The sequence below is a fragment of the Lepidochelys kempii genome, chromosome 7 (genome assembly GCF_965140265.1).
Source record: "Lepidochelys kempii isolate rLepKem1 chromosome 7, rLepKem1.hap2, whole genome shotgun sequence".
Classification (NCBI taxonomy): Eukaryota; Metazoa; Chordata; order Testudines; family Cheloniidae; genus Lepidochelys; species Lepidochelys kempii.
In genome coordinates this window covers 103958754-104019701 of record NC_133262.1, presented here as the reverse complement: position 1 = coordinate 104019701, position 60948 = coordinate 103958754, and the positions used below count along the sequence as shown (strand labels likewise).

Sequence of the window (60948 nt, the reverse complement as noted above, 5' to 3'; positions counted from 1 at the left end):
CCAGAAACTAGGAGGAGAGTGCATCATCCCCCACTAGTCCTACAGGGAGCAAGATAACTTAGCCCCAGACTGCTGTCTTTCCATAGTGTCCTCCCTCCAATGCTGGGGACCTCAGAGCAGCTGCTGATTGCAGCAGCCCTGATAAGCAAGGCCATGGCTACATAACTCGTAAAAGGTGCAGGGCCTCCATGCTGATGACCCCTGGCCTGCTGATTTCCTGTGATCCACAGGGCTTGGAGGTCAACTCTAGGGCTTGAACAATGGGGAGAGCAAATCCCCTAACAGAATGACTGAGGACAAACTTCCTTGAGGAGAATCTGGTAGTGTTTACATCCCTGGGTTTTCTTGCAGGAAGGTGTAATTGAGTCCTAAGTTACTTGCCAATAGACAATTAAAGGGTTATTTTGTAAATTATTAGGTGCTTGTTGTCTTTGGAGTATAAGATCCTCAAGAACAGAACCTGTTTCAGTTTTATTCATTGTCTTTTTAAAAGGTATCCTGCAACAAACATCATGCAGTAGCATTAATAACTGTAGTATACAGGATGCAACTTTAAGTGATTCGGTCAGTATTTCCTGTTTATCAGCAAGCAATGGATGATGTTTCTGGACTACACTCCCCCTACTTCTTTTATACCATTGTGTACGCTAAATATGTTACTCAGATTGGATTATAGACGTTGGTGTCTGCCAGAAAGACAAATAGTTTAAAAGAGGGGTCTAAATTTAGTAACTGGCAAATAGTTGAATTCATCTTATACTAATGCTGTCGAGGGAATAAACGCAACCATCAGAGAAACTTATGCTCATCTCTCTATTCCCAGTCGATTTTTCTGCCTTTTCCCCCCTTGAACAGTAAGTTTCATATAAATCTGCTTTCAGATGTCTGACATATTTCACACTACGAACGTGCTTAAAGTTTAAAGCTTTCTGAGTGGTATACTGCAGGGAACCTGAGCAGATTTCCAAATCCTCAAGCAGCCGTAGTTTTATTTTTGAAAGAAGGAACGAGCTGAACTGCATATTTTCTATGGCATAATGATATTACATAGTTGAATCTGAACGCTATACAGCTTGGCTTAGTGTATACTCAATCATGCTAGAGAAAATTGTGACAGAGAAGGTCAACAATTGTTTTCTAATCATTCTCTTCCACTTTTCCTTTGGGACATGTCTATACACAGTCTTGCACCTACATCCAAAGAGCACAGCAACACCAGAGAGTTTTAGCATATTTTTATGATGAAGTTCTGCTACCAGCATTGACCACTATTCTTGAGAAGAGTAATTAAAGATTTCACCTTGTGAGGATTTTCAATGCACTTAAGCAAAAACTGATACAAAGTAATTCCCTCAGCTGTTATACTTCTGCAAGTCTATCTCAGACTAAGGAGTCAAGCCACTATGGACCCTGTGACAGGGTCAGGCCAGATGGCTACAGGAGAGTGATAGAAGGCAGATATACTAGCCCCAGGTTGAGTAGGTCCCTTTCCCTGGGTAAGGTAACAGGGAAGTTTCCAGAACAATCAAGAACTTTCTGGAAACAATTAAGGCAGACAGGCTGCTTAGAACACCTGCAGCCAATCAAGAAGCTGCTAGAATCAATTAAGGCAGGCTAATCAGGGCACCTGGGTTTAAAAAGGAGCTCACTTCAGTTTGTGGCATGTGTGTGAGGAGCTGGGAGCAAGAGGCGCAAGAAGCTGAGAGTGAGAAGGCGTACTGCTGGAAGACTGAGAAGTACAAGCATTATCAGACATCAGGAGGAAGGTCCTATGGTGAGAATAAAGAAGGTGTTGGGAGGAGGCCATGGGGAAGTACCCCAGGGAGTTGTAGCTGTCATGCAGCTGTTACAGGAGCCACTGTAGACAGCTGCAATCCACAAGGCCCTAGGCTGGAACCCAGAGTAGAGGGTGGGCCCAGGTTCCCCCCATTCCCTCCCCCAACTCCCTACTTGATACCAGAGGAGTTGAACTAGACTGTGGGTTCCACCAGAGGTGAAGGTCTCTGGCCTGTTCCCTGATCCACTAGGTGGATCAGCAGAGACTGTGGGGATTGTTGTTCTTCCTTTCCCCATGCTGGCCAGTGATGAGGCTAACTGAGTGAACGGCAGATTTGAGCCACGAAAGTGGCCAAACTGAGGGTTGCCATGAACCTCTGAGGCGAGCAAATCCGTCAATAAGCGCAGATCCCACCAAGGCGGAGGAGGAACTTTGTCACAACCCTTATATGTTTACTGGGCTGAGTCATAGTGACATACATATGTACAACGTCCATTGACCCAAATGAATTGTAGAGCAGAATTGGAATCTGATTTTAACTACTATTTTGGGTAAGGAATTTCTTGTTTAAATAATGTCATTCAGTTCAGACACTTTGAATTAAATCAACAGAAACATAAATCAAATGAGACATTTATGTGGTGTGCTGTGATGTCATGTCCCTTTACCCGCATTAAAGATTAATTACTTAAATCTTAATCATGAGGATTATAATTGGGCACATCTTGATTTAAATTTTCTTTGAAAAAGAATGTATGTTAACATCAGCTGAAAGTACCTATAGTGCTAAATTTTCTCCTGCCTCAGATAAACTATAAACCCTATCTAACATGGACAACTATATAACCACAGGAGTATCTTTATAATGTTTCTTCATTAACACTAATAAACTAGTATTTCTTATTACAAATAAACCTCCTTTCTTTGAAGGACAGAAACCAAAAAATTTAGATCTGGTGACATAGGAGTCGAAAGGTACAGCATGAAAATTGTATATAGTAGCACGGATTATTCTACTTTTAGCTCCATGACTGCTACAATTTTTGCAATATTTATTTATATAAATGCTTCATAATATTTTACTACCATGCTCTCCAACCATTATCTAAGCAAATATTTGTGCTTATTGAGGTAAAGAGGCAACAGAATTGCAAAGCAACCTTCACAACAGATTGTTTTTATTGTAATTACAATTATTTACCATGATCTGTTTTAAACCCCAAAACGTGCTCACAAACAACATGACATTGAAGCCAAAGCATAAAACGCTGTTTTATATGCTATCGGCTACCCAATGTGGTTTTGTGTGTGCACGCACGCAAGTAAGTCCAATACTAGCCTTTCACAACTTGTAAACAACTGACTTTTAAGGACTTTAATGGATACCAAATTATCCATACTCCAGCCCTGGTTGAAATTAAAGGGAAAAAAACCTAACTTGTTTCATGCTACCTATGTGGCCAAATTCTGCTTTCAGCTACTAAAGTGCAGCTCTTATTATTTCCAATGAGAGTGTGCGTATGAGGGTGGAATCTGACCCGTGAAGTTTTAGATGCAGCCGTTCTTGAGTATTGAAGAAAGAGGCAATTTAGAATACAAAAGTGTCCTCTATAAACCTGACCACTGACTGAATGAAACAATTTCACTTATTCCAAGTCACTCTGAGCCATATTTTTGAAAGATATTATGCCATAATGTAAAAGTATATCTTGAATATGAAAAATAGCAGATATAACACTACCCAAATACTTGTTTAATAATCTGATTTCTTAAACATGCTGGGTGGTATTAGTTACTGACTTCTTACATTTTGGACTTCTGCTGGCTGACGTATGGTGAAAATCACGGTCTTTTCTTAATGACCATTATTACAATGGGTCATCAAAATTAGCCATATATTTGATCTGGACTGATCAATCTAGCTTTTCCATTCCCACCACACAGTGCTGTTAGTAGATGGATAGTCAAGGAAGGCTTGAATGATAAGGCAGAGAGCATGACTTTTTTAAAAAAATCCAAATGAATGTTAGTATCGTGGTTAAACACTGATGAATTGTCTTAAATTTCTGGAGGACTATTACAGCAACATGTGTGGTGCTTCTACTCAGGTAAATGGCAATTCTACAGGTGAAGGGCTTTTTTGATACCAGCAGCGAGATCTTGGGGAGTAGGGTTCTCTGCGGTGCAGCTCACTGGGATTCCTTCAGCTTCCATTGCTTCAGCTGTTGTTGGACCTATAGCAGCAAACTGAAATGACAAATAACATTTCTACTCTAATATGATCAGATGTGGTATTAGCATCAGCTCTTGCTACATTACCTCAGTGTCTTCTATCATTCTGCCCTGCCTCTAATCAAACTTAATGAACACGACCAAATTTAGCTGCTTTGTAATGACTTAGTAAAGCTTATGGCTTAGTTCACTGGTCCAAACAGTTAAAAATCCTATTGTTTTCATACTCAAAGAAGATAGATTCGAACATGCATCAGCCTTGTCAGTGCCAATTCAAGCAGGCACTTATTCTTGGCTTATAATAATCATGAGAAAATCAAATTCTATCCAAAGGAGGAAATGGATTGGGGAAGTCAGAAAAAAACACCTCCTTCTCAGGAAAAATGTCCCTGCAAAGGCTACATCACCCTAATTCATGTTAGGTGATCCTGTTGCAGGTGCTTGGCTTACCAGTAAGATGCAACAAGTCAGTATCAGTCAATCAGAGGGAAGAAGGACAACGCTGATTGTAGTAATGTTGGGTAGTTATACAGGAATGCAATGGGTACAGATTGCTGCTTCTGAATCATTTACAACTTTGTGTTTGTCCCACACACACCCATAAGGAGAATCCTACTATATGCTGAGTAACTCACTTTGTGCATACATTCCAGAATGCTGTAAACTTTGCTAGAGAGAAAGTTATGGGGCCCTTTTGAGCAAGTTCAAGTTTCTCCTAGATATACTGAATCATCAAGTCAGTCATTCACCAACAAATCCCTAAGGTACATCTTCAGAAACTGCCAGCGCCAGCTTTAGTAGAATCTTCACTGAATGCAAAGAAAAATTTAAAATCTCAACAGGGAGCACAGAGTTTAAGGTTATATGTAAGAGTATTTGTACTTCCTTAAATTTAAAGCCCAGAAACCCTGTAAGTAATTTTGTAGTTACTAACTCCAAGTCCAGCAGCACCTAGAGTTCATCTAATGTATCTCTCGTCGTCTTCATGCCACAATAAGAAATGTGTTGATATATTCACAACAATAATGCACATGAGATGCTGAAAGAATTGTTTACTTCACGCTGGTTTCCCCTTCAGTTGCTTTTTAAATTCATAATTTCATCTGTTTATTGGTGGATGATTTATTTCCACATTCCCTGGAAACTCTGTAGTAATTCCCAGCAACTGATATGATACATAAAAATGATGATCCAGTGCATACTTCCCTGCTGTTGAACTCATCCCACAAGCTGCTTCTGATCCCGGGATACAGCCTACTGATTCTTTTAGCCTACACAAATATGAATTCCTATCCCTCTTACTCTCTGCTAAATGCAAATACCACCACCTAACACCATGAAAGAGTGTACAAAGGTTTGTCTCCCTGAAGAGGAAAAACAATACAGCAAACAACTTAATTTTCACTGTCAAATTTCACATGGTATGATTTTGTTAGTCCGCACTGCAAGCGTGGCAACACTAGAGATATGTTGGGGCCTGTGACAGGGTATATAAGACCCTCTGAGGCCCCTTGCTGGAGGCCTCGTGGCCCTGCCACACCTTGCCCCAGTAAAGGGCAGTGGAGAGGGTCCTCCGAGCTGTCTAGCGTGGCTGTGTGGGATACAGCCAATCAGTGCACACCAGGTCAACATAGAATCATAGAATATCAGGGTTGGAAGGGACCCCAGAAGGTCATCTAGTCCAACCCCCTGCTCAAAGCAGGACCAATTCCCAGTTAAATCATCCCAGCCAGGGCTTTGTCAAGCCTGACCTTAAAAACCGCTAAGGAAGGAGATTCTACCACCTCCCTAGGTAACGCATTCCAGTGTTTCACCACCCTCTTAGTGAAAAAGTTTTTCCTAATATCCAATCTAAACCTCCCGCACTGCAACTTGAGACCATTACTCCTCGTTCTGTCATCTGCTACCATTGAGAACAGTCTAGAGCCATCCTCTTTGGAACCCCCTTTCAGGTAGTTGAAAGCAGCTATCAAATCCCCCCTCATTCTTCTCTTCTGCAGGCTAAACAATCCCAGCTCCCTCAGCCTCTCCTCATAAGTCATGTGTTCCAGACCCCTAATCATTTTTGTTGCCCTTTGCTGGACTCTCTCCAATTTATCCACATCCTTCTTGTAGTGTGGGGCCCAAAACTGGACACAGTACTCCAGATGAGGCCTCACCAATGTCGAATAGAGGGGAACGATCACGTCCCTCCATCTGCTCGCTATGCCCCTACTTATACATCCCAAAATGCCATTGGCCTTCTTGGCAACAAGGGCACACTGCTGACTCATATCCTGCTTCTCGTCCACTGTCACCCCTAGGTCCTTTTCCGCAGAACTGCTGCCTAGCCATTCAGTCCCTAGTCTGTAGCTGTGCATTGGGTTCTTCTGTCCTAAGTGCAGGACCCTGCACTTATCCTTATTGAACCTCATCAGATTTCTTTTTTTCGTTTTTTTTCTTTTTTTCATAAGAAGAGCTGCAGGGCCAGAGTAAATTCCAGTTCTTTGCTAGAGTTAGAGGAGCGTGGATGGTGTGTGGTTGGCTGAGGGACCTTGCAGGACCTCTGATGAGGTAGTGCTGCCAGAAGCAGGAAGAGTGAGAAGGAGCCCTGGTGCTGTCGACCACAGTCCTCAGCCTGGAGCTTTGGACTTTGAAGTTACTAGTTTATCTTTTGGACCATAAAAGTATGTGTACCCAGAATCAGGACTTAGGCCAAAGTCTTTCTATATGGTCAAGTAGATTTATTTCTTTAGTTATAAAAGGTCTAAACTAGAGGGTAATCCAAATCCAAACAGCCCCCACTTTTGGCAAACTATGACTCCAGATCCAACCTCTATAGCTGGTCCCTGTTTGAATAATGAGCTGATTCAAACCCCATACATTTTGGAAAAGTTCGTATTCTGATCTGAACTTTACAGCTCATCTCTAGTGTGAATGTAAATTCCTATAGGAAGACATTTCTTGTGTCATGAGGAAAAACTATATGATAATTTGGGGGACTGAAGAAAAGATACACTTGAGCTGAAGGGAAATTTTCACCTTAGGTCAGAAAGTGGACCAGAAAAGTATGTATCCCTGTTTGTCAATTATCATCCTGAATGTGAAGAAATGATTCATTTGATAATAGATTACCACAGAGAGGCAGCTCAAATTCATATTGCAGCAAGTCAAACAGAAGTAGCTTTATCTTTGTAGTCAGTTGCACTTCATTTCTCCCTAACCCCATGATGGAGGACCATCTCCATAATAGGTGCACCTTGCGACCATTTCCATTATTTTCTGAAGGTACCAACCTTATGTAATTTATACTCTAAGAACGGACCTATGTTGTACAGTTAGTTTAATTTGTGCAATGATCTTAAATGCATAAAGGAAATGTGATGGTAGAACTTTTAATTTTTTTTTAAAAGAAGACAAAAAAACCCTAATTCATTATCATTCACTTAAAGTGCTGTGGTAGAAGGAATTTTCAAACTGAAGAGGTCAAAGTTTAAAAATCTATTAATGAATTACTCATTTCTAATACTGTTAAATACACAGATTTCAACAAGGGATTTACAAAAGAAAGAGGTAAACAACTCATTTTAACTCGCACAAGGAATCTAAGATATTTTAAAAAAAAGAAACATTGTCTTTGCACTAATTAGCCACTTTCAATGTAAGATCTCAAAGCCCTTTACAATGGCCAGTAAACATTATAATCTGTATTTTACAGACAGGTAAACACAGGCAGAAAAGCGTGGTGACTTGTCCAAGGTCCCAGAGTAATCGAGTGGTAGGAAGGAATAGAATTTACCTCTTCTGATTCCCAATCCCCTGATCTAACCACTAGACCACATGCCTCCCCGCTATGTTTTAACACTTATTGGATACTTTACCTTAATTTGATTAATAAGATCACCAGAAAACTTCTGAATGTGCTGGAGACAAAATCTGACACCCGATGGACTGAAGAATGTGATGCTTGCTGGAATACCCTGTATAAAAGTAAAGAAGGAACAGCAGCTTGGAACATGTTTCTCTTGACTCTAGCTGCATATCATAACATGTTTTCATATCAATCTCTTCAGCAGTCTCTCTATGTAGGCACCATGCTGTCAGCTGAGAAGTGCTGAAGTCAGCCAACAGGAGAGATTTACTGAAGACAGTCTGTGGTGCCTGACCTGATGCTGATAGTCTGCCAAAACTGCACTACACAATGGACCAACTGAAATTCAAGTGTTGTGTGTTCGTTTGTTTTTTTTTAAACCATCCATTTTCCAAGGTCATGAGACGATTGTGAGCTCTTTGGTGATAACAATACGGGGATCAGGATGTTTCTTTCTTTATTAATGACCCAGATGGGGTACCCTTTGGATTCTCTTACTCCCGTTAAACAGAAAACTTTGATACGTTATTTTCCTAACTCCCTTCACAAACATGTCCGTTCTGGACATATTCCTGATGCCTCCCACCCTGCATGTCCTCCCTGTTCACCCTAAACTCTCCCAGTCACTCATTTTCTCTCTCACGACCAACAAACTGGAATAGCTTCAACAGGAGAGATTGAGAGAGACCCACCCTAGAATATCTATAGCCCAGTGGTTAGGGCACTCTCCTGGAAGGTGTGACCACTGGGCTACTGCTATAAGGAGACTACCACCTCCTCTATTTTTCATGCAGAAGGGCTGACTTGGCTTAGGTGCTTAACTCCAGAGAAGAGTTCACAGCTGTGAATCCTGAGCACAGATAGACACCTAATTCCCTTTGAGGGGTGGGGCTTAGGCCACACCCCTCTCCTCAGCATTTCCTATTTACTAGCGTAGGCAACTCCCCATTCAGCATGCTGACTTCAGTGAATTCCTTATTAGGCATTTAACTCTCCCCATGTATTGCATAGGGAGCCTGGATGCCTAACTCAGGGTTTTGAACTCCAGTAAGAGGCAGAGAGCCTAAAAATTAGGCATCACAATGCCTAAGTCCCCTTTGTACACTTTGGGATAGAGTCCCACCACCACCACCTTATATTTATGCAGGGCACTGCACATTTAACCACAATAGAAATATCAAAATTTAGGAGCTAGAAGCTTATAATAAACATTGTATTAGCTTAGCCTTGAATGACAAGAATGAACACCTCTAATTGCAACAGGAAATGAATTCCATAACAAGGATACAAAATTACAAGATGTCCTGGCTGCTACTTACTCACATTTATGACCTGTAGAAACCATATGATTTGATAATTATGACTTTAATATTCATCTGGAACATATAATTAGCACAACATAGCAGCAAGGCTGGGGGGACCACAGCCATTCAGGACTTTGAATGTAAGAAGAATTTCAAAATCAATATGTAATTTAACAGGAAGTCAATGCAAATAACGTGCTCAGGCAAGCGAGTGTCTATAAGGATGCAAGGCTGCATTCAAAATATGCTGAATCATAGATATAATGCAGGTTCCTGCAAATAAAAACATTCCAATAATCTAATCTTGAGAAAACAAAAATGTGTATCAGTGGCTCCAAATCTATTTTGCTATCCACTGATCTCAACCTAATCACCTTTATTAGATGGCAAAAAGAAGCTTTAGTATGGATTTTAAGAAACAGATCTATGTGAGGATAGGGTATCATCCAAAATTTTTACACTTAAAATGGAATCAGTAACACATTCTCAAATAGAATAATCAGCGTACGAACATGGCTCAGCCACCATGGAGAGCTGATAATTAGTGCTGAATTCAGATTCATAAAAAGTTGTAGCAAACACATTCAGTGACAGAGATCGTATATCTATGGCCATAAGTAAGTAAATCATTAAATACCGTTAGTAAATTTGTCTCTGATGTGACATGATCTAAAACCAGACTTTTTCAAAATTTCAGTTTTATTAAGCAGATCAAAAAGAACAAGGTGAATATGTAATTGTTTATAAAATAGTTTTCCCCAGTAATACTGATACAAAATATAGCTTGGAAACTGGGCAAAAATTTGAAAGGTCCATCAAAGGTTGTTGTATTTTTTCCCTCCCACAGAGGCATTATTATCTATATATTTTAGGACTTTCTATAATGTCTGTTACCATAGTATTTAAGTGCCATTGTATTTACTGAAATTTTCTGGGTTATTTCTCCAAATTTAAGGACCGATTCACTATATTCAAAAGATTAAAGCTATAGCCAAGGGATTCTTCTCACAATAATATCTCGTACAGATAACTGAGGGAGAAAGTAGTACGTTTTTCATCAGGTTTCATATATATATCAGAAAGCTTTACATTTACACTGGTGACCACTGACTATGCCATACCTGTTGTGAGAAATAATTCTTCAAGGATTCTTGGAGACTGGGATGTTGAGCAGTTTGATAAACGGTAAGGCTTTCCAGTGAAATACCTGTAATTAGAAGAGAGAAAATACATCAGCAACTAAACAGGATTTTAATAGCTCCCATTATTCCAATACAACACTATTATAATATTGATTGCATTAAAATATATTACTTTAAAGCCTAAGATGTAGGAATATTTCTTTTAAAAAATTCCTGGGCACTTCGTGTTACAAGATGCAACTACAGTACTTTACATGTCTAGAGCATTTTTAATCTGAGGATCTCAAAGCACTTTACAAACACCATTTAAGCCTTGCAACGTCACTGTGAATAAAATAAACATAGTAATTGCCATTTTACTAATGGGGCACTGAGCTAAAAAGAAGGATCAAATTAGCTTCCCAATGTCAGAGATGGACTCAATAGCATTGCTGGAAGGAGAACTGAGATCTCCTGATTCTCAGTCCTGTCCTCTAATCTCCAGACAGTACAAATCCAATATATACAAATCCATGGATGGTTCACAATAAAGAATAAGCCTTTAATCTTTTACTATTACTTTGAGGAAGGGTGGGGGTTTCCACAATAAGTTAACAAATTAAAATAAAGCTCTAAAGGCTGCAACAACCTTTTTCTTTGAGTATTGTTGGAAGAACTTCTCTTTTGAGAGATCCACAAGGAAAAAGAAGAGGTGATGAATTAGGTGTTTCCCCTGTAAACAAGCACATTAGCAAATTTAAATCATGGTTACATTTTTAACAGTTGGCACAAATGACACTTTAAAATGTCAAATTTTGAATATATACTGAAAATGCAGTATGCTTCATCATAAGTGCATACAAAACTAAGATCACTGAAAACATTTGTAGTTCAAGCCACGTCTGCAATTCAGAAGGCAGAGGCTATTTAGCATGTAAATTAAAAATGATTCCATTGCTGTAGTGTGAATACATTGGCTAAAAAGATCTGGCGAAAAGATAAATTGCATTCCTATATTCTATTTCCTTTGCCTTTCAATAGAGAATACCAAGTAAAATCTAAGTTATCTCCTTCTCGACAGTCACTCCCCAATTTTCAGAAATATACTTGATTTGCTATTCAAAGGCTTAATCCAACAGAATGTAGCTGCAGCCATCTGAGCCGTGGATAACTCCATGATAGATCATGCTATGTAGAGGATAGAACAGGCAATCGAAGAAAGAGACAGAATGCTTTGCAAAGGCATTCCAAAACTACCTCTAGCAACTCCTACTCCCTTTACCATGGTGTCTCAAAGGAGTCTCCCCAACCATCCTTACCCTTTGAGGTGGAGGGCCCCCATCCCTAATTGTTGCTATGCTGGGAAGAGCTTGCTTACATCAGTTGAAAGAGCAGGAAGGCTGGTCTTTCCTGGTTGATTTTTGGAAAGGGGACAATCTTTGATTTGTATGTTTCTGATGCTTGCTTCTTCATGACTGATCAGTTAAATGAAGACATCAGCTCAAAAGGAGATGATACATTTGGACTCCAATCTCTCTAAGATCGTTACCCACACAGCTATAAGATCCTATAAGGCACTATCAGATGGTTTTTCAGATCTCTATGTTGGCATTTTTAACTGTCTATTACTGGAATCTATGTACCCACAAACTCTATCTGATATGGCAGGCATGAAAGTGAAGACTCATTCCAACAAGAATGACGGCAGTGTTTGTGAATAGAAGCTCCCCACTGGATGGGAATGAGATAACATTAATTTAATTAATTTAAATTTAGGTCATTGCTTCAGAAAACTGTTGCTGTTTATTGCAAGTGGATTGTGTACTTATAAAAAAGAGGTGAAAGATAACAGAGGAAGGAGGGATATGATTATATTTCTCTGTAAAATGGTAGCGTGCAGAAGCCCGAATCAAGATCAGGGCCTCACTGAGCTAGATGCTGGGGGAAAAGTAAGTAAGTAAGTGTGTATGTGTGTTTGTGCGTGTGTGTGTAAAAAATCTGGATCACTATTTATTTCAAGGTTCACCAGAAGGCCAGGTGTATATGGGCAGTCTTCCCAGTCTTTTTCTATGCTACTGCCCATCACTGCTTTCTGCTTAAAACAAGACAGTGGTTTGGCGGGCGTTTGGTTAACATTTTGAGTGCTTTTAACAAAAGTAGTAACATAGCTCCCTCCACCATATTACGACTTGAAATACTACACCATACTCGATATTCTAACCAAACTTCCTGTAGTATCTGTTTCTAAATAATGGTTTTGCAATTGTTATTTTTACCGCTGAAAAGAGATCCCAATTGGGGAATTAATATTTTAATGAAATGGGGGTCCATGTCAGAAGCAAATGAAACTATGGAAATTACCCATCTTCCTTTTTTCCTAAATGGAACAACAAACTCCTTGTGATTTTTTTCAGCACTAAACAACATCTGAGCAGTGGACATATTCTAATAAAGATTGTGCACACATTTGCTTTTTTATAGGATACTTAGTGTAAAAAATATACTGAGGCACACAACGGTCTGAGGCAAAATTCTGCACAACTACATTACTCTTTTTTAAATAAGTGAGGTCCTTAAAGAGAATTTTCTTCAGGAGTCTATCAGAACAATAAACCACAGATTGGGTTGTTTATTTTAAGCACTGAAAGGAGATTCTTGGTTTTCAGCATTAAGCACCAGAGTTGCCTCTGGGGAAAAAACAGACACCATAGTAAAAATCAAATCGAAGGACCTTATTAGCAGTCAACACAGATTGATCTGAATATCCTAATTGAAAACTGAAGTTTTATTAGGACCCAGAGACATGTTTGTAATAAATTACAGGAAGCAAAAAATTGAGATGAAATGCAGAAGAGTATTCTGTGAGATAAAGGCAAAATACATTAATATCACTCCAACCAAAGCTCATGTCAGTTAATTGAAATGCCAATGTGATATCTGTAAAGTAACACTAATCCTTTTTGACTTGTGTTTACAAAGCAAAGAATAATAGTTCGATAGCTCTGTATCAATATACAATGTAACAAACACTGGCCCCAGAAGCATCCTCTAACTTACATAATCAACACTACAAAGACATTAAATTCTAATAAAGCTAAAAAGATTTGTCTTGAAAACAGACTGAAACTACCTATTTAATTAAGGAGCCATTTGATCTATTCTCCTGATTAGCTAAGCCAAAGTCAGCACCAAAGACATAGAAAGTGAATAACAAAAGAAATGTAACCACTTCAGAGGTTTTTTTTCTGAGCTGACAGCATATATTTATGACATACAATCTTCTGCTCTATCTAGATTTAGTCTTCTCAATTAATTCCTTATTTGTAATTTTATGTATAAGCAAAAAGAAATAGTTGACTAATAAGTGCATAATGGAAAACATTGATTCAGGACATTATTATAATTTAACTCTTACCTCAGAGGTTGTTATAAACAATTTAATAAATTGATTGCCCCTATTTATACCCAACCTGATAAGACTGAGTTTGGTTATGTTTACATCAGCAACAGGAGTCCCCACTGATTGAAATTTTCTATATTGTTACGATACATTCAGGATTGCATTTCTTGCAAGTGTACTGAGAGTCCTGCAATTTTGTAGTATTCTAAAATGTTGCTTGTGATTTAACAAGAAGCTGCCCTCAGCCCAGGAATTTTTCCCAAATTGGTGTAAAAGATGCAGTTCCTGCTTTCCTGCTGGTGGCTTCCAGAGGCTGCTGTTGGTTCTGGAGGTAGTTCACTTGCTCTCACCAGAAGGTACTGTTTTGTATCTGGCTGCCTCTATCAGTACCAGCTCCCTGCTCTGCACTGCCCAAGTGTGTGCAGAACAGGGAAGCAGCTGCCGGGCCAAGAAGAGTGAACAATAAGCTGGGATAAGTGTATCAGCAGAGCAATCCACTGTCCCTCCAACCCACAGAGAACACACAGGGAGGAAGAGAAGGGGCTTACAGAGGGGGGAGTGAGACAAAGTCTATTGGGGAGAGGGCAGTGCTTTTAATGGACACACCCAGGTGGGGGCAGGTTATCTTCCTAAAAGTAAATATAAGCAGCAGCCAAACCAAAAATCTCTTTAGATTTAATTTAAAACAAAGGTCTAGTTTGCCCTCCCTCCTTTTCATCACTTTTGAACCAGCATGGTAGTCAATCTTCTATTTTTTCCAGGGCTGCTGTTGTACTCATTGCAATGGTACAGTCATTTATTGGGGTCAGATAAAGACTTCCTTTTCTGTAATACAGCACTGTCTTGGAGCAATCAATAGAGCTCTTAAAGGTCATTTTTCTTTTGTGCAGTTCAGGTCTTTTCTTATTATTGGATTTCCTAAAAATGTCACAATTCCAGGCACTGGAGAGTAATCTGTGGTATTACAGATCTTTTTTTTTTTTTTCTTATCTTGCATATATCCTAAATCTATGATTTTTTCCCACATTCTCAGATCACATGGCCCAGACATCTGTCCTCAATTCTTTCAAATTCTCTTCAAAATGCACCTTTTCTGCAAAATCCACAAATACTAACCTATAATCCAAAATTACAGTTACCCACACATTTTAAAAAAATAATCTCAGAGAAAACCTTAAATAAAAATAGAAAACCTATTGCATGATCTTTAGGACAGGGACCATGAGTTGTTCTTTTATGCCTTGTGCAGTCTTGTATAGGCCAAAATATTACTACATTTTTCATTTCCAGAATTTTTTTTATTTAAGTCCACAGCTATTTTTCTTGATTATTAAGATGATTCAATTTATTTAAAAAGCTGCTTATGCAATTTAACAAAAATATTGTAGCCTCTCTGTAAATAAAAGTTTGACAGCTCTAATCCCACTTTTTCATTTAGCTACATAAATTTCTGTTGTGCATGAAAGACTGTACTAATAACCCTCCACCCACAACAAATGTTATGTCCAATGGCCAAAAAATAATCTGTCTAGGTTCTGACCCCGTGTCCATCACTACAGTATTGTAGCACCTCGCTAGAAGATACATGTAGTCAGCAGGATGATAAGGTGTGGTCAAGTAATGAAGTATTTAAGACAGCAGCTACAGTAATTCACCTAACAGCTAGAATAACTGCACTAATCACCATCTGTGTTTCTGCATCTGGCTGCCCAAAGGTGGACCATTTTCATTTTATTGGTTAGATAAAATGACACTTCAAAGCCTGGGTCATTCTCAGTTCTATTGATGGATGCTGCCTGTGTACCGAAACCAATGTTTTCTCCCCTCTCCCACAATGTTTGGAGCAGAAAGCTCTCATCTCCCTGGCCTGTAAAAAGCAATTCTTCAGCTGAATGGCTATCTCCCCCAATCTTCAATTTCACTATCTCTTTGAGACTCTGCAGTGCAGTTTCCTTAACTCCCTGATACCTTGCATTGCCGGCAGAGGGACAAACTCAGTATTCAGTGGACTTAGGGTACAGAGCACCTAGACACTGGGTGTACAACCTTATAGAGCTTCTACAGCTGGCGCACACACACAGAGCTCAATTTAGCAATAAATCTCAAAGCCTTTTTAACATTAATTCCTGCCTAAATCTGTTGATCTTCTTTTGTTAAGTATCTCATCAAGCAGATATCAATCTGAATTTGCACACACTTTAAAGTCAGTATGAACATCAATTATGAACTCTCCTAAACACTATATTATCAGAAGTTCTGATGCCAGTCTCACTTCCTTAGCAATTATCTCTTATGGCATAGGTTTCTCCTAAGTCTAGAATCCCAGCTGTTTGATCATGAAACATCTCTGTACAGCTTGTAGTTGTTCTATCTTACAGCTGCCCAATAAACAATAATCAGCCACCAGGCCTAAACATGTTTCTCAAAAACACTACTACAGGGAAAATTGATACTTTAAATTTCTGATTATGGAGCTGGTTGGTTCCCCACTATTTGTGCATACAATACATAACAATTTAACATCATGGCTATATGCAATGCAGGTCAGTATAACAAAAACTAATAAACACAATACCTAAGCTTTCTAAATTAGCATTTTGCACTGGCTTTTGCACCAGCTGTCTTGAAATCACATAGAACAGACAAGAGTTTGATACTGTTAGAAGTAGTTAGTAGTCCCGCATTACAGCTTTCACCATAACAAAAGCGAAGTTCAACTTTCCATTGGAACCTTCCTCCCATCCCGGCTTTCATAACTTTCTCAAAACAATTCTCGTTTGGGACTTGTCTGGTTAATTGTGAGGGAGAAAGGGTTATCCCTTTATCTACTTTTGAATCATTGGACAATGGGGTGAGGGGCGGAATGCCAGCCGCATTTGGTTTGGGGTAATGTCTAATTCTGCAGCAAGGAAAGTCAGTATCAAGGGGACATGGAATACCAGTTGCACCAAGATACATAAACAGGCGACATCTGCAGCTCTGCCTTTCATTATGTTATGAAAGTCATGGCTAATAGGGTCAGTAAATGCCACTTTATCTGTTGGACCATAAAATATTTTATAATTATTATTACCATTTACTTCCTATAAACTAATATACTGATTGGATTCTGTATAGCACAAACCTATTTCTCCAAAACATGTTGGGGACATCTGAAGCATTCCAACAAATGGTGTTTCAGGATTCTACTGAACACCTCTACACAGACTATGTGCAGTACTTTAAAACAAATTTAAATAAGTTTAAAATAAATTTGCCTTAATTGAAATATTTCTGCATACTTGCGCAAATGTATCCAGCTAGTTTTTCAGCATTTCCACACTTTTCTCCTTGTGGAGCAAGGCCAATCTCCTCCACTGTAAGAAAAGTAACAAAGAAATATATTGTTTGACAGAATGTGACAACCAATCTGAATTTATTTTCAGAAACACTTGAATGGAAAAAGGAGATCCAACTTGATCCATCTTTTTCTGAACTTCCTTTAGATTTTCTTGAATCATTTTTTTAAGTAACATACCACCTAAGGATTTGATCCTTGATCACACAGAGGGAACTGCTTTAGGAGAGCAACATGGGGGATTATTGAGTATCTAAACTTCACTCTGGAGCCTGTTTGTGGGTAAAGCTGCAAGTCTATCATGGAGGTCACGGAAGGAATCTTGACAAAGGTATTTTTAGTAAGTCATGGACAGATCACAGGCCGTGAATTTTTGTTTAGTGCCCGTGACCTGTCCATGACTTTTACCAAAAATACCTGTGACTAAAACGTACCCTTAATCATGGTCCCCAAATTTACAGAGGGCAAAGGTGCCCATGTTGGCTTGCTGCACAAAACAGAGTGCACTCCCTGTGATTGCACCTGTGCTCCTGCGGAGCATATAGACATAGCTCATCAGGTGTGTAGCTCCCCTCTGCAATGCAGGATAAAAAACTGAAAACCAAGAGTACAATATGTCTCTTATTTACTATAAAGGCATATATGGTGGAAATCCCAAATTAACTAAAAAGGGTCAGATGCGACTGGCTCAAGCTTCCTTTCGGTCCATATTATTTTCTTTATCTTGACTGGTACTGTGAACTGTGACCTTCTATGTGCAGTTAAATTAATTTCTTCTGCACTTCTAGAAATTAAATCCAGATTAGCCCCATGCTAAGCAGCCATTCAGGATCAGATTGAATCAGTCTTTTTATTTAATCCATATATGCTAAATATCACTAAACATTTTAGGTCTCTTGCACAAAAGCAAAACATCTGATGCAAAGCTAAGCTATCTTTTCTCTCCTTGAGGCTCTCATATACATCCTGGTAGACTTAGTGAGATTTATACAGTCATACTGAGGGGAATGAAACCCCGTATCTAGCTTTGGAGTCTTGCTTGTCCTCATGGGCATGCGATTATAAGATATTTTTTGCAGGGAACTGAACAATTGCTCAGGCTATGTACTTAAACCAAATTGAGGTGGTATAGGCAATGAGATAGGTGCAAGCAATCACATCACATAGCTATTGACACCTGCTAATGAAGAACATCATGCAACTTGTAACAAAACAGTTGCCATATAAATTCATCTTCTAATTCAAACAACAAAATGTCATCTAGCACACTGAAGTTTACAAGCAGACCGGGTTTAAATGAAATTAACATATCATTTAAAATGTGCCAAACTAACAGGAGGAAAAAAACCCACAGTCCTGTACACTTTAAACAACACAATATTGATTTATCCAGCAGTACCCCAGCTAAATGTCAAATGTTCTACACTTTCTGATTTAGACTTTGGTTACCCATAACACTAAAAACCACACACACAATAACTAACAGTAGCAGAAAAAACTGATAATCAAACTGTGCTGCTTGTCTCTTTATAGGCCTATGTTGCATCTTGTTTACCTATGTGATGTAGTATCTTAATAGAAGAAATGTAGAACTTGCATGGGACACCGAGGTCAGACTTAAACATAAACACTGAGTTAAAGAGTTATAACCAACGTATCAGGCCAACGAACAAACAGTGAATCTACACATTAGATAAAGTGGTTAAAATTAATTCAGCTAACCGTATACTGAATAAGTCATTTATAAAATAAAGATAAAGTAAATAAATAAAACTGATATTAATAAAACTGAAAAAGTGCAGTAAACTCCAATTAAGAGAACTATATAATAGCTGATTTGTGCTACCAGCCTACCGCTGCTTTGAAATGCTCTCAAAACAAAAACAAAAGGCAAACAACTTAGCTATCAATTAATAGGATTTCAACATATGGTAGAAGGATTCTTTGTCCACAGCATGAGTTATTTGTACAACATAATTAAAACAATGTATACAATTTCTTTAAACTCTCTGATGGTGGATCACAACATAGAAACAATGGGTGAAATCCTACCCCCTTGAAGTCAATGAGAATTCTGTCACTGATTTCAATGGCACCAGCATTTCATCCATACAAAATATATATATAAATTCAATACCTGGTTTTTTTTTTGACTAATCTTTTAAATCACCGTTAATGTAATCGCAATTGCATTATAATAGGGAAAATAACGTGCACCCCAGGGCCATATCCTTAGCTGGTGTTGTTCTGATGATATGTATAAAGCTGACTTTTTAGAAACTTTCACTTGTTAATGAAAAGGAGCTTCTCATGCCTTTGTTCTGTGCAACCTTGAGCTAAGGTTAATGCTTCAAGAATTGTACTGAAGAGGTTGCTTTGTATACGGGTTTCTTCTTTAATCTGGCTTACCTAGAGAAGCTGTAGCTTTTCCTACAACATACACTGATTTGGTATTCCATTTTTCTTGTAGAGAATTTCTCCAGGCTGTAAAACATTACATTATGTGTAAGCATTTGGCAATACAGCATAAACACTAGAGTATTTGGACTTCTGCCCAAAAGATTGCTTATTTATCTTGAGAAATCTGTGAGCACACCAAAATACTAATAACCAATACTACACTATAAATGTCAGCAATTCTACGTGTACAAAATAAAGATTTTAAATCAGATATATGGTTCACTCTAAAAACAGTCTATAACATGCTTCAAAAAGCTTTGGTTGAACAAAAACTGTTTTCAATTACTTGTGTTAAGTAGTATTTTTAATGGATACTTGCATGGTACCAGATCAACTGTAACTTGTAATGCTCATTTATATTTTGACATTAACTAGGAATAAAAACTCAGTTAAACTTGCAGAAGAAAAAGAATTCCAAAGCAAAAAGTGCATGATAAACTGATGAATTTCAAATTGCGCAATAAGGATATCCAGTATAGATTCGGTCATAAAACTGAAAGCTTAGACATAGAATAAATCGAAGATTTCATGCCAACAAATCAAAGAATGGTAAATAAATCCCATATTCATGCACTGGAATACTTCAGTATACAGCTCTATTATTTTATAAAAATAAGACGACAAATGTATACGCTGATTGTGCTTTGAATAAAAAGAAAAAGAGATCTATCAATATGGAAAAAAAATATCCTAGAGAAGCAGACCCCAAAATAAAGTGGCTAGGAAATAGCTTTTCTTTCTAAATATGTGAGTTAAATTATAGCTTCACACTGAGCAATGTTGTTCGGCTCCAGCCTCCTCTTCCCAATTCCTGAAAAACTGATTGAGCAGAGATAGATCTGATAGGTCTCCTATTATAATGCCTTATATAAAACAACAGTACAGACTCACATGAAATATATTGAGTTCATTTCTGCCCTTCAGTTTTTTTAAAAAATGGCTTAATAGAAATAGAAAAGATCCAGAGAGAGTTGTGCAAAAAAAAAAAATAATAATAATAATAATCAGAAGAAAGGAAAGCCTTCCATATAAGGTGATATTGAAAAGATTGAGACTGATTAGCTTACACGGGAGTCCGAATAAAAGGAGACATGTTTGATGCTACACACCTTGTATTCAGACCCTACACACTATTGTAACAATCTTTGTACAAATATCTTTGTGAGGTTTCATTTCAAAACTAATAACACATTGATCATTAACATTTTTGCATGATGTATGCACAGAGTGTGTACAAAAAGTTATGAATATATGCTGGAAATATGACTAAAGTGTGTTTAAACCAAGTATGTCGAGGGAGATGGTAAACAGGTCTGCCTTAGACAAAGGAATGTGTATTTGATTCTCTGACCAGCCTGTTCTTCAGGCAAAGACAATGAAGGTCCACTTTTACATATTAGGTAAACAAAGCTGTTAAACTAACAAGACGGGGAAGAAAGAGCATGGAGCTTCCTTTATGACCAGACTTCATGTTGCCTTCCTTGTAGTTTGAAAAAACTTTATTTTGAGGGGTAACCCTCAGAAGAATTCATTTAAAAGGTTTATTAGTCTATCAAGACAGGGGTCTGAACCTCAAGTGATAAGCAATTGAATTAACTGATTGTATACAATATTACTATATTATAAAAGTGTATAGAGTGAGGTCTTTTTATGAAACCCCATGACACAACAGTGATTAATATCAATGTGAACTGTACGTGTTAACAGTACAAAAGAAATTATGGATACTCATTGATATTAGGCTTTCCTGTCTGTGACCAAAGGGAGAAACATCCTTTCCCCCAGATAGGAATGCAGACAGCTGTCTACCTGTCTCCAATTAAATTATGCAAGGTGTGACCAGATATACTGGAAGTTCTATTTACCTAGATATCAGCAAGAGGAAGGGAAGACCACAGGAAAGGAAAAACAGCATGAGGTCATCCTGCCTCTTGAAACAAGTTAATTGAATTTAGGAAAATATAAGCAAGGGCAGAAGTCATCTTTGGCATCCATCACTAGACAGACAGAAGGGAACAGCGCTCCTGCAAGCTGAGAACATGGATCCTTCCACCAAAGACGGGGGGTGGGAGGAAGGAAGGGTGGAAGTCTCTGGAAACTGAATATAGGTGAGAAACCATGTTGAACAAGGCCTGTACCTTTCTAGATTAAGTTTTAGACTTTTAGCTGTGTGTTTTCACTTTTATTTGCTTGTAACCCTTTCTAACTTTATTCATTTACTTGGCATCACTTGGCCTACGTCCTATGTTAATAAATTTGTTTTATTTTTACTATAAACCAACTTAAGTGTTGCGTTTAAATGGAAAGGTGTATTTACCTCATTTAAGTAAATAAGCTGTGATGTGATTTTGTGTCTTCAAAGAAATAAGAAAGTTTGTTTGTTCCTCTAAATTGTCCAGGAGAGGGCAGGACAGTGCACAGCACATGGGTCTGGGAAAATTTGGGATTGGACGTGTGTTGGGGTCACATTGCTGGTTGTAACCAAGGCTGGTGGAAGCCAGAGAGGGGCTGTAATCAGGCTGCTGGGATCAGAGCTGCTGAACCAGGGCTGTCTAGAACACAGACACTTCAGGGTGTGACCTGCATTCTTGTAGGCTGGCTGCGAGTATACCAGACTGGGAGCTACAGTAGTAAAGCATTGTAAGACGCACAGTTTGCAGGGCAAATAGTGATACAACCCCCTCACTTCTCTGGACTGCACCCTGACCGATAACATGATAGAGGTATATGTAATTATTTAAAATATGTATGTATTCCAGTAGTGCTCAAAAGCCCGAATCAGAATTGGGGCCCAACTGTAATAAGTATTGTACAAATACAAATAAAGATATGGTCTTTTCCCAAAAAACCTTAAAATCTAAGATGCTAATCCTGCAAACATTTAAACACAGGAACAGTTTCACTGAGCTGGTACTACTTACATGTGTAAAATTACTCATGTTTGCATGATCAAAGCCTAAATATGGAGAAGGTCAGGTGTTTCTAATTACCCTTGCTCATAATACAAGAACAAGGGGGATATAATTTGAAATGAAAAGATAAATACATTTAAAACTTGTGAAAGGAAATACTTTTTAAACAATACATACTTAACCTGTGGAACTCATTGCCAGAAGATAAAACATTGAGTTCTAGAGTTTAGTATGATTTTAAAAAAGGATAAGATTGTTCTCATTAACTATAAAACTATCAGAGTTATGTTAATGGGAAGGGATGTCCACTCCACACAAGGCCTGAAGGGGTTAAGGTGGCGAGGTGGGCCAATTAAACACATAGGCGGCACCTGAAGGAGGTGGCAAGGACTAATTAGAAATGAGGCTGAGCTGGACAGGAACAGACTGGGTCTGTATAAAGCCCAGAAGCTGAGGGCAGATGGGGGATATAGAGAGTGAGGCGACAGTCACTCTCAGGGTAGGGTAAGGTAGGATGTAGCCCAGGGATACAGCAGTAAGGTTCAGGACTGTGCAGACCTTGACAGCTTGTTGTAGGGTCCCTGGGCTGGAACCCAGTATAGAGGGAGGGCCTGGGTTCCCCTACCAGCCGCTGGAGAAGTGGCACTGTTAAGGGGTAGTGAATGGGAAGACTGCCTGGGACAGTGAGACCAGAGAGACTCTGATACCCGGGAAGGGGAATACTAAAGTGACCTGGCTGGAGGGCCAAGCCACAAAGGGAGAGCAGTTGAGTCCTGAGAGACTGAGGCACAGAGAGAGTGATAGAGTGACACTGCAGGAAGGGGAGTTGGCCTGGCAGAGCTAATCTGCAGGAGTGAGTAGAGCACCCCAGGACAGTTAGATAAAAATATTAAAGGGTATATATCCTTGTTCTATGGAGAGTAAACCAATTATTAACTGTCTGGGAATAGAAAGAAACTCTCTCTATATGCAGGCTATTCAATAATTGTCCATTTATATGCTTTCTTGCACCTTCCTCTGAAGCACCTTGTACTAGCCACTGTTAAAGCCAGAATACCCAACTAGACAGACTATTGATCTAATCTGGTATGACAATTTCTATATAATGTTCCACAAGACTTTTCCACCCAACCTGGTACATTGCTGTTTATTCATTATCATTTGTTCACTGTCTTTTTGCTACTTTTCAATCCACATGACAGATTTTATATTCAAGATTTGAAAAAACTGTTTCAAGTAAGATTTCATGAGAATCATACATGCATGATGATGGGATGGCCAGTTTCTAGTGGGCTAGAGAGTTTTCAGCAAACTCCTATGTACAGTCCCAGAATATACCTTTATATATTAAAAACTGAAACAGATTCCTTAGTTGGTGCTTACTACTGTCCTAGCATTACTAAGAAGAATAACTTTCATTCACTTCATGGGAAAAAATGAAGTCTAATTAGAGTTATTTGCACTCAGTTATTTTTGTTATAATAACTAGAAAAATATTATTATGGGGGGGAACAAACAAACAATCTCTACATGTGAAAGCTCACCTAAGCATAAAGCAGCGTGGTGCCTTTAAATATTCAAAGTCAATTATTAGATTTTTTTTTTTTTAAATATACCCATACATGCACACTAAGTAGCTTCTGGTGGGCGAGAGAATGAAATTTATAAAACTTCATTTAAAAAGACAGAACCAAAGATATAAATCTGCACTTACCTTCATTTTTACTATTCTCTCCCAAACATAACTTGGCAGCTTCTACTGCTCTTGGACTGGTAAAAATTAAACCCTCATAACTATCTGGATGAGAGAGCTACCAAAAAACAATTTAGAAAATATATTTAGATAAACTCTGGGAAGTTCAAAAAACATACAGTGAATGTTACAATTTTACAATATGAAAATTACAGTCCAAAGTGTCAAATATTTTGATCACTTAATAAAAGTAGCAGAAATATTAATGAGATTTATAACACTGAATTCAGGTTAACTCAAACTTTCACACAAGACAACGTTAATTCTGAAATCTGAATATAGGAACAGACATAAATTCTTCTCACCAGACTGGAATGTGAGAAAAGTATATGATGGATTTAAAATTCTTACAGGGGAAGCTAATAATTATTGTTAGCAGTAACTCAGAAAGTATCATGAGGGCAGGTGCTTGCCTCACTGCCAGGGTGAAGAATAGTTCAGATTACTGACTGTCTATGCAAAAAACAACACCAACCAAAAAATTTCTGGTGGACCCTAATAATTGTAGGCCTTGTCTGAACAAAGTAACAGATTACAAATTTAAACTCAGCATTTAAGTAAATATCCCTGGATATTTGTAAGAACAAGGAAAACACAAAACTATGTATCTCAAATTTTAAACAAAATAATTTTTAAAATGGTAGAGAGAACATCAAGTGTGCAATTTTGTGGGTGCAGCACAAAATTTGAAGCCCAGGGCAAGACAGCTGTTAAAGACACTTTTTCCCCCTTCTGGTTCTAGCGTAATGGGGGGCTGAAAAGTACTGAGCACTTTTGAAAATCTCACTTCTTTATTTAGGTTCCTGCATGGGAGCTTTTGGGTGCTGAGCTCTTTTCAAAACCTGGCATTAAAAGTGTAAAATACTCATCTTATATAGGAGTACAGGGCAATTGTTTAAGATATGTTTTAACAACTAAGCGCCCAATCCTGAAAATGGCTCTGTATGGAACCTACTGCAGGTGTATAACCCTAATATAGAACACACAAATAACGAATATTCAAATAATGTGGGAAAACTTCTTTAGCATAAATAGCATTTTCTATCATCTCAGTTATATGATTTCTTTACAGATGATAAAATAAAAATTAGGACTGTCGGATGTCTGAGGCTTATAGATAAATTTGGGTTAGCAATCAGAGATCATATAAAGATCTACAACACAAAATACTAATAACAAACGCATGTATATTGCATACTCTGAGAATAAAAAGGGATAGGATTTAAAGTAGGGTTAAATACTGGCCCCACTAAAGTCCATGGCAAAACTCCCATTTACTTCAGTGAAACCAGGATTTCACAAAAGCTGTTTGTTTCATTTAACCCCCTCATAAAGTGTATTTAATATTACTGAAGCTGCAAAGAAAGCACTAGCTTAGGGCTTTTTCAAGTAGAATATAACTGGGATCACCCATGCCTCATAACCCTGGCTGTGTATATTAGATTCATAACTGGCCAACTCATTCACTGCTAATTAGTTTGTATCATAGTAAGGGGTTTGTTTTTTTCAAGTCTTTAGTTCTGCAGCTGCAGGATATGGTAAAGTATGTGTAAGTGCAGAACTTGTGCTAATGAGCTGCCCCACAGTAACTTCCATAAACATTTAGAAAACACACTGTGCATGTACAGCAAGCATTTGGAACGAGAGGTGCTGCAGCCTCAATATGTTCATGGACAGTAAGATCACTTGCCTGGCGCTAGAGAAATTCTCACACAGCTAGGGATGACCCTCAGCAACCTGGTTTCCCAAACTTTAAAACAATTGTAATTTAAAAATATCTTTGCCTCCAGCCCAGGGGCAGAGGAGAGGGAAGGAGAAATCCCCCTTGTCAAATTGAGAGCTATATAACCAGAACATCCATCACGAGTCTCCTTTCATTGTTTTCTTTGAACCAGCTAGCATTTAAAGCTCTCTTCAGCTGACTAACAGGCCCTGCCAGAGTTCAGATGGGGAACAGATGTGAATACTGTCTAAGCCTGAGCATGATTTCTCAAAGCACATTGAAAGAGCTATTCTATAGAAAAAGGCTCTGTATTTAATGCATTCACTAAGACTTAAGTGACAGTAACATAATGTATACAGGACCAATACACTCCTTCTATATGGTTTTTCATCATTTTCAACTCTGCTGCTCAGTTTAAGCTACTCACTCTACTGCAACTTTATACATTTGTGACAGGGTGCAGCCTGGGACTGTGGGACCCCTGTGCCCCCTTAACTCTCAAGCCTGGGCTATCCCTCACAGTGCTTTGCTAGTGACAACCAGCAAACCCCTCCAGGCACTATCACTCAGCACAACCACATGTGGAGCCCCACACCCAGCTAGACTGCATGAATGCTCCCAGAGCCACTCATGAATCACAAAGAGAAAGGCACCTGGCAAATCCCCCCCAGCTCCCAGCCTTGTACCCCAGGAATATACCGTCTTGCACTGTTTACACCCTTTCTTGAGCAATGTAAGTGTATTAATTGGTTCACCACTTCATCAATGGAAAGTGGAAATACATCAGCCTGTAAACCTGTGCCGATTTATCAAGCACTTCAGGCAAACTCAATGGTAAAGATAAACAGTAAAACAAGTTTATTAATTATAAAAGATTATAAGTGATAGGCAAAAAGTCAGAGTGGTTACCATAAGAAAAGAAAATACAAGCACGTAATCTAAACTCTCAACTCTATTAGACTGGGCAACATCTAGATTAAGCAGTTTTTCTCACCTCACTGGATATTACAGTTCATATGACAAAGGTTTCACCCTTGAAACCTGGGCCAGTTTCCTCTGTTGGAATCTTCAGTCTTCTGAGTGTCTTTCCTTGCTGCTTGCAGCATAGGTGCAGGGAGGAGAGAGGGCAAAGCATGGGGCCCCTGTGTTCTGTTTTATACCCTTAATCCATGTGCTTGGAGAACACTAATCCAGCCATGTCGGTGGGCATTGCTGAGTCCCCAGGCAAGGTTAAGTAATTCCCCTGGTGTGGCCTTGTGCAAGTGAGCCATTGAATTGTAACTGCCTTGCCTGACAATGGCTGTTGATGGTTGTTGGATACCCGCCTGGGCTTTGGTTATCCCCTCCTTGTCTTTGGGGAGCTAGTATCTGGACGCTTCCCAAACCCACAGCATATTTTAGTGACAATCATACAACACAATTCTCATAACTTCATATGCATTGATGATATACATATTTAGATGCAACAGTGGGTTTCAGAAGATCATAACCTTTCCTCTGATACCTCACGTGGCATGCTTTATATGCAATATCACAATTATATATAGATGATGAATCTGCGGGCTACAGGGTGCTCCTCGAGGTACAGAGTGTCACAACATTTTAGATGTAAACTCTCATAATGTATAAGTCTAAATCCAGCATCAGGTTGGAAAACTATGAAGCCGTATTTCAAAGTTTCAGGGTAACTGCAGCTACATTTCTCCACCATGCTCCCTCAAGAGTTTCTGGCTTCCAGCCATCACCTCTCCTGGATGGAAACCAGTGTCTCACTCCTTTCTGACCTGGGGGTTTTAAGGCTGAACAGCTCCCAGCTTTATATTGCAATACCTCAGTAAGCCAGTCTGCCTAAAAGGTCAGTGCCTGTCCTTTGCTTCCTCTTTGAGGGATATGGCCAGTGTACTGCCAGCACTTACAAATTACCCCACAGCTCCTTCTAAGCCAGTACATTTATTATTAAGGTAAAATCATCAAAAAGAAAGCATATAAAAACAACAACAAAAAAAACGTACACACATGCTATAAAGTTTACCAGGGTCACCCCCAATTTCAACATAGGTCACTGGTAATGTCAGTCTTTCAAACCTGACAACTAGGTTTTCCACATGGGTGCAAGTTCAGTCTTTAGATCAAGAACCAGAATGAAGGCCCTGAGTTATTTTAAGATGGGGCTGTTTATCCAAAAGTACTTTCTTGTCTGTTGGCCTCTGGAAAATCCAGTTAGAACCAGAATATGCAAGCCTCCCTTGGTGGTAGTACCTTTCTGGAGGTGTTATAAACTGAATGATTTGTGCTCATCATCCCTTACTGATTTCAGTTCCTGAAGGAGCCGTGGTAACCCTCACCTCTCGGAAAGCATACAATCTCTGGCCCAGAGAGGTACCATTCATACATTTAATACAAAAGGGTCTCCCAAAGATATTGCAGAAAGTTGCCTATCTGCCTCAAGTATATTGAAAAGTGGATTGCTTCTGCATGAGATGATCCTCTAATTTAACAAATGCATTCTAAGGGGAGTCTTCCTCTGTGGGATGAACAGCTCTTCCAATGTGTTTCAGAACTCATGCCCAGATGTTTTTCACTTTATTTTTATCCATTCCTCAAGAACTTTCCCCTTAAGTACTTCACCACAGCCAGAACTTAACCAACTTTACAGAATAAAGTAAAAGACTGAGTTTTAGCTCTAGGTTTTGAAAACTTTTTGGCTGTCATTAGGGATTCAGGGGCTTTGTTACAAAGAGGTGGTTTCCATTACAGTTTAATTAAAAAGTTTATATTTATTTTTTAGTTTTAATAATCATGTAACAGGCCCAGGTGCTTGGCAACTGACTCAATAAGAATTTCTAAACAAACATAAGAGTAGAGGGTTTAAAAAAAATACCGGAAAGAAAATCCATTTTATGAGAATGAACTGAAAATTTTGAAGTTGTTTCTAGCTTGCAGGGTTCAAACTGGATCCATTTCTCACTTCCCTCCCCACAAATTTTCAGGAAATACCTTTTAAAAATGTCTGAATATTTGTTTTCCTCCTCTCACTTTTTGCCACCAGGTGCCATAAAATAAATTATGTGCATTTGTCATTAACTTTTCTTCTTTCCTAACCTTTGAAAAGTTGTAAAATAGCGAAAGAAAAAATGAAACTAATTCTGCCACAGTAATTACTCAAACGTCTCCAGTTTTTGAAGAGTCTGAATTTTCATTTTTCCTTTTGCCACTCTAGCTTCTCCAAGATAAAGAAGTTTTAAAAAGTTAGAGTGGCTAAGAGAAAAATGAAAAAGTGACACTCTCCCTCCCCCAAAAACCTAGCTATGATTAATTTAATGACAAAATGGAGGGGCAAGAGGGAGCAACAATGAATAATTAAAATTTTTGAAACTTTCAATTTCAACAAAAAAATAAAGTAAAACGGAAAATCTTAAAAAAACCCAAAAGCTTTTTGTGAAAGTTTTCAGTTTAGGAAAAGGACCATCTTTTGTCCGCAAAATGTTTCAAAACGAAAAATGTCAACCAGCCCTACTAAACACATTTCTTTTCTGTTTCTTTCTCCAGCTCACATGGTCCTTCCCTCCTCTCTCAAGTCCATAAAATCCCCATTATTTAGAGCATTCTGTGGAACACACCATTGGGCACCCGTCAGGTAGGGAAACTAGAACAGAAAACACTGTCCTTAGAATCTAGGCGACAGGTGGTTCATATCATACAAACAAGTTCTTACGAAGGCCTATCTTTTTCTTGCATAAATCCACCTTCCTACATATACCTTCCTTTATGTAAATCCTGGTGTTACAGCACACTATGCCGTAGGCAGGAGCATAGAAGAAAGCACAGTCAGATCTTAACAAACAGAGGTCACTGATGAGCAGCTCAAACCACTAAGTGTGCCATCTCCTTGCCCAATGGTTTTCAACCAGGGGCCAGGGTGTCCTGGGGGGCCCGCAAGCTGGTTTCAGGGGGTCCACCAAGCAGGGCCGGCATTAGACTTGCTGGGACCCAGGGCAGAAAGCCAAACACCCACCACATGGGGCTGAAGCCCGGGGCCCCAAGTCCCACAACCCAGGGCTGAAGCCAAAGCCGGAGCAACTTAGCTTTGTAGGGCCGAAGGCAACTGACCTGCTTGTTACCCCCTAATGCTGGTCCTGGCTTTTACATACAGTAAAATAGTTGTTGTGGGCCATGGAGTTTTTATAGCATGTTGGGGTGGAGGCTCAGAAAGAAAAAGGTTGAGAACCCCTGTCCTAGCCCCCACTCGTTTGGAGAGCAAGAAAGAGAGTTCTAAATTCAAGCCTGTTTTCTAACTAGGCAGCAGATACACTTCCATGGCAAAGTTTTCTAGGCAACTGACCTAGTATTATAGTCACTGCAAGACTGGATATAGCTCATCCCAGCTGAATCTGTCAGGTTAGTTACATGAGAAGGGACTACATCATCTAAGGATGTCAGGGAGACAAGTTTGGTATGCTCAGTGAAGTTCTTCACCATCGTTAGTAGCAGCTTTTTGGTCCAATTAGGCAATGAGGGATGAGACTAACAAGGTATATACCTAAGGAGGGGACTGGAGTTGTGGAAAAGTTCTTTAACTCCCTATCAATTCAGGAGAGAAACAGCAATACAGAAAGCAGTGAGAAGGTATTATTGAATCAGGATTAGTCTTTGTAGCTTGGCAGTCATAGGGCATAATTTCTCCAACAGGACTACTACAAGGTTGAAAGCTTACCTTTTCAAAGAAAGTCTGAAGAGACACAAATTCAAATGACAAAACAGGGATTAAAGCTGCTTCAAATCCGTATAATCCTAATTCCTATGGATAAAAAGTATATCTAGTCATTGGAATGCATCACAAATAGTGTCTATTTATATTTATAAGAATGGGCTATTTGGCAACAGAACTATTCAACTACTTTTCTGAACTAAAATCCAAAACTATCTATGGAATTTTCGTTTTTTTTGTTGTTGATTAATTTAGTGCTGCTGAAAGATATTGTACTTACAGCCCTGGAGACTGAGGCCCTCTATTTATCCATTAAACAGGTACAATATAAGCCAGGGATGGGCAAACTTTTTGGCCTGAGGGCCACATCTGGGAATAGAAATTGTATGGTGGGCTATGAATGCTGACAAAATTGGGGTTGGAGTGTGGGAGGGGGTGAGGGCTCTGGGGTGGGGCCAAAAATGAGGAGTCCAGGGTGCGGGAGAGGGCTCTGGATTGGGGTGGGGGGTTGGGGTGCGGACAGGGGTGCAGACTCTGGTTGGGGTGTGGGATCTGGGGTGGGGCTCGGAATGAGGAGTTTGGGGTGTAGTAGGGTGCTATGGGCTAGGACTGAGGGGTTCAGAGGGTGGGAGGGGGATCGGGCAGGGGGTTGGGAAGAGGCTCAGGAGTGCAGGCTCCAGGCAGCACTTACCTCAAGCAGCTCCCAGAAGCAGCAGCATGTCCCTGATCCAGCTCCTATGCCGAGGCACAGCCAGGCAGCTCTGCATGTTGCCCCATCCGCAGGCACCACCCCTGCAGCTCCCATTGGAGCACCGGAGGGGGCCATTGGAACGGGGCCATTGGAACAGGGCCATTGGAGCATGTAGGAGCCAGAGAGGGGCCATGCCGCTACTTCCGGGAGCCACATGGAGCGGCCCCGACCCTCCTGCAGCACTGAAGCGGGGAAAGCCCCAGACCCCAGTTTCCAGCGGGAGCTTGAGGGCCAGTTTAAAATGGCTGATGGGCTGGATCCAGCCGGCGGGCCGTAGTTTGCCCACCCCTGATATAAGCGGTCTCTCACTACCGATGTGCCTTACTACTAAGGGCCCAATCCTGCAAATTGTTACATGTATATGAAGTTCATTAAAGCCAGTGGGACTATCTGCACAAGTAAGAACTGCCCACATGAATATGGTTTGCAGAGATAAGGCCAATTATAGGGGTAAAAGGTATTTAAGTATCCATTTATGTTCTTGGACTCTCACTGGAGACTGCTAACAATTGTTTGTAACAATTACAAAATACTGTAATCCTAATTCTGATCTATATGAAAGCAAACTGATATTTAGTCATTTACGCAGTTTAAAACTAACTTCAATAACAATGGATTATTACTTAGCTAAGAACATTAACTGTCATATCTAAAACTACTCTTTGTAATAGTGCAAATTACACTGGAAAGTTAGTTTTCTCAATGGATACTAACATTTGAAACACTTTTTCCTAGTTTTGTAACACCCAATCACATTAATCTTGTTTAATTGGTAATTATTATTATTATTAATTTAATAATGAAACAAGGCAAAGGATAGCTTCCCCCACCCTTATGTTACTTACTTGAATATATGGATCTGGTCCTGAGTCTCTGTCTTTGGGGTCCTTCAGTAACAGAACTTTCATTGTTTACCAAAAATGGCCACAGATCACTGAAACACAACAAAGGAATATCTAAATTAGATCTAGAGGACTTCTCCCTGTACAATGCCAGTAAAAGTTATGCATCACAAGAAACAGGATAATTGACAGATGCACTACCGTTTACACAATGAGTAAGCAATTAACGAACATTCTCTGGGAGTGAACACCCACCCTGATAAGGCCAGCAAAAAGCATGTTGGTTTTTAATGATACCACTTACAGAGAAACAAACGACAATGAAAACCAACAAAAAGAAAGAACTTTGAAAGAAAACACTTTTAAAAAGGAATAATGATTTCAGTAACATATTAACATAGTAATATAATGAGCATCCTCTGACAGCTTTGCTATTCTATTCTATATTGTTTCTTATACTGACCTCATCACATGGTATTTGAGCCCCTCCTCTGGGCTTGCAAGTAGAGGCTGGGCCCTGTCCCACTCTGGAGCCACAAACACAGGAGGAGCTGACAGCCGGTGCGAGTTCCCCACCTTCCCACGGGCAGTGGGACTCAGGCTTCCAGCTTCAGCCCCGGGTGGCAGGCAGCAAGCTTCGGCCACGTGGCGGCAGCGTCTGGAAACTGGGGTTCAGGCTCACCACCTGCCTCATTGCCTCTGGCCCCCGCTGCCTCTCTCGGCCCCTGACCCATCCACCCCATCACCCCTGGCCCCCAATGCCTCACTACCCACCATCCTATCCAAGACTTAATTTGTCCCCTGGCTTGCCAAGGCTGTGTAAGTCTGCTGTGAAAAGTGATATTTGTATGTTTGTTAATATCACTTTTCACTGCTTCACAGCTGGCTAACAAGTCTGCTGCTGTGAAAAGTGATATTAACAAATATACAAATATAATTTTTCGCAGAAGCAGACTTACTAGCTAGCAATTCTATTCAAAAGAAAAAAACAGAAACAAAAAAAGCAAAAGCAACAACTACGAAAAAAGACAAGAACATGCAGAGCACCTTATTTGTGTTTCTATTCTGTTTAGGTCCAGTAAAGAACTGTACATTGTTGTTGTTCCTGAATCTGCAAAAAACCCAACAACCCTACATAAATACATTACAATGATTTGGACAGGTATGTGTGCATATTTATTTCTTTTTCCTGAAGTTAATTAAGTTTTTCGGAAAAATTGTCATAGTGGCCGTCAGCAAGAGTTGGTGGCCACACTCTGAGGACTCCAAAAAATGTGTTGTGAGAACCCCTGCACTAAGTTACATAACTAACATCTGTCACATTTATTCTTTCATCCTCTCCCCAGGAAGAAAAGTGTATGTAGTAGTGTTTTATCTTGGAATTTATTTTTATAATATGTGTATTTCAGAGCACACACTTCCAAATGAAGTCAACAGAAGCTATGGGAGCTCAATGTCTGAAAATCAGACCCCATTGAAGTCAATGAGACCAGCTAGTCGTGCTTAAATGTAGGCATGAGCTTAGATACTTTGCTGAATTGGGGCCTAAGTGATTCTCTCCTACAGGAGGATTCAATATCAGAGCCATGACTGGAACTCATAATAACACTTCCTATTGTTTAGGTGCTAATCATGTCTCCTGAGATAAGGTTGTGATGACAGTTGCATGATAAGAAGTCTAATTTTGACACACACATCCTTTTAACTTTTCATAGGAAGAAGGTATTCCCATGAACATTTTTATGCTTAATTTAGAGGAGAGAGCAAATATTTTGGGGAGTGTCAAACACAGAACTTTTTTTCTTGAAAAATAAGTGTTCTTGTGATTTTTCATCCATATATAACTTTGAAAAAAAATTCCATAAACCCCAAAGTCAAAATAAACAAAGTTTTGTATACCCCTCTGCAGAGTATAGGTTATTAGAATTTTGATTTTGAAACTAAAGGCATTAACAATCTTTCCTGCTATTGACTCGATCTCCACTAGCCACCCCACCATAAAAAATTTAAGCATTTCAAAACTTCAACCAGTTACAGATTAACACTTAATAATAATGAACTTAAAGCACTGCAATGCAGTGTGGAACTGGCAGAGTTGTTAAAGTTCCCTGAAGGAGAATCCATTTTTGGAATAATTTATTAAATTTCCTATAGCACAGCTCTCCTCTTGCAGACATTAGCAAGTCCACAGGAGGCAGTATATCAGGGGAAGATCTAAGCCCAAGTTTGCTGACAGACCAAATAAGATACACAGGAGAACAGCTCTGCTCCAAATTCTCTTACATAGACTAATGAAGTAGGTCTCAACTTTGGCAGACTTCATCAAGCCCTCGGGAGGGTATGTGCCTCTCTGTCTGTCTGTGAGTATACATGTTGCTGGGTTTTTCTTTCATATTTCTTTTTTTTTTAAACATAGGAAATACACACACAAAATCTTTAACTTACTCTTAAAAGTTGTTCCAGTAGTTACTACAACTGTTATATAAATTACATAAAAAGAACATTACAATTAAAAAATCCAACAGTCTAAGCCTTAGAGAGTATTGAAATATTTATTAAGGAAATACATATGTACTCCAATATCCTTACAGTTCACACATTCTCTTAACAATAGTGACACACACACTTCATAAATTACCTAAACTCTGACCACAATATGAACTTACAAACTTTTCCAAAATATACATCACTAATTACATACTTTAAATAATAGATGACATACATACAATGACATTTTAAAAAATCCTTTCACCTCTTTGAAGACATAATGTTTAATAATACTAAGAATGAAATCATCAAAAATGTAAATCTAAGAAAAAATGAAAATCCTCCCAAGGCAATAATTCTACTAGGAAAGAGTAAAAAAGCCAAACTAGAGCTATAAAACCCCAGAATGAAATCATAAAGTTGATTCAGGTGCATTCTGGAAGGAGGGGAGTTGTCACGGATGTTTTGGATGTAGTCAAAACCAAATTATCTCCCTGTCATGTAGCCTGTTGTCTGTCAAATACCGAATAATAATAAACAGGTAAGCATCCATACTTATAAGCTTATTACAGGCTTCCAACTATCAAATGAATTCCACTGTTTAGTTCTTGTGGGCAAAATATATATTAAAACTATAGAAAAATTATTGGGAAAAGTCTTATATCACAAACTACTCTAATATGCAATTAGCTGAATGCCCACTTTACACAGAAAACACACAACTTATGTTTTGGACTCAGCCACCTGGTTTACTTTGAGTAAGCCTGCTTGCTCCTGATACCAAGAATGTCTTTGGCTTGCTTTAATTTCTGCCAGAAAGCAGCTACTTTATTGACTTCAAAGGGATTGCAAAGTGTGTGACTGAAAACAGAATTTGCGCAAGAGTTGCTGCGGCTTTGTGCACTCCTGTAATATTTGTCATGCCATGCTAGTGTCCTTTGAGGGGCTTTAGTACATCTGCTGTAAAAGCAGCTACAAACCTCTCTGAACCTTGTGTCGTCTTTTCTTTCACAGTTCAGGCAGGTTTATTTGGCAAATATATTGACATGTATGATAAAATATGAAGTGATATAATACACCAGTATGGCAATGCTCTCTCGCAGCAGGGATGTCCCATAGAAGAGACAAACCTTGCATTGTTTTGGATACAGCCTATCCAAACTCATTTTTCTTAGCAATTATGCCCTAGGACAACTGACATCACCATAAGTGTAGGCACAATGCCACCGTAACAGACGGGGATGAGTATAGACAGCCAAGAAGCTGAATGTGGGCAAATATGCATGTTGAACATGGTATTCCCAAACCAGAAATGTTGAAACAGCTGTTATTGCTGAAGTTGTAGTCCCATGACTAAGGGAATATACCATCAGTACTTAAACTATAAATTGGGATTTTCTTTAGAAATAATACTTTTTAAAAGTAACATCTTTTGCGGCTTATTACAATGTGTTATAGGTGCCACAGACACAGGAATAATAATCTGTATTTATAATGGAATCTTCAAGCCCTTGAGACTCTGAGAAGGAGCCCTTGAAATTGGCTAATGAATTATTATTCTGAACTGCTGGATTCCTGCTGAATAAACTGAAAAAGTATAGAACCCCATGAGACATTTCTGGTGTATAGAAGAGTCCTATGTACCCTAGAAATGGTGGAAATACATGAATAATACAGACAACTTCCTTGGCAATATATTCAGTCTGTTCCCACATATACTTAAACATTACGCTCCTTTACATATTTCTCAAGAGATATACACAAACTTGTGACCAACATTAAAAAAAGTTTCTGTAAAGAAGAATCAATGGAAAATGAAGTCCATTTACTCAGCAGCTGTTGATTTACATCTGGAAATCGGAAATGAAGCAGAAATGTTCCCACTGCCAATTCTTTGCCTAAAAGTCAAATGCTTAAAACAGACCGTGGGCCAAATCTGGACTGCCAGATGCTTTTTGAACAGACTCCAAAATCTTTTTATTTACTTATCTTTTTTTTGTTATTTTCTCTGGAGTCTGGACCTTGATCAAGAAATTTGGACCTTGACAAAAAGTAGTTGACTACCCCTGCCTTAAAACAAGTAACTAAAGCCAATCTTCCAAAATGCCATCATTACAATGATTGTCTTTCAGTGCTAATGTAAATTGTATAAGGTGATCTGCAAAGGAAGGGGCTTTTGCCCCCCCCCCCTTTTTTTTTTTTTGCTTCTTTATGATGTATAAAGGAGGCCTAAAAAGCGAAGGATAGGAGGGTTGTGCTTGATTTTTACATTAGAAATTCAGGTTTTATCTACCATGTAAGATGCCACGTATCACTAGAAACCTCCCAGGATTACGAAATTACAGAAACAAACACAAAGGAGAGCTGTTGTTTTTTTTTTTAACTCATACCCTTTAAACCCCTTTGCTTTTGCAAACACCGGGGAACAGAGTGGCTGCTGTTCAGACTCTGCACAGGGAGGCCGGGCTCTTCTGCGGAGTCCACCTGCTGTCAAGCTCCTGGGCGTCACACAAAGACGCAGAGCCGGTATTCTTCCTGCCGTGTCCCGCAGACCGTGCCCTCGCCCCCACCCTGCCATGTTTCCGTGCTCCGAGACCCTGTGCACCAGGAGCCCCGGCCACCCCATCTCCACGTCCCTCGGCCGCCCCCGGCTGCCCCCGGCTCTGGGCCCCGCCGCGGCCCCAGGCCGCGCTCACACAGGCGGCGGCGGCGGCTGCAGCGCACGGCTCCCCGGCCCGCTCTCAGTCACAGCCCCCAGGCTGGGCAGCGGCCGGGCCCCTCCCGCCGCTCACCTGCGTGCGGGGGACCCGCGGGGGCCGCCCCGGCCCTTTGCCCGCGCCTCCTCCGCGCTGCGGCCTTCCGGCTCCGGGGCGCCTGCGCGCGGCGGCGGCAGCGGCGGGACGGCGGCATGGCTACCCGGGCCAAGCGGAGGGCGCCGGGGCCGCCCGAGCGGCGGGAGCCGGACGGGGAAGAGCAGGACTCGGACTCGGAGCAGGGGGATTCGGCCTCCGAGGAGGAAGAGATCAACAAGGTGACTGGAGAGAGGGCCGGAGGCCCCGGTCCAGCTAGAGCCGCGTGGGCAGCGGGGCCCGCTCTGCCTTCCCCTCCCGCTGGTCCCGGAGCCCTTCTCCCCTTCTGTCCCCTTGCCAGGGCCCCTGCCGCCCCCTCCTGCGGGTGGCCGCCCTCCCTCTTGCTGCGCCTCTCTTCCCCCTTGCCCCCGCTTCTTACAGCACCGGGGCTACGCCTTTCTTCTCCCGGTCCCCTTCGTAATGTCAGCCCCTTATTCCCAGTTACACTCTTCACCAGCCTGTGCCTCAGTTTCCTGGGCTGTAAACATGGGGGGTGCTACATTTAAGTCCTCTGGAAAGTGCGTTGAGATCTGCAGGTGAAAGTACTACATGGCAGCTAGGAGGTATTATTATGCTATCCCTGTGTGTTCCTCTTATATTGTCTCACCCTTCCTTTCTCCAGTCTATCTTTCTACATGTTCATCTCCTCCCCGTTTTTGTTTCCCGAAGAGTAACTTTTGATTTATTATCTCTGCCCTTCCTGGAAAAAAAAAAACAAAACAAAAGCACTCCTAGACTCGGAATTAAATGCAGTTTTCAGGCAACATACAGTATTTTTAGGCTAATATTTTTGTTGGAGCAAAGCAAAGTTAATTGAGCAAAACTAGAAAATCAAGAAAGGCCAGCTAACAGGCTCAAGTGCTTATGCCGAGAGAGGGTGATGTCAGTGTTGATACTAATAATGTACTAGTATTTTCTCTATATTTGATGTACTGATTTTTACAGAATTAAAATAACACTAATCGTGAAAGCTTAAATGCAAAGTTAAAGTTAAAAAATTGAACAGTTCAAAGTTAGGAAATGTAAGCCATCTCATCATAATATTAAGATTATAGTACCAACATTTGTTTGCCCTTGTGGCATATACTGGGTCTTATTGCACCCAATTCAAGAAAACACCTGTTTTCTGTGGCCCCAAACCTGCAATGTAGAACAAGCTGTAGTCTCAAGGAGGCCTCCTTTAGGACCTCTATATTAAAGTATACATTTAACAGCCTAAATAGCAATGCACAATGCAATGTGTGTATAATGAGTTGGTTACTGCTAGAGCCTTAACTTCTGTATATTTTTACTTTTTAATGTTTATATTGCCAAACCTGCAATCAGTTCCACATGGGCAAACCCCTACACATATATGGAGCCCGTTGAAACCATGTAGGAATAAGGGTCTGCCTAGGTGGATTCAAATTGTAGGACCATTGATGACAACTTGTTGAGAAAAGAATTTCTTCAGTCCTGGAAGAAACAGGGAAGAGAGAAAACCACACAGGATACCAGAAAATTTATTATTTCTGCAGTGATTGCAGTGTGTACCTCCAGAGCTGTGTGAAGTTGACAGTGTGCTCACTGAACACCATAGTGAAAATACACTTCTTGTCTTCAGTAGGGAAAAAAGGTGTTTTTAACTAAAGCTAATTAACTCAAAGTAAAATCCTAGAAGACAAAGCAGCTTGTAGTTTTCATGTGAGTTAGTAGGTCAAGTTACAGAGAAGACTCCCCTGAAGTCTTCAGCTAGACCTGCTAAAGTAATGCCAACAGACCCTGGTCGTCAGTGGGTGGGATCGAACCTGGGATCTCAGGAACTAAATACATGAGCTAAAAGCCATATTGCTGTCAGCTCAGGCTGTAGAGCAGACTAATTAATTTCTCTCTAAGTGGTCTCGGTGCCATTAGATGGGACAGAACACCACACCCAGAAGGTGTGTGGGTTACATACTTCCCCTAGCTGAAGAAGCACATCCCAAGCTTTAAAGACTTCTCAGTTGAAATCCTGGATGAGCCCCCACTTGTAACGCTGACAGACCCTGGTTGTCAGCAGGCAGGATTGAACCTGGGACTTCTGGAGCTAAATACATGAAACTCTACTGCATGAGCTAAAAGCCATATCGCTGTTAGCTAAGGCTGTAGAGCAGACTCATTATCTCTCTCTAAAGCCTGGTCTACGCTGGGAGAGGGGAGGTTCGATCCAAGTTACGCAACTTCAGCTACGTGAATAACATAGCTGAAGTTGATGTACTCAGATCTCCTTACCACAGTGTCTTCACTGCAGTAAGTCGACTGCTAACGCTCCCACATTGACTCCACCTGTGCCTCTCGCTCCGGTGGAGTACCAGAGTCGACAGGAGAGCGCTCAGCGGTAGATTTATCGCATTTTCACTAGACGCAATAAATTGACCCCTGCTGGATCAATTGCTCCGCAGGGAAGCGTAGACATGCCCTAAGTGGTCTTGATGCCACTAGATGGGACAAAACACCACACTTAGAAGGTGTGTGGGTGACACTAATGCATGTGAAAACTACGAACTGCCTTGACTTCTGGGATTTTACTTCCAGTTAAGAACACACCCGTTTTCCTGGTGAAGACACAGCCTAACGCCCTGTTTTGGTTGGGGGGGGAGAAGTATGTTTCAATCGTGGCAGAGTGGATAAAAATAATTATTTAAAAAAAAAAACGGATTTTTTTAATTTAAATAGGTTTTTTGCTCAAAAAGCATTTTATCAAAAAAAATCAAATCTAAAGATAGTTTTAATTAAGATACATTATAGTTTAAAGATATCTCATCATGGAATAGGGTTTATAAATTCTAATTCTATAGTATGAGACAATATATTCATGTAATGTTTAAGAAAAGTTTTGTAAATGAGTTCCAATAGTTCATGGATTAGGGATCCAATTTTATGGAGTTCCAGGGGCTTCTGTATAGATTATTTAGGTTAATCTTTCTATCTACCCAATAGGGCTCAGTTTAGAAGATACCATCAGAAATGCTTAGTTTTGCAGTTCTCAAACTGTGGATTTGTTTTTCGAGAAATAACATGCTTGTTAACAGCAAAAATATTTTAAAATAAATAAATATATAGAGGTGAGAAATAACAGATCTCAACCCTATTGTCCCTCTGCAAATTTGTGTACACAGAGTCAATCCCTTACCTCTCTCTAAAAGTGCAAAGTTTCCAAAAGCTCAATGAATAGAAAATTGTTGGGGGTGGACTAGATCTGGACAAGGAGAAGTCTGGAGATAAATGTGAGAAGGGAGGGATAGGCAGTAGAAACAGAAGTGAAACTGTTTGAGCAACATATTCCAGAAGCTTTGAGGTCTTTGAGTGTAGCCTTCATTGATTTGAGATCTACTATACCATTCTCTCACTAGAAGGGAAAACCTATAATGGCAGCAGGCTGTAAAAGACCCCCAGTTTGAGAATAAGAACCGTTCAAGAAATATATGTTTGATGATGATGTTTTAAGGAAAGTCACACCAGTGAACTGGTGGAAGTCACTTAAGCACTTGGATCCAGAGACTGCTGAAGTGATAATCCTGAAAAAGCAGGAAAGCTTGTTTTTCTTTTCCAAATTATGAACAAACAGGAAAATGAAGGTGAAGATGACTGAGTTAGCTGCAGAAGCCAATATTTTAAGTTTCTCAGATTGACCTGGCTGACATAGTCAATTTAGTTTTTTTTTTTAAATATTTCATTAACTATTTGAGTTTAAAACAATTTAAAAAAACCAAACAAACCTGATTTTAAAAAACTTGAATGTTTAACTAAATTTAAAAAATCATATGCTTCTTTTTTTTAAAATATTATATGTTTGCTGCTGAAGAAAAAAATCCAGAATACATAACGTTGTTGTTTTAGTTAAATAAAACAATGTAAATGTCTGTCTGGTGATGTTCTCCTCCTAATACATCATGACAAGAAAATCCTTCAAATATTAATGATTAACCTGTTGAATTGGAGATAGTTCACCTCCCAATGACTTCATAAATATCTGCTTCAATTACCTTTGGTAAATGAGAGACCCAATCATTCATTTTCTGATATAGCTATAAAACTAATCTCAAAAGTTTTCAAAATAAATCACTTTAAAATGTATAGTATGTACCTTCTAAAAATGAAATCTATATCTCTGAGTTGTGAAGAATATGTATTAAAGGTTATAATAACCTACAAGAATGCACTTTTATGTAGAAATCCATCATTAAATCGAATCTTCCTGACTAGTGATTTAAATCAAATCCACCCTGAATCATGGTAACACTGAGTTAGCTTTACATGATGGTATAGACCTCTTGGGTATATCTACACTGCCAAAAAAAAAAGAAAAGAAATCCCTGCGGCAGCAAGTCTCAGAGACCAGGTCTACAGACTTGTGCTTGTGGGGCCTTCACTAAGTATTAAAAATAGCAGTGTAGATGTTCCCACTTGTGCTCTGAGACCCACTCCTCTCTCCGGGTTTCAAAATCTGACCTCCAGCCCAAGCAGGAATGTCTACACTGTTATTTTTAACACCATAGTACAAGACAGAGTCTGTAAACCTGGGCTCTCAGGCTCACTGAGGTCTTTTTTTTTTCTTTTCTGTGTAGACATACTCTTAATCCTCATTAAGGTTCAGGCTAATGTATTCAAAATTATGTCATACACAGCCTGGTGGTTGTGAAATCTGAGGGGAGCCTAGTAATATAAATGTTTTAATCTTGTTTTTAAATACCAGTGAGGAATTTTTTTTTTTTAACTGGTAGGTGGACTTCCATAGAGTTGGCAAAATAAACATTAAAGCATTTTGCTAGTGGGTGGGCACTAACAGTAGTCTTTGTTTTATTTTATAAGCTGAATTAAGTATAAAAAAGAGCAAAAGTGGAGGAAAAATAGACTTTGAACTTGTCATTTAAAAAAATTAGACTCCTATCTGATCCATACAGGTGAACTCCTAAAGCTACATGGAGCCCAGCTCTGTATGGCTGTAGTAGTGCACCTGTGTGGACCAGATTGCAGGATCAAGGCTTTAAGGTGGTGCTGGCAACACAAACATGGAAAATAGTTTGTCTCAAAATGTTAACTTGACAAAGTCTCTCTGAATTTTACAAAAAAGCATTTGTAAAAATGCTTCAAAAATGGCTGATATCAATGAGTGATAGAAATAAAACTTTAGATTAAGCTGGTTGACTTTTTTTCTCTACTTCATGTCATACAGTTTTGCTTTAACTTTGTTTTAAGATATATTCCGCTTGCCAACCATATGTGTGATACTTGCTGTCTTCTGCTTATTCACAGGAAGTGAATGTTGAATTTGAAGCACATTCGATATCAGATAATGACTACGATGGGATAAAGAAATTACTGCAACAGGTAGACTCAGAATATTCTTTCTTGCTCCTATCCGGATTTCTTCCATTAAGAAATAGCTTCTACAGCCTTAAACTGTCATCAGTCACCATTACTAGTATTGATTTAATGTTTTACTATGCCTCAGTAGATGACGACATGAATAATTACAGCTACAACATGCACTTGACTAAATGCAGTGGTTCCAACCTGTGACCCCAATGCACACCCAGATAGACCATAGTCCCTTCTTTCTCATTATTCTCAATCGTCAAGCAGTGGTGGTTCCTGAGATTTGTATCCCAGTGCATTGGGTTTCTAGAGGTTTTTTGACCAACTGCAACTTTAAAAAGTACCTATCTGCAGCCTGTTTGGCTGCTTCATGCCTCTCTTGATCAGTGGTTTCTCTTTTTTCAAATTCCGTGTCAAACAAAGTTGCAGACTCTGCCACAATTGGAAAATACAGAAGAGGACAAACCAAATGCAAAGTACTTTGGAGACATTAGTGTAGTTGGTGCTGCAGGCAGCTACAGGAGATTAGGTTTATTAGTGCTTGAAGTCCTACACCCAGGGTCAGGAAATAAACGATAAATGTACTGAATGGGAGTGGGGGTTAAGAGCATGGTACAAGAATCTAAATAGATTATTTTAAAGAGAATATATTTTGATCTTGTCTTCTTAATGCTGTCCTAACATTTTCATGTAACTGAGCACTATAGCTGCCTGAGAAAATATGTGGGAGCAGGCTGGGAGGAGGTTCACAGCAGGATCCAAGTTTTAACAAGTAGTTCACAACAGGAAAATTTTAGACTGTTTTCACAGTACTTGTTCTTTTTAATTTTTTGTAGCTGTTTCTAAAAGCTCCAGTTGACACTGCTGAGTTAACTGACATATTAATACAACAGAATCATATTGGGAGTGTTATCAAGGTAAGGGCTTCCATTCTTCCTAATTCAGCACAGTATAATTTTAAATTGGAATGGAATAATTGAGGTCCCCTTCGTAATATACATGTAACTAAGAGTTCTAGAGCTCAGGCTGTTGCAACATAAAGCACTTGGATGTCACTTGTATTTTCATGTTCTAATCCCCTCTTTAGAGCAGTGGTTCTCAACCTGCGGCCCAGGTCCCAGCCCTGCGCATGGCAGGGTCTGGCCAGGGCCCAGGGCTCTGCTTTTGGCCGTGCACTGTGGAGGGGTCTCTGGGCAGGGAGCACTGGGCATAGGAGTCCGGGGTGGGAGTGGGGGAGAGGGGGTTAGCAGGGTCAGTACTGTGGTTTTCAACCTGCGGCCCACAATTATAAATAGGTTGAGAACCACTGCTTTCAGAGGGCAAAGTGGAGTTTTTGGGTCACCTCAGCTCTTGATATAGTAAGTTAAATCTTATTTCCTTTATCGAGTCTGAGCTGAAGTCAAACTGTTGCAGACTATCTATGTTCCTGTGTCTCTGTGAGTAACTGACTAGAAGAGTTGTGGTGGTGGTATAGCACTTACAGTAGCGAACATTATTTATCATATCCTATTACAAATCCCTCTTTTCTCTTCTTTATAACGTTAAAAATTCTCCTTTTGAGGCTGAAATTTTCCATTCTTCATTTCAAACAAATGAGGAGGTTTTTTGTTTTGGGGTTATTTTTTGGCGGGGAGAGGTTAGGATATTGAGGGATATTCTGGAGTAGCTTAGAAATAGTGTTAAGTAAGTGGGGTAGAAGAGAGAGCTTTAATTTAAAAATTTTTTGTCGTCTCCCCCCGCCCCCCACCGAATTTAAAATTGGCTAAATCTCCGAACCCAACAAATTTCTGTCTTGAGTTTCTGTTTGGAAGAAAATGATTATAAGCAAGTGAAAAATGGTTTCTGTGCACATTCATTGGACATCTCCTAAGAACTTAGCATAGCTTAATGAAAACCCATCCCCTAACCCACTTGTGAGATGATGTAACGGGCAGAGAGAATTGCGTATTCTTTCTTCCTATCCAGACTAGAGGGTTGGGTATGGATAAATGCTTCTGTTTGGACTACTTGGGTTAGGGAGAATGTAAATGGCTCACTGAAACACATTAACAATTTCCAAAAGAAAATAAATTGCCCAAAAATGCCCTGCTCCCTGCAAAAACACTTTGATTTTTATGGTCTGCATTCTGCTATGTTCTTCTAAATCTAAATAATATACTTTTTAAAACATTTCTATTTCTAGTGCAGACCGGGATTACTACTACTTTTATCTTTGACCCTGCCTTGCAAAGCTGTCTCATGTCAGGCAAATGGTAACATGAAAACTTGCCCCTCCCCAACCCATAAAACTCCAAGCGTGAACTGTGGTATCTCCTTAGACCATTACAATACATGGTTATGTCATACCAACATATTTTTAGTCCTGTGGTTCCTTCCTCCAAGAAACTGCTAGCTGTCTATTAGATTTTGTTTCTTAATGATTTAAATCTAGAGCCTTGTAATTTGTAGTTGGTTAATCTGCCCACCCCATAATTCACACCCCCCCAAGTCTCTCTCCAGTGCTCAGGAGAGTTTTAATAGTAGATAACTGTCAGATGGTCTCATTTCAAAGACTTCATTACTTTTACAAAATATGTCCCAGAACATTTATTATTATTACTATTTATTATTGTGAAGTATTATGAATAAAACTAAATTACTCTGGTCAGATAAATAAAGTACCTAGATTATGCATGTTCTTGCTTTCTTAAAATTTGTTTTTACACAACAATTCCATTGCAAGTAGCTGAATATGGAAGTCTCCCAGTTATTGGTGTGAATTAGTGAGGTTCTTCTTGGAAGTAAGTAAAAATTGGAGGTTGTAACATATTCTTATAAAGGTTTAACAGAATAAATTATTTAGACAACCTACAATTTTTCACCCTTTTAATGTTCTTGTCTCTTAAGCAGTTCCATAGACTTGCAGAATGGCTTTTAGATGTGCGTAAAACATCCTGGACATTGAATAATGGCTATGGGGTTTTTTTTTGTTTGTTTGTTTTTTAAAAAGCAGCTTGGTATTAGTTGTCCTTTTTAACTTTTGTTAAATAGCAAGGCGAAGTTCAAGAAGAAAGTGGTGATGATGATGATGATGAAGAAGATGAAGTCTTTGGCTTCATAAGCCTCTTAAACTTAACTGAAAGGAAGGTCAGTAATACAGGTTAACTTCTGGATGGTAATTTCTAGAAATTAAAACACTCTATTCATCCTGTCTTGCTGAAAATTACATTGTAGACATTAAGGCAAGTGCCAGATGGTTGTCCCTCTTTTTTTCCCTGTCACAGTCTACTCAAATGCCTTTTATACTACGAATAATGTAATTGTTCTGACATTGTGTTCTGCATCTATAAGGTTACACTGTAAAGTATCTGAACATTGTGTGGCCAAGCAGTTAGGTTGCATTTTTATGGTAATAATGGACAGGCACTGCAGTAGCATAGCTAGTGGGGGAGCGGGGCAGCGGCCGCTCCCCCACCGAGCAGAAGTGGCACCTTTTAAATTCTTTGGCGCCTTTTAAATTTTTACTCACCCGGCGGCGCTCCGGGTCTTGGGCGGCGGGTCAGGCGGCTCTCCAGGTCTTCAGCAGCACTTTGGCATCAGGTCCTTCACTCGCTCTGGTCTTCGGTGGCATTGCAGTGCGGGTGGGGTGGGGGGGGTCCTTCAGTGCGAGTGAAGGACCCGACGCCGAAGGGCTGCTGAAGAACCAGAGCACGGCCTGACCCGCCACCTAAGACCCAGAGCGCGCCGGGTGAGTACTAGCGGGTGGCGCCTTTTTTTAATCTCCGCTCCCCTTGGTTTCTCCACTTGGCTACGCCACTGAAGCACTGTATGTTTTAGACAGGCCACTAAGAATTTGTAAATAAAGCTCATATTTCTGTTAGACCTTACCATTGTGCAGGTCATGTCACAATGCAGTACAGTCTTCTAAAAATGTATTTAATGCATTTGTAAGGCAACTAGAAAGGCATTCCTGTCACCTGTACCATAAAATAAAAGTTACCATGTCAAATATACAGACAACCTGAACTAGATCTGGTACAATGACTTACCCATGATTCTCTGGCAAACTTCACCACCAGTCAAAAGGGATAAAATATGTGCAGAGAATAGGGATGAAGAGAGGCCAGTAAATACAAAATCCTGTGTTTAATATTTCCAGCTATATTCCCTTCATTATTCTATAAACTCATCTTAGGTTTTGGATTAATCTAATTTCGTGATTTATATCACTAGTTTGTTTTAGTGCTTTGAATTAAATTTTTTTGCTAACTTGATACTTTTGCATATAGAATTTATTAAAATATTTAGGTGAAAATGGTAATGAAAGCCACGGTGTAAGTGCTTATGGGGCCCCCATTAGCATGGTATCTGAGTGCCCCATGGTCTTTAGTGTGGCTGCTATGTTAGGTAGGGAACTGTTATTCCCATTTTACAGATGGAGAACTGGGTGTTTGCCTACATTACCCGCTGGATCGACGGGCAGCGATCAATCCAGCGGGGGTTGATTTATCGCGTCTACTGTAGACATGATAAATTGACCTCTGAGCGCTCTCCCGTCAACTCCGGTACTCCACTGGAGCGAGAGGCAAAGGCAGAGTCAACGGGGGAGCGTCAGCAGTCGACTCACCACAGTAAGACACCGCGGTGAGTAGATCTAAGTACATCAACTTCAGCTATGTTATTCATGTAGTTGAAGTTGCGTAACTTAGATCGATTTCCCCCACAGTGTAGACCAGACATTAGAGACTAAATGACTTGCCCAAAGTCACACATGAAGTCTGTGATGGAATAGGAAATTCAGTCCAGGTCACGCAACTGCCAGGCTAGTGCCCTAGCAACTGGGCCATCCGTCATCTCATGTTTCATGTTTCTCAGTTGCTGGGGTTGTACCCTGTTTTTGTGGTTATTATGAAGAGTGGAGTTGTAACTCATAGCTGCATTGTTATCATTTAGGAACCTCAGCCTGCCATCATCTTGAGGATTGGTGAATATAACTATCAAACAAATACTACAATACTTTAGAGACCATTGCAGGAAATTGCCCACAGGCCTGTTGAATACTCTCTTGAAGTTCACTTTCAGGTTTTCTTATGTAAATAATCGTTCTGGAATGTAAAGAAAATGTACCCTTTGATTCCTAGGGTACTCAATGTGCTGAACAAATAAAAGAGCTGATTCTAAGCCTGTGTGAGAAGAACTGTGAACAGAATATGGTTGAACAGCTGGATAAGCTCCTAAATGACACCACCAAGCCTGTGGGCTTCCTACTAAACGAAAGATTCATTAACGTACCACCACAGATCGCTCTGCCCATGCACCAGCAGCTTCAGTAAGAAAGTCATTCTAAACATGATTTTGAACAGTAACTTTTTCCCTTCAGATGTCTTCAGAAACCTTATTTAAATGGAAATGTGTTGAAGGAGAGGGAATGAAACCACAGATTTAAGTAAGAAATAGATTAAAAGAAAAAATACAATTGTTTTATATAAGGTCCTTGAATTGACTTTTAATTTCTTTATTTGATATTACTTCCTTATGCATTAAAATTCCTAATCATTGTCTCTTGGAGAAATAGGAAGTCACTTTAAAATTATGCCACATACTACTAGAACAGGATAAGTGCATGACTTGTAGTTGATCTTTGTTTTGAAAATTGAGCAAGCTTATTAAAAATTAAACAACTTACAGCATTTTAATAATGGCTATCTGAGGTATTCTTGCTTATTGTGCTTAACTCAGGCTTTGGGATGGAAATCTTGGCTTCAGCAGATTTGTAAGTGCATGATCTCTGGATGAGCCATTGAAATATTTTTTAAATCAGTGTCTGAAATGAGTGTAGAGGGTTAGGCACTACTTTGTCTCCCAACCGGGTTCAGTGTTAAGGCCCTGTCAGGGATATCAAGATAGATGATTTGGAAAGACATGAGCAAAGAAAGAGTAAGCAGAGATGTCAAGGAAGGGAATGTAAATTTGCTTGTGGCTTTGACTGAAATAGGGTGTAGAAAGATGAGAGAGAGGACAGGAAATCCTTTCAGGTTTCGTGTGTGTGGGGTTTGTTTTTTTTTAAACAACTTTCTGGTAATCTGGTAGTATTTTAATGGGAAAATGGACACCCTTTGCTCTTCTGTTTTTTTCCTCTCTTCCTATTACAGGTCACATCACTTGCTGGCCCTTCTAATTTGTCCACTTCCAAATGCCAAATTAGGTTTTCTTTGAAGCATTGCCTTCTAGTCCTATTAAATACTATCTAATCTCCCACAGGGATGGGTTTTCTCTCATTGAGGTTTGCCTTTCCATTCCTATTTGTCTCATCTCCTCCTCTTATTACTCAGGAGAGAATTTTTTTTTTTTGTTCTAGGACACTTTGGAGTTTCAGTGCTTTTCCCCCTTTCCCTTTGGAGTTTCTCATTCCTTATTAATAACCCCTTTGAAGTCTGCAGGAATTAATTTCTACTGCTCCTCTGGCTTGGAGTTATCATGATCTGGAGCAGACACTTCAGCAGAGGCACTGGAGCTTGTGGGAAAAGATTGTAAGAAGTGTTTGAAGAAAGTGTGTTTTTTGTGTCTTCTGGCCTTTGGACTTTCTTTTTCTTATGCCTTTTGAGAGAGGATGATTATCCCCACGATGGGGGTTCTGGTCTCTCTACTCTTCATTGTGTCTCTCTTTTTGGCGGGATTTATCTCAGGAGATTGGTAGGTCTTTAACCCCTGTGTTCTTTATTTTCCACTATGTGACAGGGGAGGAAGAGTTAGGAGTATGTCCTTGAATGAGCCAAGATCTATCTTGGGAAGAAAAGGAGATGTAAAAGATGCCTAGCCAGATAGCTCTCTTGCCCACTTCAGAACCTGAGGGGAGATCTTTGAGCTTTTTCTCCTGAGATGGATTGGTGGGTTTGTGGGGATATTATTGGACTTACCCCTGATTGGTGGGAGTGGCCCAACATATTGAGTCCCAAGTGCTTAAGAGGACTTTGTCGGGCTGCCTCTGAAGGATTTAAGACGTGTGTTGGGATGGATGGGGATGCACCACCAGACTATCCAGACACTGAGCCCCTTCCCTTGGCAGAATTAAGTGTCCTTGATCTGGGAGTATAGAGTTCCTATCTCTGGATCCTGAGAAGGTCTCCTCACAGAAGAAACTCTCCTGGCCTTCTGCTTGGTCTACTCTGCTCTGAATTGGGAGGGGGAAACCGAAAGTAAGAGATCAGCTGGTTAGTCTCTTAATCCGATGTATCAAATTGGGAGAGAATTGAGGATTCCAAAAGTTTACACTGGTTTAGACCCCACTTTATTTTCACCCTATAGTTTTAATTTTTAGCTATAGAATTAATTTTTAACACCAAATGTGGGATCCAAGTATTTTGAGTAGAATAGAATAGTGATTATGCTAGGGATACATGTAGTTAAGAGCCAGGAAACATGAGCTTTATGTCAGTGAGAATGTAAAAGGGGAGAGCCTCACAATGAAGGTGCAGTATCTACTTTGTTTTTTCCTTATTACTCTATAACAAACTGAGAAATACAAATTCTCAGCCATCACTGTTCCATTACTGGTTTAGTGGCTCAATTGCAGCTAATTGTGCATTAGTGGAGATCGTTCTTGCAAACATCAAGCATTCAGAAATTATAAGTTTGGCTTAAAAATCATGGGGCTTTTAACAATAGATTTGGGGTTCTTTTTGTTTGCCTTCTAGTATTTGAGCATTTATAGTTCATATTTTCTAGCTTTTATCTGCAGACATAAAGGCTAGACACATACCTTTTTTTAAATGAAGGATGAGATGCTCAGACATGGCTTCATGAGCTGGGTCTTTAGGTAATGTTGAGTGACTTTCAGTAAAATAATGAGATTTATAAGAAGATGAAGGTTTGCAGGACTTGAAAATTAGCAGTGGTCAGAGCCTCTTCCTCTCCCCACCTTCGCTAAGACTAGTCAGAAATAGTCAGTTTCCTGAATAGTAGATGGAACCACACATTTATTCTTCCATCAGTGGAAGAGGAATTTACACAGGTGAATCCATGCCCTACTGAAGAGGGAATAATCAATAGACTATTAACACATCCAGAATTAAGCAGGTAGGATTAATAAATCCTAGCTCTAGGTTAGGAGGGGTCTTTGAACCCACGGAGGCTGAATATGCTGGGGTGCACTGACATAGAGTGCTATTGCCCACACTGGGGACTAGGGAGCACAGTGTGACTTTACAGGTTCAGGAGCTAGGGGAACTATGAGCACGCTTGTAAAGGAAGGGGCCTTTCATTTGTTTGGATTGAAAGAAGCAGGGAATTTGTTTGACTTGGATCCAGGCCTCATTTAATCTTAATCTGCCATTGCTGTTAGGGAGCTTTCATCTGCTCTTTTATGTAGTAATATCGATCTCTAAGAAATGAATACTTTGGGATAGGATAAAACCTAAACTGTCTCTGCTTTTTTGTTTGATAAACTTTTAAATGGCTTGTCAGAGGAGGGGCTGGGGGAGATTTGAGGTTTATTTCCAGTGGAACGTGACACACACAGTCAGAATTCGGGTCTTGGGCTTTTTTACTGGATGGGGCTTGCAGCACTGCAGTGGCAACACACTCAACTGAAGGGAGGGATGAGAGCATCCAGTCTTCTTTGCCAGACAGAAGTTTGTCATTTTTAAGGGCTTCTGGAAAGGGGCAATAAATAAATAAAACCCAGGGTAAAAGAAATGAGCTAGTTTTTGGCTGGGGAGGAAGCCGGTCCTATGAATGGTAGTTAATGGTGAGTGTTTAATTGGGTTCTAAGCATTTACAACCCCAAGAACATAGTGTGTCCTTAGTGAGGGTTCCATAACAGGAGAAGTGTATTATGAGGAGTAGGGAATTGGTTTTGTTGGTGGTGATTTGAAGAGTAACTGACTGCAGAGAACTCTTCAAAGAAAATTACTGCCATAAATGCATATACAAAGTCAATATTGCTATTTGAGTGACAACTATGAAGACTGGGCAAAGCATCAGTATGTTATTGCATTATGAGATTTGTGTGCATTTGATGGGGCGTTAAAATATTCTTTATGTAAATAATATTTGTCTTTAGGAAAGAATTGGCTGAAACTCAAAGAACAAATAAGCCATGTGGAAAGTGCTACTACTACCTTCTCATCAGCAAGACCTTTACAGAGACAGCAAAGCGCAGCTCTAAGAAGAGAGGAGAGAGCAGACAGCAGAAAGAGGAATTAATGTTTGCAAATGCAGAGGAAGAATTCTTTTATGAGGTAACAGACTTCTGATACCGTTAAATCCAATTGTTTGATTCTTTTTTTATAGAGCAGGGAAATGAAGGTTCTGACTCTACTTTTTTTTCATAATAACAATGGCCTTTCTTACTGAGCCACTTTAGAAATCTGACTTGCAGTGATTATGAAAAGGTGGTAAAATGATCTTTTTATTTAAATCCAGCTGTTTTTTGTGTAATTACTATTGAAAAATGCACAAACAATCAATTTTTGCTATTGTAGAATATTTATACTCACTCACTCTTGACGAAAGTAAACAATGTTTTGCCTTGGGGGAACTCCTGAGAGCTGCACTACTACAGATGCAGAGTATAAAACGGCACTTGGCTTTTTTGTAGTAGTTTCTTGATATTATTTACAGCAAGTCTCAGTGGCATGCTGATGAAAGCACGGGCATGTGCCTAGCCTCTGTTTTCAGTAGCCCTCCCACTATTGCTACCACCATTGGAGCTGCACCAGTGGCCGTGCAATCATAGAGTCCTAGACTTTAAGGCCAGAAGGGACCATTATGATCGTCTAGTCCGACCTCCTGCACAACGCAGGCCACGGAATCTCACCCAGCCACTCCTGCGACAAACCCCTAACTTGTGCCTGAGCTATAGAAATCCTCAAATCATAGTTTAAAGACGGGTGGGAGACTTCCCAAAAATGCCTGATGTAGACTTACCTTCAGTGTCTTGGTCACAAAGAATTAACTGGTTATCTTGAGGGTAATGCTGAAGGGATTTAACAAAGGATTCGGAACTAAGTGAGACATCTGGTTGAGGGTCTGTGAATGAAATTTCCAAGGTTTTGAAAAAAGTGGACTGAAGAGAGCAGAAGCACAGAGTTTAACCGTATGAATTGGCCCTTCAAGGTTTTTAATCCTAGGGGTGGAAAAAACCCTCTTAGTTCAGAGGCAGTTGTACCCTCTCTCTAGTCTTCTATTTGAATCTGCATAAAAAGTTATAACTATTTGGCAGAACATGATTCAAAGAATCAGAGCAATTGCATCTTTCAGGCTTCTAGGAAAAAATAAATCTGTGGTGTTATGAAGGACCAAATCAAATTGCTGCATGCATGATTCATATAAAACATAAATATTTTCCCCTCTGAATCCCCAAAAAATAAATCACCTTCTCACAAACGGGCATCAAATTTATGCTCTGAGAATTCTTCCCAAGAAACTTGGCAGATTTAAAGCTCTGAATCTGTGCTGCTTTTGGTGTTGTACTCTTCCCCGAACTGTCCATTATTTTTTGTTCTTTTTATTTAAAAGGACTGTTCAGAACAAATCTTCTGAAGAGCCAAATGTACGGATGTCATTATCCCATTGTTTTGTATGTTCTATCTGGGACAAGTACATTAATAAAAAGCACTAAAATAGTGAACTGGAACTATTACTTATAATTTCCTGAGGGAACCCTGCCACTCAGTTCTGCTGGTCCCAATCCATATAGAAGGGGGAGGATGCAGAAAATTAAATTTAAAATATAATTTGAAATGCATGGAATTTTTCAGCGTTCTTTAATTTTTTCAGAGCTTTAAAAACATTATTCCACAGCACTGCTGCTATATCAAGAGCTCCCTGTTCTTCCTCTCTGATGGCAGTGCACACAGGGTAAAATGTTGGCATGTGACACCTCTCCCTAGTGCAGTCTATGAAATGGCTATCATTCTAATAGTGGTCATTTAAGAAGAGGAAAACTTTAAATTCAAAGTCTGGGCACATTCATTATGAGCCTGCAAGAAATACTGCTGTGGGATGTAAAAGTAACAAGGAGCTAAGGGTTTTTCTTTTTATGTTTTTGTAGCAGGGGCTCCAGCACCTGAATTTGAACTCTGTGCACACCAAATGACCAAAAACCAGCATGTAGTAAAGGGACTTTCAATTCCAAGTTGGGGTCACCATGGGTCTTGTGTTCTAAAAGGGCTTTTTGTACACTCAAATGTTCTGTCATTTTAAATTGCATTTTTTCAAGACTTAGTAATTGTGTTTGTTCCAAATTATAATTGTTTTGAACGTCTCAATCATAGAATATCAGGGTTGGAAGGGACCTCAGGAGGTCATCTAGTCCAACCCCCTGCTCAAAGCAGGACCAATCCCCAATTTTTGCCCCAGATCCCTAAATGGTCCCCTCAAGGATTAAACTCACAACCCTGGGTTTAACAGGCCAATGCTCAAACCACTGAGCTATCCGTCCCCCCAGTCAGGACACACTATTTGCTTGTAAACTAGTCTTTCTGGCATTTGTTATACAAGTGTCATTTTAAGTAAGATCAGGAAAGTTACATTAACTTAGATGCATTTAATAATGTATATGCACAAAATAAATAGTCTGAGTATGTATCCTTCCCTGATCACACATAATGTTAGGTTTCAGATTGCTACAAACTACTGTTAAGTATAATGAGCGGCTGAGAATTTAATAAGTATGGAGGAGCCAACCCCCAGTCATCAACTCACTGTGCTACATTGTGGTCCTTAAAATGTAACTGAGGGAGTGGAAGAAAAGCTATACCCAGACTTAGAATCAATTAAACGTTTAGGCCCCCATTCTTCACTGTGTTCATTCTTGAACATCATCTCTGGATTAGTTATATGGCTCTCCCACAGTGGAAATTTACATTCTTGAGACATGTGTGCTACATAGGAAATCTGTAGGAAGCCATGGGAAATTAGATTGTTTTTCCCCTAAGTGGTTTAGGATAGTACTTCTCTAATTTGTGTGAGCTCTGGGGAAGAAAAATTAAGGCTGCATTTTCTGTAAAAGCACACTACTCTGTGATATATATTACATACAAATTGAGTCAATAAATAGAAATAGAAACATTATGAAAACCTAATTACAGTATTTGGAAAAAGTGTCCTCTATAAATAACTTGCACTTCCAGGATTTCTCAGGGCTCTATGAAGATTCTGTCCATGTAAGGTGTATGTAAGGTTTTTATTTAGTGCCTCTCACCTTGGTATCTAGGTATTTTAACATAAAGATTCCTAATGCCACTGTGGCCTGGTCTGCACGGGGGGGAATCGATCTAAGATACGCAACTTCCGCTACAAGAATAGCGTAGCTGAAGTCGATGTATCTTAGATCGACTTAGAATCACTTACTTCGCGTCCTCGCAGCGCGGGATTGACGGCCGCCGTTTCCCCGTTGACTCCGCTTCCGCCTCTCGCTCTGGTGGAGTTCCGGAGTTGACGGCAGAGCGATCGGGGATCGACTTATTGCGTCTACACTAGACGCGATAAATCGATCCCCGATAGATCGATCACTACCTGCCGATCCTGCGGGTAGTGTACGTGGCCTTAGAGAAAGGGAATTACTACATCTTTTTTTAAACCTGGGTATATTGGGTCACAAAGATGTTAACCTTTGAACCGGTAAGGCTGCGAATGAAATGATTCTTTAGCAGTGATTGGAGAAGAGTATACTTTGCTACAGTCCCTCCACACACTAGGCCCCCACCCCACCCAGCACCGCCCCCCTCCCGGGATCAAGCTGACATCCTTGCACTGTTGGCCCTGCATCCCCACACAGATCCTCTCCGGGATGCATGCCAGCTCCCCTTGCCCTGCTTCAGCTCTTGTTAGGAGTCAACTTCTTCCCCCCATGCCTAGGGTCTGCTGCTTTCTGGCTTTAGGGAGCTAGGGGTTCATTAGCAAGCAGTGGGTAGTATTCTTGGCAGGAGACTGAACGTGTCCTTCCCATCACGGGCCAGAAATCCCCACTCCCTGCCACAGTATCTCCTAAGAGCCTGGCTATAATACCTGATTGTAACACCTGAGGAATTATCTGTGATTTTAAAAACTAAGTAATTTGTCCAAGGCCATCCACAACTAGTGACTGGTAGACCAAGGAGTCATTCTTCTTTGTTTCATGCTCTCATTTGTCCCCCTACATTAATGATAATGCACATTACTCAATGAATTCAGTTTGTTTTGAATTTATAATATGAAATGCTAAGTGTTGGCTTGTGAAACAGGATACTGAAAACTAGTGATACTGAAAACTATTTTATAATTTAAATAGTGATACTGAAACTATTTTAGTTTTCATTGGATTTTTCATTGGGATTTTTTCTGTTTAACCTGCACTTCCACAAAACAAAATTTTCTCTTTTTACTTCAATTAAAATGATATGCATAGTAGCTTAAAACTGATTTTTGAAACATAATTCGTAGAATCATTGAAATGTAGGGCTGGAGGGACCTTGCGAGGTCAGCAAGTCTTTTCCCCTATGCTAGGCAGGACCAAGTAAACTGAGACCATCACTGACTAGTGTTTGTCCAACCTGTTCTTAAAAATCTCCAGTGATGGGGATTCCACAACCTCCCTGGTAGCATATCCCAGAGCATAACTACCCTTATAGTTAGAAAGGTTTTCCTCATATCTAAACTAAATCTCCCTTGTTGCAGATTAAGTCCATTACTTCTTGTCCTGTCTCCAGTGGACATGGAGAACAATTTATCAGTGTCCTTTTTATAACAGCCCTTAACATATTTGAAGATTTATCTGGTCTTCCCTCAGTTTTCTTTTCTCAGCTTTAAATATGCCCAGTTTTTTTAACCTTTTCCCTTAGGTCAGGTTTTCTAAACCTTCTATCATTTTTGTTGCTCTTCTCTGGACTCTCTCTAGTTTATCCACATGTTTCCTAAAGTGTGGTGTCCAGAATTAGACAGTACTCCAACTGAGGCCTCACCAGAGCTGAGAAGAGTGGGGCAGCTCCCTTCCAGGTCCTACATATGATATTCCTGTTAATACACCCCAGAATATTAGCCTTTTTCACAACTGCATCACATTGTTGACTTATATTCAATTTGTGATCTACTGTGTTCTTCAGATCCTTTTCAGCAGTACTATCACTTAGCCAGTTATTCCGTATTTTGTATTTGTGCATTTGATTTTTCTTTCCTAAGTGAAATACTTTGTGCTTATCTTAATTGTATTTCATCTTGTTGACTTCAGACCAATTCTGTAATTTGTTAAGCTTGGTTTGAATTCTAATCCTGTCCTCCGAAGTGCTTGCAACCTTTCCCAGCTTTGCGTCATCTACAAATTTTGTAAGGATACTCTTCCCTCCATTATCTAAGTCATTAAAGAAAATATTAAATAGTACCAGACCCAGGAGTGACCCCTGTGGGACCCCACTAGATAAGTCCTCCCAGTTTGTCAGAGAACCATTAATAACTACTCTTTGAGTATGGTCTTTCAACCAGTTGTGCACTCACCATATAGTAGTTTCATCTAAAACACATTTTCCCAGTTTATTTATGAGAATGTCATGTGGGACTGTGTCAGAAGCCTTACTAAAATCAAGATTTATTTATTTCTATTGTAGAAAGCCCTTCTGAAGTTCAGCTATTCTGTGCAAGAGGAGTGTGACACGTGTTTGGGAGGCAGATGGTCCTTTGATGACGTACCAATGAAACCTTTGCGAACTGTTATGTTGATTCCATCTGAAAGGATGAATGCAATCATGGATAAACTGAAAGAATATCTCTCAGTCTAGACAGTTTCCTTGGATAATGTTTTTATAAAGCAACCATGCAAAACTATATGCCTTTTGAATAGCTTCCCAAAAGTTTTATTATGTCATCAGTTTTATGTTCCTCAGGTATCACCTTTGTATTCTGGTGAAACGTCTAGGTTGTACAACTAACAATGTCAATCATACTGTTACTATAAAATACTATATCCTAGTAGACTTTGGAGTCACCATTAAGAATGCAATAAAAAATTCCTACATCCCTAAGACTTCTAAAGAAGTTAATTTTTCTTCTCTTTCCTGTTAAATACCTGTATACTTCAAGTTGAAAAAACATTGAATGGATTAATTTTGGGACATATTGCACATACTGGTTCTGTTTGGTTGAAAGTAGTTGGATATAAAAGTCACTGAATAATTCATCTTTGTTCAGCAGGAGTTCGGGGATATTTTTCATATTCTTTGTCTTACTGTTTTATTCAGTGTTCCTCTTTCATTGTTGAAACAGGTAATAAATGATTGATTACTTCCTGCAGAATCTCCTTGCTTTCACTATGAGGCAGATTGCTAAAATATTATTGAGGTGCCAGTTTAAAAAAATATATTTTTTAAAAGGTGAATCTTTAAATGCTTTATATATAGACTTCATGGCTTGTGCAAAAAAGTGCTTGAAGCCAGTGATATGTGCAACTGCATATTTAACGCATCAACAGTTAGTATTAGGTTTAGTTCAAAAAGAAGAACTTCCACCAAAATGTAGCTGTATGTTTGTGCTCTAAGCAGACTTGCAAATTAACATGCTCAGCTTGCACTTGGCGTGATTGGGTTCAGTTCCCAGTGCTGCAAATCACATTAAATATTAATTACGGAGTTTTTCTGTATTTGAGTGCACAGCATGCTCAACAAAATACAGAGAAAGGGTGCATTCTGTAGAGCCCTGGGAAGAAGTCAGAGGGAAACTTTCCTGGTGAAATGTGTATGCCCAGTACAGAGCAGATGTCAGAACAGGCAGAGGTGTTTGTAGATGCAGGTAGTTGTATGAGATGATTCGGTTGCATAGGCATATTAAAAAAAGCATTTGCTGGAAGTGTCATTTTGGGGGGAAAAAACTGGTTAACTTTCTCAATTAAATTATTTTACTAGAGGAATCTTGCTGCTTTAGCTCCCCTTTGGTCTTAATGCTAAAATACATTTTCGGTTTTTAGAAATGCATGTTTAATCATTTTAGGAACATTCTTTTTTAAATGGATTGAGTACAATTACAATGACAGACTTGGAGATGTATTGAATGTACAGGAAGGTGCAGTGTGGCTTACAGAATGTACACTCTGATTTAGGGAATGTACAGTCTGATTTCCTGTATTATTTTTTTTTAGTGAAAAACATAATAAAAGGTTGGTATACATACAATATACCGTACCGTGTTATGGAAAGACACAGCATAGACCAGTAAATATAAACAAAACAGAACTGGGCCCAGAAAAAGCTGAAAATTCCAAGCACTTTCACATATGTTCGTAAACAGATTATGAAATCTGAGTGAAAATAACTCCTCACCATGCCAGTATTGTCCCACTACGTGAACTTATGCACGCAGTTTGTCCTCTCATGACCATCTTCACACTTTTTCACACCACCAAGAGGGGCACTGGTTATGCTTGGACCCCTCTCTCAAACAAAACCATAAGGAAAGCAGGCAGAAATATTTCTGATTAAATTTTCTTTTGTTGAAAAATGCTATTTTATCAAAACCAAAATGTTTTGGAAACTTCCGTTTTGACATCTTTTTAGTCAGGAAGGTTTCTGAAGTCCAGGATGGATTCTTGGGTCAGAACAAGAGAGCAGGAGTTGACTGTCTCTTGTAATCTGGTTGTTGGGATGTGGGAGATCCAGGTTCCGGTCTCTGCTCCTAATAAATGCAGATCAGGAACTTTGAACCTGCATCTCCAGACCAGTGACTTAACTACCAGGCTATAGAGTCTGGTCCTTCCTCCCCTGTGCATCAGAACAAAAACAAACTGAAACCTCATATGGTGAGATCCTTTCTCCTCCTCCTGAAAACCCATTTCTATCATAAATCCCTGAAAGAAACTACCCAAGTACTACTGGCTAGGTCAAGGACCATTTTAAATTAACTTTTTTCCCCTTCTATAAATATCAGCTGACTGTTTTGTCTTTCATCCAACCCTTTGTTTATTGTTTGCCTTTTTAGATCATGAACTCAGAGTGGTAGGAGTTGGTTTACCAATACTGTATAGCTGAACAGGATCTAGTGCATACTAGGAAAGCTACTGTCATAGAAATAATTGTAGACCATTGTCCAGATCCTAACTTTCTTGCACTACTGTCAAAGTATTCTGCCTCATCTCTTCATGTGCATTGTATGTAGTTAATGCACAGCTTGAAGGGGTGCTTTTAATTCAGTTTATCAGCTTCATTCATTGTATCTGTCCTGCCTCAATGCAGGGGACTGAATTAGAGGAGCTACCAAGGTCCTTTCCAGGCCTATATTTCTATGATTCTATGAGCTTCTGTCAGATGTTGCCTTCACTTTCTGATTTGGCATGTCTGGGTTTGGAGAGCAAGGTGGGGAAGGTTCCTGAGCTGACAGGCCCAGTGGGGCAGGCTTAAAGGTAGAGTACCATCTACTTGATAGAACACTTCACTTCCCCTCCACATGCACGTGCTCTGCCATCCTTCAAGGATCCAGCTCAAGAGAGGTACAGGTCAGAGTCCCAGCAGTTGATTTGGTGATTGGGGAGTGGTATGGATGCAGATGGACATAGTTTGGAATTGGGGCTGGCTACCATGGATTAGGGACGGTTAAGAGGTAGTCTTGATAAGCAGAGTGAGTGAGGGAGTCATTTCTTGCTAGAAAGCAATGCTATGCTGACAGGAAGACCAGAGCGGTCAGAGAAGAACAAATGTTTTGAAGGGGGATATAAAAATAGCCCTACCAAATTCACGGCCATGGAAAAACACATCACGGACTGTGAAATCTGGTCTCCGTCCGTGAAATCTGGGGGTTTTTTTGGTGTGCTTTTACCCTATACTATACAGATTTCATAGAGAGACCAGTGTTTCTCAAATTGGGGTTCCTGACCCAAAAGGGAGTTGCAGGGCGGGGGTCACAAGGTTATTTTAGGGGCATTGAGTTATTGCCACACTTACTTCTGCGCTGCCTTCAGAGCTGGGCAGCTGGAGAGCAGCGCCTGCTGACTGAGGGCCCAGCTCTGCATGCAGTAGGGCTGAAATAAGGGTGGCAATACCATACTGTGCCATCCTTACTTCTGCGCTGTTGCTGGCAAGGCACCTGCCTTCAGAACTGAGCTCCCGGCCAGCAGCTGCCACACTCCAGCTGCCTAGCTCTGAAGGCAGTGCTGTTGCCAGCAGCAGC

The 60948-nt window shown here is 39.8% G+C and overlaps 2 protein-coding genes across 9 annotated transcripts; one reads left to right on the top strand and one right to left on the bottom strand.

Moving 5' to 3' along the window:
- Nucleotides 1–2934: 2934 nt before the first annotated feature.
- Nucleotides 2935–37760, bottom strand: UROS (uroporphyrinogen III synthase). Of its 8 annotated transcripts, XM_073354076.1 has the most exons (11): nt 37450–37760; nt 33218–33281; nt 32174–32262; nt 30584–30667; nt 24108–24204; nt 19431–19505; nt 16966–17040; nt 10934–11017; nt 10285–10370; nt 7870–7968; nt 2935–4024 (listed from the first exon to the last, which is right to left on the bottom strand). In XM_073354076.1, the coding sequence occupies exons 3-11, from the start codon at nt 32234–32236 to the stop codon at nt 3899–3901; spliced, it is 789 nt and encodes a 262-aa protein (XP_073210177.1). In that variant the 5' UTR covers nt 32237–32262; nt 33218–33281; nt 37450–37760; the 3' UTR covers nt 2935–3898. The 8 variants fall into 8 exon arrangements, with proteins under 8 accessions (XP_073210177.1, XP_073210175.1, XP_073210178.1 ...); XM_073354074.1 differs by lacking the exon at nt 33218–33281; XM_073354077.1 differs by lacking the exons at nt 33218–33281; nt 37450–37760 and adding an exon at nt 34616–34633.
- On the top strand, nt 37376–57818 carry BCCIP (BRCA2 and CDKN1A interacting protein). Its single transcript, XM_073354079.1, has 7 exons — nt 37376–37688; nt 42781–42855; nt 43680–43760; nt 45874–45969; nt 47964–48151; nt 51884–52061; nt 57405–57818. The coding sequence occupies exons 1-7, from the start codon at nt 37566–37568 to the stop codon at nt 57573–57575; spliced, it is 912 nt and encodes a 303-aa protein (XP_073210180.1). The 5' UTR covers nt 37376–37565; the 3' UTR covers nt 57576–57818.
- Nucleotides 57819–60948: the final 3130 nt, after the last annotated feature.

Coding starts and splice junctions, on each gene's coding strand:
- UROS (XM_073354070.1), bottom strand. CDS start 31,484: ATGTGGCTCCCGGAAGTAGCGGCATGGCCCCTCTCTGGCTCCTACATG. Junction 19,506..24,107: donor AGAGAATAGTAAAAATGAAG/GTAAGTGCAGAT, acceptor AATGTTTTACAG/CCTGGAGAAATTCTCTACAA. Junction 11,018..16,965: donor AGCTGGATACATTTGCGCAA/GTATGCAGAAAT, acceptor GCTTGTTTACAG/GGGAAACACCTAATTCATCA.
- BCCIP (XM_073354079.1), top strand. CDS start 37,566: ATGGCTACCCGGGCCAAGCGGAGGGCGCCGGGGCCGCCCGAGCGGCGG. Junction 43,761..45,873: donor ATATTGGGAGTGTTATCAAG/GTAAGGGCTTCC, acceptor TTTGTTAAATAG/CAAGGCGAAGTTCAAGAAGA. Junction 52,062..57,404: donor AGGAAGAATTCTTTTATGAG/GTAACAGACTTC, acceptor TTTCTATTGTAG/AAAGCCCTTCTGAAGTTCAG.